We start from the raw sequence: 72,089 nt of genomic DNA, 5'->3' as shown, positions 1-72,089 counted from the left end.
TGGCTGCCATGTCGACCATGGTTCGGGAGGCGGACCTAGTCACCATCACTTTCCACTCATTGGAATTGCCGCGAGCGCCGGGCGGATCTTTTCCAACCCTTCTTGATTGACTACCGTCGACCGCTCGAGGGCGGACTCGAAGGTTGCTGGAGGTTCGACTGAACCGCCGACTTTCCTCTTCTTCTTCGACTGTGGTGCTATAACAGCAGGGGAGGACTAGCACCGATGTCAGATCTGGGAAGGAAGCCACTATTTCATAGGAAGACGGCCGAGCTAAGGGAGAGCACGACAAGCAATGAAGGCAGGGCTGCATTAGGTGATAGTGCCTGACGAGTCGGGCGAATATCAAGGCGGTGTGGGGAAGTGGGGGCGCCCACGTCCCATCAATCGCCACACATCGACCAAGCCCGCATGCAGTTAGGGCATGCAGCGCAACGCACTTGCCCTTTGTCTTCGCCTCGAAGCCAAGTTCGAGCGCGCCTTGGGCCCGGGTGCTACTGTCGGCGTCCTAGGAACGGGAGTACCCAGACTTTCCTGCTTGCGGCCCATGGCATGGCCCCATCGACGGCTCTGTCCGGCCTAGCTTCAGCATCAACAACCCAAGACCCTCGTGAGGGGCCAAACCTCGCAAGGCGGATGACACTAACACCTTCCGCACGGTGGCCTTACCAGGCTGGCTCCAGAGGAGCGGAGATATCGATGCAAGATGCACCTCACAAGGTTCACGTAACGTGAGCCATGACGACCAAGTCCAGGTAGGCACCAGCTGGTGCAATGTACTAGTTTCCTCTTTGGTGCTAAGGAGGCAAGTGCAGGCGCGGGGTCCCGACGAATCAAGGAAAGGTTTTCATATTGGTGCAACAAAACCAAGACCGCCAGGAGGCAGGACGGAGGTCATCACGGAGGCCACCGCGACGTCACCACCAAAGGAATTTGCAGGCGAAGACCACTTTTGTCAGGATAACTTGTACTTGTTGTCTCCCTTCGAATTTGGCCATTGTGGGATCCCTTATCGCCTAAATTTGGGAAGAGGACCAAGGCCACTATAAATAGGACTTAGGCACCACCATAGAGGGGGACAGATCATTCAGATCATCCTCTTACCCACCAACTCATCGAGCTCAGCAACACCTCACCTCATGAGGTTGTTCTACCATTGTACTAATTCATCCTCCGCCCCTCGAGGAAATCCACCCCAAAGCTGGAGTAGGGTGTTACACAGCAAGGTGGCCCAAACCAAGAGAAACTGCGGTGTCTCTTGTCCCTTGGGTTCATCGAGCTAAGCCTAGGAATCATTGAGTGGGCAGACTGGGGAGGACGAGTTCTTCGCACGCACTCTAGAGTTCGAACCTCTCAAGGCTCTGTGGAACCCTGAATCCGATAGACCATGCCGCCCAGCACCTTCACCGAGGCCCAGAGTGCGGCCGGGAAGGCACCGGCCTCCAGCCCCCTGCCAGAGGTAGGCGAGCCACTCCACACCTCTCTGATAGCCACCAGCGCGAAAGATGGGCCTGGCCGAGCGCTGGAGCGTGCGCGCGGGAGCGATGCCTCCCGCCATGAGCTTTTACAGGAGGTGATGGGCGCACTGAGTAGGCTTGGAGAAGAGCTTGCCGATGTCGACGCCCATCTCGAGACGGAGGACGTTTGCTTGGTGCGCGAGTGGCACCAGTTGAAGGTCACCATCAACCTCGGGCATCTTCAGCATGAGCGTGCCAGCGTAAGTGCCGCGATGTCCCTCGCAGCTTCTCGTGAGGCTTGTGCCCGTGCACTAGAGGATGCCAGGGCCGCCGACTGCCTCCATGAGGTGGCCGAGGAGGGGGAGCAGGAGCTTAAATCTTCGAACGCCGCCCTTGAGCAGCAGATCGAAGCACACAGGACTGCCCTGACAGCATCACTAAGCGAGGCCCCTCCGGTAAGAAAGATGTCCATGAACGCAAGGAGGCGCTGATGCTGGAGGTCTTGGAGCGCAACCTAGAGCTTGAGCGGCTGGAGCTGAGGGAGCGCCTGGTAGCCACGGTTGAGGACACCGTCGCCGCACGAGAGGCCAGGATCCAGCAGGAGGTCGACCAGAGAGTGGAGAAGGCTCCTGCGGCTCGCACCGACGAGTACCGCCTAAAGTTGGAGCTCCTGGAGGCCGATGTCAAGGGCAGGACCACCGCCCTCAAGACAAAGCTGGATGAGGCGAAGCAGCGCGAGAGGGCCGCCAAGGAAGCTCAGGCCTCTGCTCAGGCTGACCTGGCTCCACTCGTGCCGACCTGTCCTCACTTCAGTAGCAGGTTGAGGGCGCCATCTCCCTTGCGGAGAAGAACGCGAACGAAGCGTGCCACCGTCGGACGATGCAACACGTGTGTTCCTCGATGCTACAAGAACTCAGGGTTAGGGCCAACCAGGCCATGGAAACCATCTATAGTGGGAACATCCCTCATCCGTATGAGGATGACGACGCCAGCCTTATACGCTTCTTCACCAAGCTCGTGGCTCGCGTGCAGGTCCGGGCTGCTGGGGCTTGCCAGCTCGTTGAGGAGAGAAGTCGGGGCCTTCTCGGATGTGCGTTCTCACGCGTCTTCAGTCACCTCCTCAACCTTGACCCTCATTTTGAGTTTGACGCTGCCATAGCCCCCATGCCCAGGGTCATCCAGGAGAACCTAGCGAACTAGGTGGATGACCATGTGGACGCCCTGCTCACAGAGTTCGCTCCGGAGGATGACGCGGTCGTGATCGCAGCCGAAGAAGGCGGTGCGGATGATGATGAAGACGGTGCCAATGACAACGTAGGTGGCACGGATGAGGACGATGAGGACGGTGCCGGAGGCAGCGCATCCAGCTGAGCATGTGTCCCCTTTTTTCTTGACCTGTATGCAAAAACCTTGGACACAACCCCGTGGGGTGTGAAAGCATTTTGGAATGGGGGGCCTGTAGGATCGAAAGTATGTCTAGAGGGGGGTGATTAGACTACTTGACCAAATAAAAATCTATCCTTTTCCCAATTTTAAGTCTTGGCAGTTTTTAGCAGCTTAGCACAAGTCAAGCAATCAACCTACACATGCAAGTCTAAGAGTATAGCAACGGAATGTAAAGACATTGCACATGAAGGTAAAGGGAGGAGTTTGGAGGGAGCAAACGCAATGTAGACACGGAGATTTTTGGTGTGGTTCCGATAGGTGGTGCTATCGTACATCCACGTTAATGGAGACTTCAACCCATGAAGGGTAATGGCTGCGCAAGTCCATAGAGGGCTCCACCCACGAAGGGTCCACGAAGAAGCAACCTTGTCTATCCCACCATGGCCATCGCCCATGAAGGACATGCCTCACTAGGGTAGATCTTCACGAAGTAGGCGATCTCCTTTCCCATCCAAACTCCTTGGTCCAACTCCACAATCTTGTCGGAGGCTTCCAAGTAACACCGAACCAATCTAGGAGACACCACTCTCCAAAAGGTAATAGATGGTGTGTTGATGATGAACTCCTTGCTCTTGTGCTTCAAATGATAGTGTCCCCGAGACTCAACTCTCTCACAGATTTCGATTTAGTGGAAAGATGATTTGAGTGGAAAGAAACTTGGGGAAGGCTAGAGATCAAGATTCTTGTGGTTGGAATGGAATATCTTGGTCTTAGCACATAAGTAGGTTCTTCTCTCAGAAAATGTATGCTAGAAGTGTAGGCACGTTCTGATGGCTCTCTCCATGAATGAAGAGTGGGTGGAGGGGTATATATATAGCCTCTACACAAAATCTAACCATTACACACAATTTACCAAACTCGGTGAGACCGAATCATGAAACTCGGTCAGACCGATTTAGTTCAAAATGTGAACGTTAGGCTTTTTGGTGGGACCGACATGTCAACTCGGTGGGACCGATTTCTTTAGGCTTAGGGCGTAACGTAATCTCGGTGAGACCGATCACATAAACTCGGTAAGACCGATCTTCATAATAGGCAAACAGAGAGTTGGTCAGGCAAACTCAGTGGGATCGAATCGCTCATTCTGGTGAGACAAAACGTTATGAAAGGGAAACAGAGAGTTTGCATTGCGAACTCGGTGGGACTGATCGCTCATCTCGGTTAGACCAAAACGTTACAAAAGGCAACAAAAGAGTTTGCAATCCCATCTCGGTGAGACCGAACTGATTAGGGTTTCTGGCTGTGGCCATGTCAAATGAACTCGGTGGCGCCGGATAGATCAAATCGGTGGGGCCGAGTTTAACTTTTGGTTTGGGACATTGTCGGATTCTGGGTTCCAGAAAAACCCTTGAGGTTCGAACACTGGTGTGCACACGAAGATCTCTCTCCCCCGTGAGCCCAGTCTTGCAATGATCTCTAAGCCTAGCTTGCTGAACTCGAAGAACAAGGGACACAAGGGTTCAGGCAACCGTCGTGATCTAATACCCTACTCCAGGGTGGTGTGGTGGATTGCCTTGTAGGCTGAGGGTGAACAAGTACAAGGGATGAACAACCTCCTGAGGAGAGGTGTTCTTGATCTCGATGAGCTTGTGTGTGTGTGTGGATGGTCTGGATGAGCCTCCTTCGTGCTAAGGTGGTGGCTAGCCCTATTCATAGAGGCCCTGGTCCACTTCCCAAATATTAGGCGGGAATGGATCCCACAATGGCCAATTTGATGCGGGACAACTAATACAAGCTACCCTGACAAAAGGTGGTCTTCGCTTGCCAAAGGCTCTGGTGGTGACGCGGTCGTGGGCTCCGCGGTGAACTCCATCCAGCCGTCCTGCTGGTCTTGGTCTCGTTGCACCAATATGGAAACCTTTGCGTGATGCCTCGGGACTCCTCGCCGGCGCTTGCCCCTTTAGCACCAAAGAGGCAACGAGTACTCTACGCCCGCTGGTGCCCGCCTCGCCTTGGACGTCATGGCTCATGTCACGCGTTCCTCGCGAGGTCCCCCTTGGATAGATATCTCCGCCCCTTGAGAGCCAGCCTAGGAAGGCTGCCCCTGAGGAGGTCTTGTGTTGTCCGCCTCGTGAGGCTTGGCCCCTCGCGAGGGACTTGAATGGTTGCTGATGAAGATGGGTTGTACCAGGCCGCAGGTGGAGCCATGCCCTAGGCCGCAGGTAGGCAAGTCTGGGTACCCGCATTCCTAGGATGCCGACAGTAGCCCCCAGGCCCAGGGCGCGCTCGTACTTGGCTTTGCGGCGAAGCCAAGGGTCAAGTGTGGAGTGCCGCGGGCCCCAATGGCCGGCGACCTTGATTGACGCGTGATGATTGACGGGTCGTGGGCGTCTCCGCTTCCCCATGCTGCCTCGGTAACTGCCCGACTTGACGAGTCCCTACTACATGCAGAAAAACCATCATTACCTGTGATCGTGGAGGCCAGCAGTTGGCCTTCCTCTGGCTATAAATGAGGAGAGGGGAAGAGCCCCCGTCACTCATTTCTTCCTCCATTCCCCCCACTTCTTCTTCTACCTTCTTGCCGTGACACTCATGGCGCTAGTGAAGAGGTTCTCGGCCCCCGAGAAGGGGAAAGCTCACCAGGAGGGACCTGGCTCGGCACCGCCTAAGAGGGGCGTGGTCGCCCTCGCAAGCATGCTGCGACCCCCTCTTTGGTGCCTCGTGGGCGTGGGAGAACTTCCTCGGGGTCCAGTGTCGTCTTCGGCGGCTGCGGCGGTGCCTCTTCGCGCGGCGGGAGCCGCCTAGGTCGTGGCAGCCCCGTCGATGAGGGGAGGCGCATCATGGTCGCTCAGCCTCCCCGGCCGCGCTTCAACTCGGCGGAGGTGCTGCCGGAGTTTGTCGTGTGGTCGGAGAACCCGACCGGCATCTAGCTTCAGCTTCTGCTCCTTTGCCGGCGAGCTGCCGACCCCTGGTCCTGCCGGCCTCTGGCTGCAGGCTGATGGCTGCTGCAGCAAGGCTTTGTGGCCCGCGGTGGAGGTCTTCGTTGGGGGCAACGTAGCCCTAGCCCGCGGCTGGCAGATGTTCGCCTGCGCGTGGTCTGAACAGGCGGTGCACCCTCCACTTCAAGTACGACGGAGCAGCGACCCTCTTCAGGAGGGTGTTCGGGGAAGACGGTCGCCGCGCCGGATGCTTCCCTGAAGACGACGACGATGGTGGCGAGGTGCTTGGCCTTGGCGACGACGACCGTGATGAGCACGAGGGTGAAATCGCCCTCGGTGGAGGCCGCAGTTCGCCAAGCTACAACAGCTCCTCCTCCACGAGAGCTCCAGCAGCGGCGGCTACGACCAGCCACCATGCCGTCGGGCTCGCTTCGTGGATGGTGGCAGGTCATAACATCATCGCGCCCTGGTGAAGTCTGAGGGGACGATCCTCGCAAGCAGCCGCGTCGTAGGAGCCGCTTTTTCTTGTCCTCTCCTTCCCTTTCCACCTGCATCGTTAGAAACAAATATGGGGCCCTGCGAGGGCGCGTAATGAACCATGGTGCTTAAGTTGCTTTTGTGGTGTATTTATTGTTTCCGGGTTGTGTTGTGAAATCCGTGCCTTATGCGGGTGTAGAGGGGTGACATAGCACGATGTATCCGGGGTAGACTTGACCTGGTGGTGCTTCCCCGCTGCTGGCTTGAGCGATATCACGAAGCTGCAAAAATTCATTAAGAAATCCCTATCCCTTCTTGCGCGAGGCCTGAGGCATGAGTTGGCCATGGCCAAATGCACCGCGTCGTGATAACCGTGGGGCACAGACTAAAAAAAGGGATGCATCGATCATGATGTCAAATGAGGACGCCTCGCAGAGACAAGGGGAGTGCACACGCGTGCAAACTTGTCTAGCCCCCTCGCGAGGCCCGCAAGGGAGAGCGTCGGGCAACTGCCGCCCTCCCTGGCGCAAAACAAAGAATCGAGGGAAGAATCGGAAAGAAGAGGTGGTTCAACCAAGCCACCGAGAAACACCAAAACTCCAAATTTCATTAAAGGAAAATGCGCAAGCCAACTACATAAATCAAATGAACAACCGCGTCCGGCACCTAGTCTAGTCTTCTCACCAGCAGGGAGGTAAGTGCTGCCACTAGGACGTGGGAGGAAGCCCCCTGGGCCCGAGGGCGGCACTCCGGAGACTCCAGGGCATGTACAGCCCCACTCATTAATACATGAGACTGTCACGAGCGGAGACCTTCACAGGCACTGAGCCTTGCTTCATGGGTAGAACTTCTGGAGGTGCTAGATGTTCCAGGCGTTCTGGATGGGGATCCCGTCCTGCGTCTCCAGGGGTGCCGCGCCAGGCCTGGAGACGCGAGCAATCCTAAATGGGCCCCCCCACATTGGTGAGATCTTATGCAGCCCTTCCCTGGAGAGCACCCGCCTTAGGACGAGATCGGCCACCTCGAGCGTCCTGGAGCAGACGCTACGACAGTGGTACCGTCGCAGCGGCTGCTGGTATCATGCCGCTCGGAGCGAGGCTTCACTGGAGCGTTCCTCCCCCAGCACAAGGTCCATCCCCCGCATGGTTCCTGTTGTGTCTCATCAAATGCCAGGACCCGCGTGGAGCGATGCCCGACCTCGTGAGGGAGAACCGCTTCTGCTCCGTAGACGAGGAAGAACGGGGTCTCGCCTGTTGGCCTGGTGGCGGTGGTGCGGATGGACCACAGCACGGACTAAGCTCATCGTGCCAGCCCCTGCCGCGGGCTTCGAGCTACTTCGTGAAGGTCCATGTCTTGAGGCCTTTCTAGACCTTGGCGTTGGATGCTCGGCTTGGCCATTGCTCCTGGTGTGTGCCACCAAAGTGTAGCAAATGTGTGTTCCAAGGTTAGCATAATAGGTCCTGAAGAGATTGCTAGTGAACTGCGAGCCGTTGTCGGTGATGATGCGGTTAATGACCCCGAACCGGCTCATGGGGCCCTTGATGAACTTAACTGCTGACCCGGCTGGGATGGTGCGGACGAGCTCCACCTCTGCCCATTTGGTGAACTTGTCGATGGCGACGTAGAGGTAGCGGTAGCCCCCAGGCGCTCGCGGGAACGGACCCAAAATGTCTAGCCCCCAGACTGCGAATGGCCACGAGAGCGGGATAGTCTGGAGGCAATGGGTTGGCTGCTGGATTTGCTTGGCATGGAATTGGCAAGCCTCGCAGGACCTCACCAGCTCGGTCGCATCATTGAGTGCCGTGGGCCAGTAGAACCCGCTACGGAACGCCTTGCCGACCAAGGTACGTGACGATGAGTGGTGCCTGCAGTCTGTGTCGTGTATGTCAGCTAGCAGCTCGTTCCCCTGCTCCCTAGAGATGCATCGCAAGGAAACATCATTTGGTCGCTTTCCGTATAGCTCACCATCCTGTATGCAGTATGCCGTAGCCTGCCGGGCCACATGCTCCGCGTCCTCCTCCTTCTCCGGCAACATCCCTTGCACCAAGTATGCCTTGAACTCTGTGGTCCAGCACCCCTCCTGAGGCACGAGCGCCAGGAACAGACGTGCTCCCGAGGTTGGAACGCAAGCGGGGGCTCCCGAGGCTGGTGGCTGGGGGAGTTACTCTTGAGATGATGTAGTCTCCACTTTAGCGGGGGTCGCCGAAGGCTTGACGAGTCGCTCTTCGAAGACACCAGGTTATTGGGGTAGACGCCTTGACGCCCTCTTGGCGATCTCGTCAGCCTCCTTGTTGGTGCCGCTTGGCACATGCTGTAGGTCTAGGCCCAAGAATTGCTTCTCCATCTTGCGCACCTCCGCGAGGTACGCCCCCATATTCTCGTCCCTTGGTTCGTACACCTTGTTGGAGAAGTTGACGAGGAGCTGCGAGTCACTCTTGATGGTGAGACGCCTCACCCCAAGGCTGCGGCGGCCTTGAGGCCGGCAATCAACCCCTCATATTCCGTGATGTTGTTGGAGACCTTCTCACCGTGCTAGAAGCAAAGCTGCACAGCATAGTATATCTTGTCTTGGGTGGGCGAGATGAGCACAGTGCCAGCCCCCGCGCCTTGCCATGCGAAAGCGCCATCAAAGTACAAGACCCAGCCATTCAATGCTTCATCTCCAGGCGAGAGGGATCGGCTCTCGCCCGCTTCGGGCTCCGGAGCGTCGGTCCATTCCGCAACGAAGTCAACGAGTGCGGCTCCCTTGATAACCCTGGTCGTTCTGAACTCCAACTGAAACACTTGTAGTTCAATGTTCCATTCGGCGACTTTCCCCGTGGCATTGGGCCTCCGGAGCACCCTCTCCAAGGGGTAGGCTGAGACGACCTTGATTTGGTGGCCTTGGAAATAATGGCGTAGATTGCACGAGGCCACCAAGAGCGCGAGTAAGAGCTTCTGTGGCCTGGGATACCGTGATCTCGCGTCCCGTAGCACAGTGCTGACGAAGTACACTGGGTGCGACGAGGGCGGGAGCGTCGATGGAGCCTGTGTCCTGCTGAGGTTGTGGTGCCTCCTGAGGTGGGGGACCTCAGGAGCCCGGTCACACATCGGGGCCTCCTCAGACTCGGGAGCGCCGTCTTGCAAGGCCTGATCATCAGCTGATGCGGTCGTGGCTTCGGTGGCGCCACCTTGTGCCGCATCATGCTCGCCGAAGGGCAATGTTGCTCGGCGGGCTATTTGCCTAGCGCTACTCCTAGACAGCCGCAAGCTCCTCAGTAGCGGTGTGTGGCGTGGTAGCCAGGTAGAGCACCAGGGGCTTGAGGGGACGAGGCGATATCGGTGTCAAAACCAGCGTATCTCTGGTAGGGGGTCCCTAACTGTGCGTCTAAGGTTGATGGTAACAGGAGACAGGGGACACGATGTTTACTCAGGTTCGGGCCCTCTCTATGGAGGTAATACCCTACTTCCTGCTTGATTGATCTTGATGAATATGACTGTTACAAGAGTTGATCTACCATGAGATCATAATAGCTAAACCCTAGAAGTCTAGCCTGTATGACTACGGTATTGAGTATCCCCTATTCGGACTACACCCTCCGGTTTTATAGACACTGGGGGAATCTAGGGTTACATAGAGTTGGTTACATAAGGTGGAATCTTCATAGTTGTTCGCCAAGCTTGCCTTCCACGCCAAGGAGAGTCCTATCCGGACACGGGTGTAGTCTTCGGTCTTCGTATCTTCACAGCCCATCAGTCTGGCCCATAGACAACAGGCCGGACGTCCGAGCACCCCTTAGTCCAGGACTCCCTGAGTAGCCCCTGAACCAGACTTCAATGACAAGGTATCCGACGCGTAGTGCTGTCTTCGGCATTGCAAGGCGGGTTCCTCCTTCCGAACTCCAAAAAATACTCTTCAGATGAAACAAACATGTACGGACCTATAAAACACATTGCACACAACCGTAGAGATAATATAATAACACACCAGTCCCATCTACTGACAACTTTAGTAATGTGATGTCACACCTGTCTGGTCATAATTTTGAACCACTTTTCGCCCCACATTTCGAGACGCGGTTGTCATTAGCACATCTTGTCAAAGCAGATATCATGTCCCCTTATCAAGGGATTCTCATCAATACGGGTGTGGGTAACCCAACCGTGCCGTTTACACAGCCTTGGGAGCAGGCGGATTTTAAGGCGAATGGGGGGGGGCGTTCGATATTCACCACCCTTATAAGGAAATAAGATTCCTCCTTCTTCCCCCATGCTATCCTCCAACCTCTCCGTCCTTGAACTCCAGCGCCCAAGTTATCATTCCCCTTGTCTCGAGAAAGCACTCAACCATGTTCGCATCCAGAGGTCAAGGCAAGTGGATGGCCTCCTCTATTAAGGAGGAGAACGTTGCCGAGCGTCGGGCGGCCGGGTACCTGGCGAAGGAAATCGCCCACCGTCTTCCAGCCTGGGGACAGATCATCCCCACACCGAAGCCCAACGAGAGGGTAGTGTTCATCCCCCACTTCCTCCGCGGGCTAGGGTTTCCACTCCACCACTTCGTCCGCGGGGTTATGTTCTACTACAGGATAGATTTCCATGACCTATCCCCAAACTCCTTAGTCAATGTCTTGGCGTTCATCATCGTGTGCGAGGCTTTCCTCCGCATCCACCCCCACTTCGGGTTGTGACTCAAAACCTTCAACGTGAAGCGCAAGGTGGTGGACGGACAGCACGCAGACTGCGGGGGCGCAATGGTGAGCAAGCTCACCAATGTTTCTTTGCCAAAAGGCACATTCATGGAATGTGTCAAGGAATGGAAGAAGCTATGGTTCTACATCACTGAACCCCGCAACGCCACCTGGGCCGCAGCTGGCGAATTCAACTCCGGCGCTCCCGTGTGGCTCACCTCTTGGGTCGATAAGAGCCCAAACTGGTGTTCGTCTGACGAGCTTATTGTGCTGCAAACGCGCATCCAAAGCATGATCGATAGGGATATCAAGCTCGTCGACATAATGCAAGTGATGCTGGTGCGCCGGATCCTCCCGTGCCAGAGCCGAAGACGTCCTCTAGGGGACTTCAACCCGAGGAAACTCCATACCTTGGTGAGGCTCTTCGAAACAACTCATGAAGATGCCTGGAAGTTGCTTTTCAAGGGCAATGGGATATCGCAGGCCACCGATTCGGATTGTGGCCACGACATAAATCACCTCCCCAGGGAGGTATGTTATTTTTAACACATCCCTTACATGCTTGTTTCAAGGGTGATACCTAATGCTTTCATTACCAATGCTTTTTCAGTACTGGTTGAAGCAGGCAAAGAAGATTCGGTGTCCGGCTCTCCTGCCCGAAGAGCCAGTCACTCCGCGTTTAGCGAAGATGCTAGAGTCGGCGCCTTACAAGGCACCAGAGAAGATGTCCACAGGAAAGGCCAAGGGGGTCCAGAGTGGCTCCTGCCGCAAGGGCACGTCAGGCGCGGCGTCCGAAGACAAGGCCCATTCCCCCGCAGCCGAAGACGACGCAGATGAGGAGGAGGAGGAGAGCGACTCTCCCCTTGACGGGGGGGGGGGGTGGTAGGAAGAAGAGGGCGGCCTCCACAACTCTGGAGGTGGAGGCACCCAAAAAGGGGAAGGGCTCCCTAACGGGTAACTCCACATGGGACGTTGATGACAGTCTGGAGAGACGCTCCCGCACTAAGCCTCGGGCCGCATCATAAGTACTAACACCTTATTCGCCCATAAAGTCTCTCCTCCTCATTGTATTGAAATGATTGGCAAATGTTATTGTAGTCCGGCCCACAACAGCTCCCAGCGATCCTCGTCAGGAGCCTCGCTGGATTCCATGGCCAGCGACTCCCTGCCGGGCGCACACTCCCCCAAGACCAAGGAGGATGGGGAGGTGCTGTCTCGAAATACTGTCTCCGGCGGGGGAGAGGCTCAGGAGGCGCCCGAAGGCGAATCCCTCGTCGTCGGACACCAAGGGGACTCAACCCCCAATGAGACTAGCGGGGAGGGCCATATGGAGTTCGGCCCTCAACTTGACTCAATTCCGGAGACCGAGGCGGCTCCGAAATCCAGCACGCACCCTCCTTTGAAAGGACGGATGCCTGTTCCGCCGGTGAACCTTGTCCAACCAGGGGCACCGGATAACCTGCTGGAGGCGCTTCCATTTTGGATGAGAACCATGCCCTTATGGGCGTGGTGATTGAGAAGGTTCAGTCCGCCAAGAGCGGATTAACCGAAGCCTGCAGCAGCTTGCTGACAGGTTTTGAGGTCAGAGACACCGAACAAGGAGAAAATCCAAGTGTAGACCAGTAGCCCCTGAGACACTGTCCGGTGTTTGGAAAGAAAAAGCCGGACAGAGGATCAATCTCGTTTTAACAGGAAACTAAGTTAATTTTTCTGAAATGCAGGCATCGTTGCTAGCCACGGCCTCGCATACTGCCGAAGTTTCTAGACTGAAGCAGAAACTGGCGGAGGCCGAGGAGGAGCTGGGCCAAGCGAAGAGGCAGCTCCAGGGGAAACAAGGTAAGCAATAACCTAATATATATTTGAAAAGAAGAAAATTGTATGCGATAACCAAAATGCCATAATTTATATGGAAGCGACGACCGAGGTCGAGGCCCTGAGAAAGGCCCTGGCCGAAGCCGAGGGGAAGGCTGTCCAACAGCAAGCTGCCCGTAAGAAGCTCAAGGCTCTGGTCGGGGAGGTCCAGCAGGAGCTCCAAGACATGGTGAAGAAATGTGAAGGTTTGGATCATGAGGCGTCGGCTCGAGAGGCCGAACTTACCAAGGCTCGTCAGAGCTTAGAGGCCGCACGGAATGAGGCTTGGGACGCTCTCCGAGAGATCCAGGAGGCGAAGAAGATTGCAGCGGGTAAGGTATTTAACATGCATAGCAAGTATGTGGAGAGGAAGTACCTTTTACTAACCCGAATTCGGAGTTGCCCAGGGGCTTTTGTGGATCTGCCGCGTAGTGTATCCGATGCTGCGGAGTTCTTCCGAGCCAGGGAAGGGGATTCTTCGGAGAAGTTGTTCTGCTCGCAGTATGCTAGGCCAGAACATCCGGTGGCCTTCTCCGATCAACTGATGTAGTTGGTCGAGATGCATAGGGTGGTTGAACTGGCCATAAAGTATTTCGCAATCCGATTATGGCCGGCCGAAGCTATACCTAGTAGTTATTTCGATTTTGTGAAGCGGGTGGTGGAGGCTTGTCCGCGGCTAGACATCGTTAAGCGATCAGTCTGCATCGAGGGTGCCCACATGGCCTTCGCTCGTTGCAAGATGTGGTGGGGGAAGATGGATGCCGTCGAGGTGGCCAGGGGGCCACCAGAGGGCAAGGAGCACCGCGTACCTGAGGGATATTTTGCGGATGTCCTGGAGGGATCTCGACTTGTAGCAACGCAGTGCGGGCATGACGTTATTCTCAAATGAATGCATCCATGTTTTGCCTTGTATAAACAAATCCGCCTTGTAATATATAATTTTTATTATGTTTTGATTGTTTCCTCCAGTGCGGCCGTGTTGTATGAAATCTGAGGGTTAACCAGTTGTCAGGTTAAGCCCTCACGTAGGTAGTACGAAGGTGTTCGGAATGGAATCTAAACAATCTTGATCCAATTATATGGTCCTTGAAGGAGTTGTTTAGCGCAACGAACCAGGCAACCAGGCTACACGGCTTGAACGCCCTCACTTAGCCATAGGAGTTTTATAATAAAACATAGGTGCAACCCCTGGTATACGAACCATAGTGCTGTCAGCGTCTGATCGGGAAGTACCGATCCTTCGTGAAATGCGGAAAAATCTCCAACGATTTGCGACCTCGAAACAGCTGACCAGCTCTCGCCGCATCATGACAGTCAGCTTCCGGCTTTCTCTTCTGAGATGCTCACCTGGTTTAAACCAGGACACAATCGCAGTAGTTCTCCCTTTACTACCCTAGTCGATGTAGCAGAACATAGGGTGGCAAGCATGGGATCCAGGCAACCCAACTATTGACCAAAGACATGATTCGGAGCCAATCCATATAATGCTAAATTCGGGGTGCCGAACTATACTTATAGGAAGTGTTCGGACTTTTGTTGCCCTAGTGTAAGGTGCTATAAAGCCCCTAGCAAACGTCAAATGTACCAAAGTGTACGGGTGCTACCTGATGGGGTTATCCACAGGGAATCTGAAAATGAAAAGAGAGAAAGAAAACAGACAAGACGTAAAGGGGAAAAGCTGGGGTCCTAGAGCTCCAGCTACAAACTGTTTTCATTGTAATGTAATTAGTACGTCAAGGAGCATTGATACAAATAGTGCAATAAGCAATAGGCTATTTAACATGCCGAAACCAGGGAAGAGCTGCATATGGGTCCTGGAAAATAGGTAGAGTTATCGTTGACGGAATCACCTAAAATGTTCCCCATATGTCCGCGCTTCTCGCCGTCTTGGTGTATTTATCCTACAAGAGGACCGATGACCAGACCCCCCGATGGGGCCTATGGGATTGATACCTAAAACGAAAGCAATTAAAAGTGAAAGTATGTGTGTATCCGATGTCGGTTGAGCCGTGCCATGGATCACAAGTTGTCTGTGCCTCCGTTAATGCCCATGGAATTTTAAGTGCTTAGTTATGTACGCGCGACACGAATGCCACCACTTGATCGGGACTGAACGGAGGCCGGATTGCTAGTAGAGCTCCTGACGAGCCGAGCTCTCCTGCTGCAGAGTACTTCAGACCCTCTTAAGGATGTCCGCGGGCTCGTTAGCCGAATGAAGGGTCTGCTTGAGAAGGCCGCTTTGTACTTTTGCTGCTAGGGCAGCTATGTGCTCTTCTGTACGGAGAGATCGTTCCGTATGGCCATTGACTATTATAACGCCGCGTGGACCGGGCATCTTGAGCTTGAGATAAGCATAGTGTGGCACTACGTTGAATCGAGCAAACGCACTTCGTCCGAGCAGTGCATGATAGCCACTGCGAAATGGGACAATATCGAAGATTAACTCCTCACTTCGGAAGTTGTCCAGAGATCCGAAGACAACCTATAATGTGATTGAGCCCGTACAGCAGGCCTCTATAGATGGTATGGCTCCTTTAAAGGTAGTCCTTGTAGGCTTGATCCTTGATGGGTTAATGCCCATTTTCCGCGCTATATCCTAATAGAGCAGCTTGAGGCTGCTACCACCATCCATAAGGACGCGAGTTAGGTGAAACCCATCAATTATTCGGTCTAAGACTAGTGCGGCTGAGCCCCCATGACGGATACCGGTCGGGTGGTCCCGGCGATCGAAGGTGATCAGGCACGACGACCAAGGGTTGAATTTTGGGGAGACTGGCTCTATCGCGTGGACGTCCCTAAGGCACGCTTGCGCTCCCTCTTGGGGATGTGGGTGGCATGTATCATGTTCACTATTTTGAACTGAGGGGGAAACTTCTTCTATCCCCCTGTGTTCGGCTGCCGTGGCTCTTCATCATCGTCCTTGCTTTGCGATCCCTTTTCCCTGTTCTCGGGGTTTAATTTTCCGGCCTATTTGAAAACCCAGTACTCTCTATTTGTATGATTAGTAGGCTTGTTGGGGATGCCGTGAATCTGGCATGGACGATCAAGTATGCGGTCCAAGCTGGATGGGCCCGAATTTTTCTTTTGGAACGGCTTCTTCCGCTGACCGGACTTAGAGCCATTGAATCCGGCGTTGACCGCCGTATCCTTGGTGTTATCACCGCTATTTCAGTGCTTGTATCTGTTGCGTCGAGACTTGTCTTTGTTATTTTTAACTTCAGGGGTGCCGACATCGCTTGCATTGTTTTTGCTACAGGCCAACCAACTGTCCTCGCCGGCACAAAAGAGGGTCATTAGTGTCGTGAGGGCCGCCATGGATTTTGTATTTTCTTGGCCGAGGTGGCGAGCGAGCCATTCCTCGCGGATGCTATGTTTGAAAGCTGCTAGAGCTTCAGGGTCCGGACAGTCAACGATTTGGTTCTTTTTAGTTAGGAACCTTGTCCAGAATTTCCTGGCGGACTCTCCGGGCTGCTGGACTATATGGCTTAAGTCATCAGCGTCCGGAGGTCAAACATATGTACCTTGGAAGTTCTCAAGGAAATCCTCTTCCAAGTCCTCCCAACTGCCAATGGAATTGTCAGGCAGACTATTTAGCCAATGTCGAGCGGGCCCCTTGAGATTGAGAGGGAGGTAGTTGATGGCGTGGAGGTCATCTCCACGTGCCATATGGATGTGAAGAATGAAGTCTTCGATCGACACCACGGGGTTCGTGGTCCCATCATATGATTCTATGTTCATGAGCTTGAATCCTTTGAGGAATTCATGATCCAGGACCTCATCAGTGAAGCAATGAGGGTGTGCGGGGCCTCTGTATTAGGCCGTATCATGATGCGGTTCTGATGAAGTCCGTTTGCGGTGTTCGGCCTGCGCATGACTGGGTTTGTCACGTCCGAATAGGTGGCCGTTGTCACGCGTCGAGGTGCGTCCTTGCGATCCGTAGATTGATTTGGTACATCCTGCTTTATTGTTCAGGTTCTACCGAAGGTCATATGTATGGTCGTGGGCGAATTTACCTTTGCCTGAGTGATGAGGCGGGGCGGGCTAGTGTTCGGCATGGGTTGTCGTTTTGTCCCGGCCACGCGGTGGCCGGTCAGCTGCATTGTACGATGGTGGTATATACTCTGGTGCCTCCTCGTCAAATTGAGGTAGGAATTTACACTTTGGGTAGCTTTTGAGGCGCTTGAGGCCATATTCTTCGGCTGCTAGGACATCAGTGCATTTATCATTGAGGAGATCGGTGCTAGGACACCGGTGCCTCCTGGTCAGGTTGAAGCTGCTCTTGCATTTTTTTCAGGCTCCTTGAAGTGGCTATTAGCTGGCGCTTGAAGCGCTCCTGCTCAAGAGGTTCCTCGGACACGATGAAATCCTCGGTGCCAAGGCTCACCTCATCCTCGGAGAGCGGAACCTAATTGTCGTCCTCCGAATCTTTGTCTGTGGCCTGTTTAACAGGGCTAACCTGCATGTCTTCCCGTTCATCTCGTTCGTTTGTTGTGTCGACGGGGTCTTCATTGTCTTGGGCACCTTCCGGAGTGTCATCTTCTCATGTGCCGGTGTTGCTATCTTTACTACGGCGTGACTTAGAGCGGCGCCGCTGATGCCGGCACTTGGACCGTATTTCAAAAGGTTTATCCTCAACAGGGTCTTCCATGTCGTCGCCGTTGTTTTCCTTTGGTGCATCCCCCATGTATATGTCATACGAGGAAGTGGTCGTCCAGCGTCCGGTGAACGGCGGGTACTGGTCTTCTTCTTTTCCGGCATCGTCTTCCATACCGTCGATGTCCTCGGAGTCGTAATCAAGTTTGTCTATCAAATCCTCAACTATGGCTATAAAGTGGGTGGCGGGTGGGAAGCCAAATTCTCCATTGTCAGCCCCTAGTTCGAGCCGGATATAGTTCGGCTGAGAGTCCTCCGCTAAGGACGGACTTTTTAACGAGTTTAGCACATCACCCAGAGGCGAGTGCTGGAAGATGTCTACGACGCTGAATTCGAAGATCAATAAACGATCAAACTGGGCGTCTGCGGGCTCGCGTGGTTCGGGACCTACAGCCGGAGACGAGTCCGGTGTTCCGGTGGCATAGGCACTGACTGAGACCAGGTCCATGTGCGGCTCCCACGTCGTGGAATCTGTAGCCTCCGTGGTGGCGTTAATCCTCCCGTATTTGGATGGCGCGGCCTACTCCGGCTCTAGGGCCAGAGCTGTTGTAGGAGCATTCTCCTGGATGCGGCCCGATGACAGGTTTAGGTCATGATCATCGGGGTGATCAGGAGTGGCTACCGTGGTATCGAATCCGGCGAAGATCAAGTCTCCACGGATGTTTGTGACATAGTTCAAGCTCCCGAATCTGACCTGATGGCCAAGGGTGTAGCTTTCGATCTGCTCCATATGGCCAAACGAGTTGGCCCGTGGTGTGAAGCCGCCGAACACAAAGATCTGTCCGGGGAGGAAAGTTTCTTCGTAGACAGCATCGTTATTGACGATTGAAGGGGCCATCAAACCTTTCAGCGATAGCACAGCGGATCTCTCAATGAAAGTACCAATGTCGGTGTCAAAACCGGCGGATCTCGGGTAGGGGGTCCCGAACTGTGCGTCTAAGGTTGATGGTAACAGGAGACAGGGGACACGATGTTTACCCAGGTTCGGGCGCTCTCTATGGAGGTAATACCCTACTTCCTGCTTGATTGATCTTGATGAATATGAGTGCTACAAGAGTTGATCTACCACGAGATCATAATAGCTAAACCCTATAAGTCTAGCCTGTATGACTACGGTATTGAGTATCCCCAATTCGGACTACACCATCCGGTTTATATAGACCCCGGGGGAATCGAGGGTTACATAGAGTCGGTTACATAAGATGGAATCTTCATAGTTGTTTGCCAAGCTTGCCTTCCACGGCAAGGAGAGTCCTATCCGGACATGGATGTAGTCTTCGGTCTTCTTATCTTCACATCCCATCAGTCCGGTCCATAGACAACAGGTTGGACGTCCGAGGACCCCTTAGTCGAGGACTCCCTCAGGCGTGACCATCACTAGTGGGCTAGTCAAGTATCTCTTGAGGTCTTGAAACGCCAGGTCGGCCTCTGGGGTCCACTCGAATGGGCCCTTCTTTTTATCAGCTTGAAGAACAGCAAGGCGCGCTCCCCCGGCATGGAGATGAAACGCCCCAACGAGGTCATGCAGCCCGTGAGCTTCTCCATTTCCTTCAGGGTTTTCGGGATGCTCATTTCTTCTATTGCTTTTACCTTCTCCGGATTGGCCTCGATCCCCCGGTGCGATATAAGGAAGCCCAGCAGCTTGCCAGAAGGGACACCAGACACACACTTCTCCGGGTTGAGCCGCAGGTCCACATGGCGCAGGCTGGTGAAGGTCTCCTCCAGGTCCTGAATGAGGGTTCTTGCTTCCCGAGATTTTACCACGATGTCGTCGACATAGGATTCTAAGTTCCTCCCTAGCTGCTGGCCCAGGGTGATATGCATCAACCGCTGGAAGGTCGCCCCTGCGTTGCGTAGTCCGAATGACATGCATGTGTAGCAGTATACCCCGCACGGGGTCAAGAAGGCCGTCTTCTCCATGTCCTCCACTGCCATCTTGATCTGGTGATAGCCCGAGAATGTGTCCAGGAAGCACAGCAAGTCGCACTCGGCAGTGGAGTCGACGATCTGGTCGATGCGCGGGAGCGGGAACGGGGCTTGGGGGCAGGCTTTGTTGAGGTTAGTGAAGTCGACACACATGTGTTCCTTTCCGCCCTTCTTGGGGACGACGACAGGGTTTGCCAGCCATTCCAGGTACCATACCTCGCGAATTAAACCCGCTGATTCTAGCTTGCGAGTTTCTTTTATGATGAAGGCCTGCTTCTCCGTGGATTGCTGCCGCACCTTCTGCTTCATGGGGTGCACATTGGGGCACACCCTTAAACGATGCTCAATTACCCCATGGGGACTCCCACCAGCTACTTGGGCTCCCAGGCGAATACCTCCTTGTTCGTGCGCAAGAACTTTACTAATGCCTCCACTTGGCCCGGGTCGAGGTTGGCACCGATGGCGAAGGTGGCTCCCGAGGACCCATCTTCCTCGACCGGGACTAGCTTCGTTTCGGCCTGATCTTGAGTGAACAGCTGCTTCATCTTTGCCGGCACGGCCTCCTTAACCCCCAGGGTAGCTTTGTCGGCCAGGCGCGCTACCCCTGCGGCCCTGAAGGCGAGCTTGAGGGCCGCCAGTGCCTCCTTGGTGTCTCCAGCCACAGTGAGGATGCTGCCCGAGATCTTCATGAGGTTGTAGGCCGGATGGGTCGCTGCCATGAACTGAGCTAAGGCAGGGTACCCGAGGATGGTGTTGTACGGTAGGTAAATGCGGGCGATGTCAAAGTCGGTCAGCTTGGTGCGGCAGTTGTCCCGGGTACCAAAGGTGACCGGAAGGCGTATTTGCCCCAGGGGGCTGGTGGACCCAAGGCCGACCCCGGAGAAAGGCTTGGCGGGGCGGAGCCGGCCATACGGTACGTGAAGGCCTGCTCCGTCTTTGATGAGTGTCTTGGTTATGACGACATGGCATATGGTGGGCGTGCAAAGCATTGGGAGCGCGCCTGAGCCGGCAGTGGTAGCGGGATGATCCCCTAAATCGAAGGTTAGGTTTGCCTTGGGCGCTGCCCATCCTGGAGGGGCTCCCTGCCGTACAGATGTAGTGTCGATCTGGCGGAAGAACTACTTGACGTGGCTCCATGGGTGGCGCTTGTGAGCCTCCATCGAGGGCTGCGGCAGTGACAGGCACCGGTGCCGCGAAGCGCGCGATGAATAGGCTGCAAAACTCTTCCCAAGAGGCCATAGAGGATCCTGGCAGGTTGAGCAACCAAGCGCGTGGTGCGCCAGCGAGGGCCATGGGGAACCAGTTAGCCATGACCTTATTGTCGCCTCCCACATCCAGGACGGCCTCCTCGTATGCCAGCACGAAGTTCGACGGATCCGCCGCTCCGTCGAAGCGAGGCAGTGTCTCCGGCCTGAACTTGAGTGGCCACCGCACCTGTCGTAAGGCGGGGGTGAAGGCCCTGAGCCCCCTGGCGCCATCGTGGTCGCCCGTCGATCTAGTCGGTGGAGCAGCGCTGGCCATAGGGATCGAACGGTGAAGTGGAGCCGACGGAGGAGCGGAACTTCGGCGCACCCCTACCGGGCGCGCCAAATGTCGGATTCTGGGTTCCGACAAACCCTTGAGGTTCGAACACTGGGGTGCACACGAAGATCTCTCTCCCCCGCGAGCCCACTCTCACAACGATCTCTAAGCCTAGCTCGCCGAACCCGAAGAACAAGGGACTCAAGGGTTTATATTGGTTCAGGCCACCTTCATGGTGTAATACCCTAGTCCAGTGTGGTGTGGTGGATTGCCTTGTAGGCTGAGGGTGAACAAGTATAAGGGATGAACAGCCTCCCGAGGAGAGGTGCTCTTGAGCTCGATGAGCTTGTGTGTGTGTGTGTGTGGATGGTCTGGATGATCCTCCTTCCTGCTGTGGTGGTGGCTAGCCCTATTCATAGAGGCCCTGGTCCTCTTCCCAAATATTAGGCGAGAAGGGATCCCACAACAGCCAATTTGATGGGGGACAACTAGTACAAGCTATCCTGACAAAAGGCGGTCTTCGCCTGCCAAAGGCTCGGGTGGTGACGCCATCGTGGGCTCCGCGATGACTTCAGTCCTGCCGGCCTGCTGGTCACGGTCTCATTGCACCAATATGGAAACCTTTGCCGGATGCCTCGGGACTCCTCGCCTGCGCTTGCCCCTTTAGCACCAAAGAGGCAACGAGTACTCTGCGCCCGCTGGCACCCGCCTGGCCTTGGTCGTCATGGCTCACATCACGCGCTCCTCACGAGGTGCCCCTTGCATAGATATCTCTGCCCCTTGGGAGCCAGCCTAGGAAGGCTGCCCCTGAGGAGGTCTTGCTTCGTCCGCCTCGCGAGGCTTGGCCCCTCGCGAGGGTCTTGAATGGTTTCTAATGAAGATGGGCTGTTCTAGGCCGTTGGTGGAGCCATGCCCTGGGCCGCAGGCAGTCAAGTCTGGGTACCCCCGTTCCCAGGACGCTGACAGACAGATGTGGATATGAGAAAGTGGTTGAGGGCTTTTGGAGCATATCACTAAGCATTTTGAGCAAGCAAGCCATTAAGCAACACCTCATCCCCTTTTCATAGTATTGGCTTTTCCTATGGACTCAATGTGATCTAGGATCAGTAAAATAAAATGTAGAGTCTTTGAGCCAATATGTGTCCTTAGCATTTTGAGAGGTCCACATTCCTAGTCCATGCCATGCCAGTCATTGAACTTTGTGAAATGATCATCTTGAAAGAGAATTAGTTCAATGAGCTATATGTTGTTAGGAATTACCAAAACCACCCAGGGATTGTTGCACTTTCAATCTCCCCCTTTTTGGTAATTGATGACAACATATAGATCAAAGCTTCGACAAATGATAATAAGATTGAAATACATCGTCTCTTTGAGAAGTATGTGATAAGCAAGAGCTCACCTAAATTTGTGCATTATTTTAAATTTGCTTTGGAATGCAAACGCACAATCAATTAGGATCATGGGTTACTCTTCCATGTCACATACATCTTGGTAGAGCACTCAAAATGATAGAGAGTAAAAAACATGCACTCATCACCAAGGCTAAGTGAATGATCATACAAGTATATCACACACATAGACATAAAGTATCAAGCAAGCACACAATATAAGTATCAACCAAAAGACAAAGAAGGCAAAAGAAGCAAAGCTCTCTCTCTCGAAGCCTATGATCTATACACGTTCTCCCCCTTTCACAACAAGTTACCAAAAAGCTTGAAAATGCATAGCGCTATGCGTCTCTCTAGGCTTGATCTTCGGGAGGAGGCGTTAAGAGGACTCCAAGGATGAATGCATCTGTGGAAGTTGTTGGAGTTGGTGGAGTAGCAACTGGAGGTGGCACTGATGGTGTGGCTGCAGGTGTTGATGTAGTAGCTCTAGTGTCAGTCACTGGCACTGCAGCAGATCTCTGCCGTCTTGGCACTCTCTAAAAGGCATTTGTGGTAGCCTTCCCTTTCCTCTCCTAAGCTTCTTCCTGGAGCTACTCAACTGTTGCCTGCATCTCTATCACCTTTAAATCAAATTCATAAAATTTAGTCTCAATGATCCTTTCCAGGCTCTCTTAGTTCTGAGTCAGGCTGGCCAATCCCTTCTCAATCCTCATGGTGGTTTGAATCAGATATCCAAGTTGATATTGCTTGGTCCTTAGAAACACTTGAGATGCTTCTTCAACACTTGGAATCTTTGCATCTTTCTCGACCTTTGCTTTCTCTCTCTTTTCGTGTGCCTCTACAGATCTAGGATCACCTTCTTTCATGACAATAGTGTTGTCCTCAAAATCTGGTCTCATGGTAGATGTTCCTTGTTCAAAAGATAAGTGCCTATGCCTGTCTTGGAGTTGATGAGTATTTGAATGGGTGGAGCATATCCACATGACCTCTTCGGATCTGCAGCTGTCCTCTTGATTGTCTCAACAATCAGGCTCATGACTTTGAATTTTTGGGGAACATCAAACAATTGCAGTAGGTTAATGGAGTGACCTCTGATCATTCTATGATCTCCATACTGGGGCAACAATGTATGCCTCAATATAGTGTTGATTACTTTTTGCTGTATATTTCATGCGATTACTTTTGGCATATCGAGATCTAAGCAATCTACAATAGGATGAAAATACTGGCATCCTTCACATTATTGGCGAACGCAGTTCATAGAAACAAGCAATTCAACCATTCTGTGGGTAAATCAAAAGAGCCACTGGAATATTTTTCACTATCCAATCATACAGGCAAAAAGGGGCGACGCCACCATAGGGGCTGGTATGGGCGGCCTCCTCAGGTAGCTGGAAAGTGTGCACCTAGGTTGAGTCGTCCAGGTTGGCCCATGCTAGTTTTGTTTGTCCCAACGCACGAGCACACAATGTAAAAAATGAAGAAAAATGTTTCAATTTGGATGGGCCAATAACATAAGTGCAAGCCAGGCCCTATAGTAGGCTCGCGGCCCAAACGAGCGCCTCCCATATCGATCGACAGCAGGAAAAATCCCAATTCATTCGCTCCAGCCTCCAGTATGGTTCGCTCCTAACCTAGCCGCCGCTGGACAGACCAACACAGCACTTCATCGCGCCCTCGTTGGAGGGCGGTCACCGGGCTTCAAGCGAACGGAAGAACAAGAAGATGAAGATCCAACCCTGGGTGTAGCCTACGTGGAAGGCAGCGATGGCAACACAGGCATGGCATCAAGCTTGCGCAAACGGACAGTCGCAGCTTGCAAGAGTAGCATGCGCAATGAGAAGGTGCATCACATCCCTGATTATATCTAATTGAACTCTTCAATTTCTGGCCAATAGTTAAACCTGACGGTGTTGTAAAACTGCTTGTATGTAGGGAATCTATGACAAAATGAAACCAATTTCTACTTATTTTATAACTCCTCCAATCAATACTAAACTGACTGAATCTGATGTATCTAATCAAGTTTCCGGTGCAAACATACAAGATCATGTTGTTCTTGAGCCTGAAGTGTCTAATGAACAGACTGCTAATAAAGGATTTGATGCAAACATTTTACATGCTCCTGGTGATGAACATATAGTGTCTAATGAGGGATCTAATGCAAGCATTTTGCAAGCTCATTGAAGGATTTAGTGTCTAATGATGATCTACTATGTTGAGAGATACAGAGATTTGCAGGCATTGATGACAAGCAAATTGTAGTGCATTTTCATAGCTTGAGGACACGTCAAGGCCATCTACCAGAAAGTCCCCGTATCATGACAACATAGCATAAATACTTTTCTAATCTGTTGTTTGAAACTATTGGCATACTTGTGCAGGATAGATATATTGATATGCAGTTTGCGCACTGGTTATACGTGCAATTACACTTTGATATTTTCAGCCAGAGAACGAATAATTCAAGCAGGTACATACCATGTTTGTAGTCCTTGTACACCATGTTGCATTTTGTGTTTTTTGGTGCTTGCATCATTTAGTGTTTATAATCTGAACTACTTTGGATCATTACCTGTTTTTCAAAGTGCATGTAGCTTCACATTTCTCAAGTTATGTTGATTTCCGGAGTGCAAGTGCATTCGTATTTTTAAGTTAAATGTTCGCCCCTGGTAACTTGAATTCGTGGATCAGCCACTGCACACAAATCATACACGAATGCCAATACGAATTAAATGAAATGCAGGGACTTACGCTAGCTCGTTGTACAGGCTCACTGCAGCTCTGCTTGCACTTGGGATGTTCCATGTACAATTCCATGTTACAACTTGGTTGGATGTGCAGGCCTTGTGCTCCTTGCATCCACCTCTGCATTTTTGACACGGCAAATGGTTGATCAAATAAGAGGAATCGACCTTGATGTTGTACCAGAGGACAGATACTTACAAGGTTATACGGGTGTGCAGGATGTGTACCAGATCCCGTAGCGCCGTCATGCTTCGCTAAAAAATGGATTTGCTTGTTTTAGATGGTATCTCCAGAAGAAATAAGAGTTAAAGTCAGAGTTGCATAGGCGTGTAAGCTAAGAAAGCAGTGAAAGGATATCCAAACATCGTCAGAACAGTGCACAAGGGAGTGATGTGTGGATACCTAGTTCGGGTCGGCGTTTGGGCATGCTCACCTAGATAGAGTGCGGGTCACTTCAGAGCCGTTGAGGGTGATGCGCTGGAGTTGGCTGGCTGCGCACGGATGCAGATCTTGAGTGGCAGCGGAGTGCTACGATGAGGTGGACGAGACCGTTGGTGAAGCCCCAACGGCCTCGGGGTGGGGGGCGGAGGTGCGACGATGTGCTCAGCGAAGTAGCCCCGGTGAGCTGGGAGACGGCGTCGGTGAAGCGCACCTGATGCGGTGGAAATCGGTGTCTGTGAGGCACGTCGGTTGCGGCGGCCGACGTTGTCGATGGACCACCCGGTGCGATTCACGAGGGCATAGATGAGGTAGCTCCGGTGCGGTGCTGAAGCGCGACCGTTGTCTTCATCGTCATCGTCCGGCACAGAGGTGGGGAACGGTGGGGAAAGAGATGAGACGAGGGGCGATTCGAGGGTTGGCGGCGAATTAGGGATTTGAGCAATCTGGGCGCGGAAGGGGACGGTGGAGAAGAGAGATTTTGCAGGGCTGGAATTGGGGCCGCCGGATATTTCAATCCGAAATGTGGAAGCGCGAACTTATATTGTTGTCGTCCTTTTTTTGGGGGGAGGGGGGTGGGTGGCTGGGTGCTACGCGTCCGTTTGAGACACGCGACCACCCCGACAGGACTATGCTTTGGTGCCTTAAGGCACCTGCCTTTGTGTCCATGACATGTGGGCCCAACAGGTGGCTGGACAACATGTCAGTGACCCAAAGGTAGTTTCCTTTAAGGCACTGAAGTAGCGTCCACCCCGACACGACCCTAGTCTGCCTGGTGCGCCTACATTTGAGAATGCAAACGAATCTTCTTTCATTTGCAAACGAATCTGTATGTATTACCATGCCCGTGTTTTCCTTGCAATAATTAGTCATTCGAAACGAGATACTCCATCCGTTCACTTTTGTAAGTCGTTTTAGACAACTTAAAATGAACTGTTTTGCACATTGTCTGAAATGTCTTCAAGGTCTTATAAAAGTGAACAGAGGGAGTACTATAAATTAATTAATGAGGAGTTATTTGAAAAAAATTGAAATGGTACCCACGCTAACGTGGATTAGAGTGTGTGTCACATAATTATTTATTTTAATTAGAGTGTGTGTCACGTAGTTAGTTATTTGAATCACAGTGTGTGTCACATAGCGATCTCCAATTCTAACGTGGATTTCTCATTTCACTTTATCCACGCTACTTTTTTAATACAAATTCATATGTATATGATGAACACCATGGTAGTGAGAAAACTTTTGGATGGATTCAAACATATGACCTACAAAATAGCACAACAAACTGAGTTACTGCCAACTTTTCGAAACTTAGTATGGCACGAATTCGAAATAATTACCCGTATGCCTAGTCCTCGGTTCAAATATTACAATATACACCGAATTGAAACATCGATATTAAGTCTCGTACTATGTACATTCAAATGTTGTTTTTAGCCCTCCCCCAGCACAAACGCTACATACTTCCTGTATCGGTCAATCTTCCTCTCCTAACCACCTTAGGAAGCTATCGGTTTCCAACACATGTTCATTCTTTCTCTCCATGTTTCAATCTCTAAGTCTCTCAACTACACAACCCCTTTTTCCACTCTGTTACCAAATGTATTTACCTCACCCACCCGCCATTGCACCCCATGCCGAGCTCTCTCTCTCTCCCTCCTCTCCCTCTCACCCTCTCGCGCTAAACACATGCAGTGCCTATCTAGCCCCCGAACCTCTCTTGTGCACGCACGCACGTTGTATATATAGGTCACTCCCTCGAGACTGTCTCACTCTTTCTTCTAGACGGCGGGCCACACTCGCTCAATCTTGCTCTCTTTATCTGAGTCTCGTTTAACCTCGTTTTCTTTCACACACAAATGATATATCTCCCTTTTCGGGCCTCGATCGACACACTCTATACTCTCTCGCACAGATTGTCTATCTAGGTCTGTCCATCCAAGCCGCCGCCACTCTTTCGACCCCATGGTGGGCCACGCTCACTCGATCTCTCTCTCTCTCTCTCTCTCTCTCCGTATGTCATGATTGATCTCGCTCTTTCTCAGACAAAAACGATATATCACCATGTTTAAGCCCAATTCGACCTATTCACATTGTATACTCTCTCACGCACATCGTCTATCTAGGTCACTGTCTCCAACCCGTTTCACCCTTTCGATCGCACGGCAACCCTATGTGATCGTTTGACCTTGCTTCCTCCCACACACAAAATATATCTACACGTCTGTGACTGGATCATCTCTCAAGCTATATCTTATAGCCCTCACCCTTGCCAAAAAGCTCAATCAGACAATATCTCTCCAGAGCATATATATTTGTTCAATGAATGCCGGAACACACTCACTTTGTCTCTCTATCTATATGTCTCTCGATTGACCTCGCTTTCTCACACCGTATCTTCCACGCGTTGAAGCTACTACCTCTCCATCCCTCACAAAGCCGGAGCTATTTACATTACGAGGGGCACTCCAACCTTGGATTAATTTGTGTAGGCATTTGTTCCGGTCGGTTTAGATTATATTTTCAAAGGATTCGGCCCACAACTACTCCAAACACCGTTGCAACCCAAGCAACTCCCCTAGTTGATTTCCCTCTTGCTCAGTCATCGCTCTCTCACATGTCCTTTCTCGCCTTCAACGTCGCACCATGGTATTATTGAAAAAACTATGTTGTTCTCTTTAATTATTATAAATAAGCTACAAAACTACACATCGATAGTTCACTTGGAATGGAACAAATTTCGACCCACAAATTAAAGTGCTACAAACTACACACCGAGGGGCCCACATGTCATGAAACAAATTTGGACCCATATACAAATTAAAAAATAAAGGACGAGGATCGAACATGCGACCGGGCCTTCAAGCCACACGTCAATAGGCAACATATGTAGAATAGCAATGTTTGTTGTACCCCCTTTGTTCACATAATGTTTTTATATTACCACAGCCTAATTAACGGATAACATGTAATATTGTTTTTAGTACTATTCGCCTTCACTTACTGGTGGGTTCCATGCATGCTCTCTCTCTCTCCTCCCCTTCTGCATTTAGACGCACGAGCAAACAGGAAGAACTCGCGGGCGATGTTGCCGTTGACCATATCTGGACGCATTCACAAGTCACGGCACCAGTTTCAAGTACTAGCAGCACTAGTCAGTGTGTATGTGTAATGCACGTTAATTTGGAAGTATATTCAGTGCATGAGGATATTAACTACTAGGATATTATTTGCATGTTGTCCTGTGATTAGCACTATTTTTGGCATTAAATTAACTGCACGCTAAACGTGTTGAGCACTCGACATTGAAGCAGTGTAGGTCGTTGGATGACAAGGAATACATGTGGCTTGATGACATTTTATATTTAATTTGATACGGCTCTAGCAGAACATTCAATCGATCAAAGCATACATTTCGTTCAGTCTGACTCTGACTTTAAATTATACGACGATCAATATAAAATAAACGGAAATGATAAACGTTCGGATTTTAAGAATGGCAATCCGAACGTTTTTCATGGACAATTTAGATTACGCGGCGGCGGCGGGGGCGCCTCGCGGTGGGAAGCGGCTCCTCTGCCGTGCTCTGTGTGTCGTCGGGCCACTGACTGACGGTGACGATGGCATCTTGCGCTGTTGTTGGCGTACTCCTGGACGTTGGCCTAGCTTCAAGGAAGGCCAAAATGTTCTGGACTTTGGAGCGAGTCAACTAGCGGGAGGAGGCAACTGGCGTTGGTGCAAGGAAGCGGTCGACGACAGCCATCCATGACGCTGAGGGGGGCACTGGCACCCGCGCGGGGACAGGCGCTGTAAACGGCGCGGCGGAGACATTCGTGTGCACGGGCACCAGCACGGGTGCGCACGTTAGTGCACGCGCAGGCGCATGCGCTGGCAGATGTACGGGCACCGGCATGGGCGTGCGCGTCAGTGCACGCGCAGGCGCATGCGCTGGCAGGTGCACGGGGATGGGCGCTGGCGCAGTCGGGGCGACAGGAGACGGAACAGGAGCGGGGACAGGCGCGGCGTCTTCCCACAAGGCCAGTTCAAGCTCGTCCCAAAGCGCCTTATATTCTTGAGACTCCTGCTGGGTGTCTTCCTCAGGAAACTGGAACACTAAGGGCAGACCATCGTGATGCGGCATGGCATATGTTTAGGTCAGGCTAGTTGGAGGTAGACGACAGGAGAGTCGGAGAGGAAGAGAGAGGATTGTAGCGATACCGGGTAGTGCGGGGTTGATTTTAAACTGCGGCGCCGGTGACATTAAAAGTGGGAGTAGTTGGGACGACGGTGGGCGGCGGAGCCTGGTCAAAGGGCTCGCTTCCCGGTGAGCCTGCACAGCGGTCTGCTCGCACGCCTCTCTGACAGCCGGCGCAGCGGTCTGTTCGCATGCCTCCCATCGACTCACACGCTTGCTTGGACGACACCTGCCGATGAGAAGCGGGGACTCGTGGCGGCACGTAAACGCCCACGGTTTCAATAGTGAAAGCGTTCGCCTTAACGTGACAGGTCTTTGTTCCAAAATACCTTGGCTCTTCATTGGTGCAAATTGTCATAAGAAGCTTGTCTCAAATTGAAGAAAAAACTTACGAAGTAATATTTGTGCCATATCACGTGACCATGCTTAGTTTCAATAATTTATGCTCACTTTTGGATTTTCTGAAATTTAAGATCCAGGATTCGAAACAATATCATAACCTGCATCATGCAATAAATTTTCAAGTCGTACATCTGTCCTTTTGTATTTCTTAAGAAAGGATTTGGTCAAACATTTTGCTTAGTTAGACTTCAGACAAGTTATATATGCAAAGTAAAAGGATAATCCCTCCGTACCAGTGCATTGTCTGATATATTAACTCAAGTACTAGGCACGAACAAACGGGGTCAATTCTGTGTTCATCCTGGTGTAGTAGTAGTAGTACTAGGCAATGCAGTTGACGGGTGACCTTGACGAGCGGCGACCGAGGGAATTGAACCGTGCTCGGCACGGTAGGTAACGTTGTCTAGTTACTAAAGCATCCCTCCGTTGTTCATCGGTAGTCATTATGGACCGGGGACATGAGGGTAATTTCCTAGGGCTAGAATTCTGGCCGCCAGATATTTCGACTTGAAACACTGAGGCTCGACTGGTTGGGGTTGCCTAATGTGCATACCATGCACGCCACCGAAGGACACGAGCCCATTTTTTTGAGGATCAACACGAGCCAAGGTCTGGCTGGTACGCCATTGGGTCCTACCATTCGAGAATAGGAAAGGAACCTTTTAAATTGCCGAACGAATCTATGTGTATTACAATAACCGTATTTTCCTTGCAAATACTAATCTCAACGTGGTAATTTATTTATGACGAGTTGTTGAATTAGAGTGAGTTTGTGATATAGTGATCTCAATGTGGATTTCACATTTCATGGTACCCCTAGTAAGTTTTCCAATGCAAATTCAAATTTAAAAGATGAACAATATGGAGGTGAGAAAACTTTGTATGTATCAAGCATATGACCACACACACACACACAGACACACATGCACGAACACAACAACAATCCAATAAGTATAGTGCATCTATTTTTAAAAACCATGCATGTATGACACGAATTCAAAAATACTCCTTCTATTCCTAAATATTAGTCTTTTAGAGAGTTCAACAAGTGACTACATACGGAGCAAAATGAGTGAATCTAGACTCTAAAATATGTCTATATACATCCGTATGTGCCAGTCCATTTGAAGACTCTAAAAAGACTAATATTTAGGAATGAAGGGAATAAAATGTAAGGCATCCATGGTCCTCAGTTCAATATTTAAAATGAACATGAAACTGAAACATGTATATTAAGTCTAGTTCTACAGTACATGCAAATGTTGTGTTTAGGCGGAGCTATGATTGTGGGGGGTCAACCCCTCGACCTTAGATAAAATTGTGGAGCTCTGTTTAGGGTTGTTTAGATTATATTTGTCCCCACCCTCCCAACCACTGATTGGTTGTGCACCCCCCAGCCCTCCTCCCTGGAGAATATCATGTGCCACCATACCTTAGATGCTACTCCCTCCGATCCAAATTACTCGTCGAAGAAATGGATGTATCTAGAAATAAAATACATCTAGATACATCCATACCCGCGACAAGTAATTCCGAACAGAGGGAGTATATGTCGATACGAGTTGCTTGGAGCTTGTAGATCTGAGATATAGCAGCTCACATGATGTGTCTCAATATTTTTGCAGGAAAACCTTGATGACTTTGAGAATTGCACACAATTTGTACAAAAACTACTTAGATGCCCTTTGATCCCATATCCAACGACCTCGAAACTCGTATCACCGTAGCATCTAAGATGAAGGAGGACATCATATTCTTCTGTATGTAAGAATATCATGTGCTACCACACCTTAGATGCTATGGTGATACAAGCTCTTCGGAGGCGTTGGATTTGTGACCCAACACCTCCTCGGTGGTTCCAATGGTTTTTTGCAGAAAAGCCCCAAAAGAGTTCGGCCACTGCTTACAAGCACAAAGACTGCTCAGATGCCATTGGATCTCAGATCAAATGACCTCCAAGCTCGTATCACCGTAGCATCCAAGCTGCGATAGCACCTTATGTATTCTCGCACGGGAGAGTATGAGGTGCTCCCGCACCGTAGATTCTATGGTGACATGAGTTCACTGAGATCTAATGACCCATAGTAGGAGGTTTGAATGTTTTTGCAATATACGACTGATAGAGTTTGGGAAATGCGCAGAAAGTACAAGTACTATGCATGTGCCATATGATCACCGATCATACGACCTAGATGCTCATATCATCGTAGTGGGTAATTAAGCTACGGGGGCCACCTAATATGAGCACCGGGGAGCCGTTGGATCGAAGATGCAGCGGCACACACAAGGCCTAAATGTTTTATTTGCAAAAAAACCTTTCGAGAGTTTGGAAATTGCGCATAATTACAAAGACTACTACCAAGCCATGGGATCTCACTTCCAACGGTGTAAAAACTCGTATCACTGTAGTATCTAAGCTACAGGGTGGATGTGATATTCTATGCCACTGTCATTTTTGTTCGTAAACTTGCAAAATACGTGTAACTCGTGTCGTTACTTGTCTAACCGCGCAAAGTGTTTGTTCAAAAAAACCATCCTACACTGAAATATCGGAACAACACATGGGGGTCCCACTTGTCATTAATCAAATTTGAACCTAAAACTAACAAATCTGAAAGACGAGATTCGAACTAGCAACCTGGACTATAAAGCGTAAGTCGATAGCCTGAAAAAATGAACGGTTGTTGGCTTTGTCCCATAACTTGATTTTATATAGTACTTGCGTTGAGTAGAGTAGAGGGAGTGCCTCGTCAACTCATGCATGACCGTTGTCTCACTTACTGGTGGGTCCCAGGTCTGCGATCTCAATCTCTCTTCTCTCCATCGTCTAACCTTTGCACGGGCACACATGAAGAGCGGCACTAGCTTGCCGTGGTGTTATTACAACTAAAAAAAGCTTGGAAAATAGAAGAATCGCCTAGAACAAGAGACGTTGTGGCTGGTCGAGACGGAGCTAACCACATCTATCCTCCGTGCCACATTTGCATGATGAAGCTGTGTGGCTAGTGGGGTGTTTTCAACCGATTGGCTGCGTCCCGAGGTCGAACCATAGGTACTACGTCTGATATAGTATATTTTTACACGCACATTTTTCAACTGTGCCGAGACGTGGCACACCCTAACGCGCGGTTTCGGGGTCCTCCCGGGTGGTGCACGCATATATTCTTCCTGACGTGGGATGCCCTACCGCGCATTTTTTGGGTCCTCCTCGGTCGTAGCGCCGAAGCAAGTAAATGAGTCATCAAATCACGAAAGGCCACCTTTCCCGCCGAGTACATCAGTGAAGCACGGTGGCTAGCTAGTTGGGCTAGTTCGGCCGATTAGCTAGGCCGCCGCCACATTTGTTTTTTCACCCCTTTTTTTATCTACTTGCCGGCAGGTAAATTTAAATATCCACCGCGGCGTTGCTCTGGTGTTTGGGTGCGGCAGCATTTTTAACTTTTTGATTGACGGGAGCAGCCGCGGCAGGATTTTTAATTTTTTGATTGACGGGAGCAGGCGCGGCAGCAATTTGTCATGATGACTCTGCCTGTAAAAACACACTGCTCCTTGATGTGAGAAGTCGTCGACTCGTGTTTTACCGTGGTGAAAACCAAAAGATTCCCCGCTCCCTCCGCATTCCCGTATATTGCATTGCCTTTCAGCCGTTTTGCCCCTTTGCTTCCTCTCCCCATTGCTTCTACCTGGTGCCATGGCGGCGCAGTAGATCACGGAGTCCGAGGTGAGGCTCCTAACACAGGAGCTCCATGCCAAGGATGTGGAGCTCAGGACCAAGGACGTGGAGCTCCGTGAGCTCAAGGAGGAGAGGAGTGCCATGCTCCTCCGTTATGTGCGGGAGTTCATGGAGCTTCAAAAGCGGCAGGCGTCCACCACAAAGATGCTTGAGGCATCGGTGGCGTTGCTGCAGAAAGCGGGAGATACTATAGGCCGTCAGGGGAGCCGGCTGGAGCATGAGCGGGCCTATCGTGACGAGGTCCAGGATCGCCTCAGCCACATGGTGAACCAAGTTTCCACGCACGTGTTGCGGCTGCATGATGCCTACCGTCGTGCCAGCGCGACGATGCCGGTCGTCGGGCTAAACCCGTTCGACCACCCGGTCAACTTCAACGAGCCGTGGCTTCCTGACCTGGTCTCCTTATTCACTTATATCTCCGAGGAGCTGAGCCGTCTCCGCGCGATGGTGGGGGCTGAGCTGGACAACGAGGGGGTTGCGGGCTGCCGTCGCCGTTGCTGGGCGAATTCTTTCAGGGCTCCGTCACCGGAATCCATTCGTGCCATTGCACGCCGTCTTTGACGAGTTGGCTCCCGTCGACCAAGAGCGGGCTCTGCGGGCGCTTCCACCCTGCATCACCAATTTCGTGTGCCTCGAGAAGCAGAGGGACTTCGGTGGTGTTTAGGCGCCCTCTGCATGGGCATGTGCATGTCTCGGTGCAACATGACCGTTGGATCAAACTCAGACGATGTAGATCAGTCACTTTAGCACAAAGCGTGTGGGTGTGTTTGGTTGCATTCTCATCTCAATATAGTTGTTTCCTCTTCGTGTATTTTTGTCAACCTACTAGTGTGGACTCATGCACCCTTCATGCATTCCGCCAAACACCCAAAAGTGGGTCGAGAAGGGAAATTTTGCTCCCATCTCGTGCCCCCTTCATACACCCTGCCTAACACTATTCTTGCTTCATATGGTTCATGTTTCATGGAGTACTGTAGCACCGTACTCTCCGTGCGATGTGGACCTAGTTCTGTTAACATTGATCTCACCGTTCATTCTCGACCGGACAGTCGAAAAAGTGGTACTATCTTACATATAGGAGTAGTTGACATGCGCACAACATCATTTGTTATCGTCATATCTTACTACACTAGCTATAAGATTGTGTAGTACTGACGTATGAACCACTGCACATGCCTAGTAGTAGGAGCACTATGTATGTTCAAGTGGTTGCCGTGTTTCGCACTCCTCCGTCGTAAGAGTGGAAACACTTGTTGTAATCATTTTCTTCTTCAGAAAAACAGTGGACACGCTCTACCGTGCAGATCCTCCTCCAGACATGCACTAAATTACTCACTTTCGCCGACGTGTGGGACAGCCAGCACCTGGGTCCACCAGCCATGCACTAAATTACTACGTAGTAGAGTGACAGTAGACTACCCCGATCGAACCGCCGCAGTAATGCCCAATGAGCCGTCAAATCACAAAAACCCCTCCTTTCCAGCAGTAAGTTGGACGGACGAAGCAGCCATCATTTCACTCTTCTCTCTCAGCTTCCTCTCTTGAAGAAAACCCCCACTCGCTTCGCTTCTCCCTCATCTCGTTCCGCCTTTCAGTCTTCTCTCTCAGCTTCCTCTCTTGGATGGATGCCGGAGCACTGGCCGATGTGATGTCTATGGCTCTGGCCGAAACCGTCGAGGCTCATGGTACGAAGAAGCGCAAGAACCCCGCCGAGACTACCGCAGACAAGCTCAAAGCCATCGCCCTCTCCAATCTCCCCTCTCCGGGATCCCTCATTAAGCAAGTCCAGTAATGTCTCTTGTTGATGATCTTTTTCTCGATCTTGATCGTATTTTTTTCATCTAACACGCAGTACTAGTACTGGTAGTACAACTTTCTGGGTGATCTTGCATGTGATTTTAGTGTGCCAAATGACGGTTCTAAATTCCTCTTTTGACCAAAACATGCGAGAGGTTGACATTGATTTCTTATAGATTACTTTCAACTACTCCCTCTGTCCCAAATTTCTTGTCTTAGATTTTTCTAGATAAGATACAAATGTATCTAATACTAAAATGTGACTTGATACATCCGTATCTAGACAAATCTAAGACAAGAATTTTTGGATGGAGGGAGTACTTTATGAACATCAATGCTACCTTTTAAGAGGGTATATTTTCCTGAGTAACTTGTGTTATGGATATTGCATGTAATCCCTCTTCTCTCATGCCTTTGAAGACATGTTCTAGTTTCTTTTTTTCACTCATTTCTATGTAGTCATATATGGAGTATAATATCGAAAATCATCTTATATTTCTGAACGGAGGTAGTAAAAAAATATTGTTTTTGTTTGAATTAGAACCAGGTCCATGATGGAGATGAAGTTCTCAAAGTCATGCCGTGTGAACTGGAACACCTCATGACGAGTTCTACTGCTGAACTATCCAGCTGCTGTGTCCTTGTCGCCACGTGTCCTGAACTAGTGTTTTCCTATAGAATTGTTGCCAGGCGTGTTCTCGAGGCTGTACTTGACCACAACAATTTCCTGGTTATGCCTTTGATTACGAATGGTGTGGTTCTTGTAAAGTTTCCCAACAAATCTGATGCGGCCTGTCTTCATCATCATGTTTATGAGTGGAAAGACCACTCTGTTAGGTTCTCCAAGGTTGACAAGATGGTGATGGTGCATGTAGACATCTCACACGAAGTCCATGGCCTAGTCAGTTATGCGGGGTTCACCCTGTAGGTCGGTGGCAAGAAATAGTTTGCAGAGTTTAGTTAGTGCAGCTTTGCTTGTCTGTAGTAAGTACTATTGTTTAGTAGTTGATTTGTGTTTGTGAACCCTTTATTGTTTATTAGTACTACCGCTTTTGGTGTGTGGTCAGTCCTGAGAACGGTCTATGTTAATGTCTGTCCACTCAATTCAGTCTGTATATTTTGAAGTATCTAGATCATATTTTTTGTGAGGACAGTTTATCAATTATGGTTACACTCCAATATCTGTATGCATTGCAGGGTTTATCGCACCCACCAGGATTTCCAGCCCATGGATGTTCGGTCCATACGATTTGTCACGACCTTTGGACTGTCCTGCTTGTGGGAGTAGGCAGGGCCCCTGCATGCCACACGTAGTTGGACGATCAATCTTCTGTTTAGTACTTCAACATAGTGATTTCCTGGTAAGGTTTCACTCGTGTCACATCAAGTAAATCTTATTGATTTGCTGTCTAAATCTTATTGATTTAATGTCATGTTTTTTTCTTTTCCTGCAATTTTACGATGCAGGTTTCGCCATGTGACATTCATCACAGAATAAACCGTTTGCTTTGCTCTATGATGGCTATTTTTGCAGGTTTCACTTCTTATGTCGTGTCAGTCACGAAGGCACTGTCCATCACTTATATTACTGGAAAATTGGATCAGTCTGTTGTCTGAGTACAAGCTGAATCCCTATGATGAACTGCAGTTTGGTTTAACAAAAATGCCACAATTAGTCCTTCTCGCGTTTAAAATAAATGAAGAAAAAAATTGGGTCACGGTCACGGATCCTAGTCAAGTTAGAAAGCTGATCGTAGCAGACCAGACACGATCGCCGTTGTCTCACACAGATCGAGCATCGGCAGTTGCTCTAGCACTGACAGCAGCAGCAACTCAGTCTGATCCAGCTGAGGATTGGGCACCGATCGCGTCAGCGGATCAGTCTGATCTACCGGAGGATCGGGCATCGCCACCGACACCTGCTCCGACACCAGCACCAGCTCTACAAGGAGCACCATCTCCGGTTGCAGCAGCGGCTTCGGCACCTGCACCAACACTTGCACTTGCATCTGCTCCGGCCCGTGAAGTTGCACTGGCAACATACTGGGCTGCAGTTCGCACTTCATATACCAAAGTCCTTACAAAAACTGACATGTCCACCTTCTTGGTAAGCATTGGCCGCCCAAGTGCTTCGTTCTTTTTTTACATGTTGTTTCACATGATTCACTGTGTTCATATAACTGTTTGGGTATGTCTTCTTGTTTGCAAATAGAGAATTCCTACAGCAACGAGGGAGTCGTTCAATAATCTGGGTGACCGCGGCCAAGTTTCACTTACCATGCGCAGCCTTGGTGTGAATGAACCTGCTCAATATACCGTAAGTACAAAGGATGGTCGCATGATGATTGTTGCTAAAGGATGGTAAAGGTTCAAATCTAAATCATATCTTGTGGTAGGGTTTGATGTCAAAATCGAACTTTCTCGGCAAGGAGAGCTGGTCCAAATCAACTTTGAAATTCTTCAGTAGCAGCACGCAACTGCCGAACTGATCTATCCTCCGAGAGATTTTGATGTAATAATCTGGCATGGTGAAACAAGTATCCCCTAAGTGTATAAGTAGTACGACAATATTATTTATCACATGGTATATCATTGATAGAATTGCATCTCCGATTGCTGTTTAGGAACTGTCGTTCGATTTCATTTCAACAGCTGCCATTCTTTATTGAATCTTGTGTATTCGGCTTGCGACAGCATCTAAAACCAGCGCCCTACCGATCGCTTGCAATATGAAAAGCACTGAGGTAGAACACATGGGTCCCCAAAGATGCAGGGTCGGCCTGCGACCCAAAGTCCAGAACCGCGAGCCTATCTGAGTATTATATTCTTAGCTGAACCCCCATAAAAAAGCTGAACGCCCATAATGCCCGTGCGTTGCAGAGGGAGTATATTTCTTGGCAAGGAGAGCCTGTGATATAAAAGATTTGTATATTTCTTTACAGAGGGAGTATCTCTCTGTCAAAAAATATATTTGTGTAACTAGTTACTGCTGTCTTTCTACTTCCTTTCACTGATATGTGGGGCAACCGCCAACGGGGTCCACGTGCCATATGCACAAATTAGAGTGCACAACTTCACGGTAGACACACCCCGGTCGTAGTGCCGCAGTAATGCCCAATGAGCCGTCAAATCACAATCCCCCTTTCCAGCTTTAGCAGTAAGCTAGACGAACGAAGTGGCAATATTTCACTAGGCCTGAATCCCTTTCTCCCTCGTCTGCTTATTCAGAGAAAACCCCCTCTCGGCGATTGCATAGGGTTTTCTCATGGAGAACCATGTACGAATTCTTCATCCATTCCCGATAAATCCAAGTCCCTTGGTCGTAGGTAATGCTAGGATGGCAGCCGCTGCCGTTGATGCATTTTTCTTCCTACTGAATCTAGTTTGTTTCATTTGAAGTGCCCAAAGTGCGAGTACCCTACATGTTTCTGCGCCCTCGGCGAGACGCCACACTTGTTCCTTGTCATCCTCACACAGCATTTTGAAACGCGCACAGTATGTTCCTAGAATCCTCTTTTCTATCCGGGAGGGTGGGGTTTTTTTGAACATGTTGTGTTCTCATATTATTTTTCCTGCAGTGTATTATTTGCTCAAGATGCTCATCCTTGCCATAAGTGAATACACTAGTTTAATGGGCACAGTGAAGATCGCTACTTTTTTATGGCCGAACTTGGATAAACTTTCTCAAGTGTTACGGACTGAAAGTTGGTGCACGAATGTTGATGGAAATAGCAGAACCTGGTCTCATCTTCACTGCGATCTTCCACCCCGACGTGATTCCAATTGTTCATCCATGTTAGTTTTGTATCTGTTTCTTGCTTGTTGCCTCCATTACTTCTTAATCCACCTATTCTGTCTAACTAATCACAATTTAACTTTAGAATTAGCAACGAATCTCTCACGAAGATGCTACTTCTAACTAATATTTCCTTATAATTGGTGGCACGTGTAGGTTTTTCAGAGATAAGCAGTCTGCTCGTTTGTTACTCTGTAATGACTCGGCTGTTACTAATGGCACTGAAGTTGGCTGGATCGACATCCACAAGTTCCTACACTTTATTGATCGTCTTGAGGTCCTTGTGGGGCGTTTGAATGGTGGAAGGCCACGTGGGATATGTGTGCCACTACTGCACTCGTTGAACAGGTCCAACTGTGTCGAGAAACTTATGGTACGAGCTGTTTTCTGTTATATATGTTGTTCATAAACTATTACTTATACACAGTTTTACAGCTGTGATCTTCTTGAAACAGGAACTGCCGAGTTCTATTGTTCCTATACAGATGTCTGACCATGGTCGGGTCAGACTTGCGCTTGGTCACAACATGATGTTTAGGTCGACCTACTCAATTCCCCTTGGAGGTGAAAAGATACTTATTCATGGGTGGTCTCAAATAATGAATGCCCGTCCATCTTGGAGAATAGGACAGAAGATTATGTTCATGATTTTCCATGGATCTAAAGCGAATATCCTGTTTATTGACCATGTTGCGAGATGAAGCCGCTTACAGAAGGTTGTGGATGCGCGGGGTGGCACCTGGGCCTTGTCCTAGGGCTTGGCGGCCTCACCCTTGGTTATCTGTAGGCAAAGTAGCACTGTTCGAGGCGTGCTTTGTACGGCTGAACCTGTATAAGTACTCATACTGCTTTCAGCTTTGGTTGTTAAGTGACCCTGCTGGTTTCAGTTATGGTTGTTAACTACTCCTGCTACTTTTACAGTCTATCGTGTTTGTTCTGTCTTGTCTTCCTCCAGCCGCCAAAACCAAACCAGCGCCAGCGGGGCCGCCTGCTTCCGCCTCCCGCGGCTGGCTACGCCTCAGCGCACGCATCGCTGCCCCACCGTCTCCTAAATTGTTAACACCGACCTCCTCCGCGCGCTTTGGTGCGCTCGCCGCGGCACCGCCCTCTTGCGTTGTCAACATGGTCAACAAATAACAGGAATCGACAGAAGTACGTGGAGAGGATGACAGTAGGGGCCCACCACGTCAGCGTATGGAAAAATAAAATGCTTCGTCCTAGTGTTTTCCTAACATCTGGGACCCACGACATTGTGAGCGTATATAGTCAATAGAGAAGAGAACATCACAAGATCGGCTGACAGCTGGGACGTAGCTACTCGAGTTGTATTTTTTTGTTTGGTATTGTTGAGACGGAGTAGGGTTTGAACTGGGCTGTGGCCCGTCTAGCCCAGGCTTATATTTTATGTTCACCATGTGACCAGCCCAGCTATTTTTTCTTTCTGAAAATGAGCCTTGTTTATTTTTTCTGAAGAATACCCAATCCAGGCCTACTTATTTTTGTATGCCCTGATGGGCTACAACTCTTTCAAGACGCCTGCAAAACTTGAAACTAATATGAAATGGGTTGTAAATATAAAAACAGATGACAAATTCGCAATTACTTCATAATTTCTGAATTTTTTCACACTTTCAGATTCCTATTTCACTAGGCATTAACCTAATTTAAATATATCTTCAAAGTACTTTAAATCTGGCTCGACATTTCGGTATTAAAAATAGTTTGGAACCCACAGAAATATGCGAAATTGGCCCTTGCCAGCCAAAAAAAACGACTGCAATAAATTGCATAAGAAGTTGCCATGCGCTATATATAAATTATTAAAAAAAGAGGGAGTGGTCTGATTTGTGGGCCTGTTTAGTTGATGCGTATGCAAGATTTTTTTAGTTGCCATGCGCTATATATAAATTATATACGTCAACAAACGATTCTAGCAGACGTAAACGTTGGATGTCAATCCAACGGCCAAAGCAGCGCCGGCGAGACCGCCTACTCCGCCCCCCCATGGCTAGCTGTGCTGCCGCGCAGGCCTTAGCGCCCCCTACTGCTCCCACCGCTGGCCAGGGCATCCCTCTACTCACCCACACCCCCTGTTATTCTGCGGCGACGGCAGCCTCACACCGCGGCCGAACTGGTGAACCTTCGTACTCCTCTCCGCGCGGGCTTCCACTGCCGCGTCTTCCCCGGCTCCACGTCATCCCGTTACTAGGCCTCGCCATCGTCCACCACCGTGGTGCTCTCGGCACGGTGTGGTCAATGTGGTCAATGACTGACTTCCATGGGAAGAGTACTATACGTGGAGAGGCTGACAGCTGGGTCCACGGCAGCCGCAAGGAAGTGCCTCCTTATTACACGGAAAATAATTATTCCTCCACCTGATAGCAGGGACCCACCGAACAGGCCACTAGTATTTCGTGAAATAAAACGTTTCCCCCTGACTGCTGGGACCCACAGGACGGGCCACCGTATTTTGCGAAAAAAACGTTCCCCTGTTGTCAGCTCAGACCCACCGGAAGTGCCTCCTTATTACGCACAAAAAAATGAATACCCCCTGCTAGCTGGGACCCACCTTGGTGGGAGGCTGACTTGTGGGCCTACTAAGTTGACTGGGATGGAGGCCTTTGTCAACTTTAGTAAATATATGAACGATTCAAGCACCATTGACCATACGATGTCCATCCAACGCCCGTAGTGCTTCTTCAACCTCTGGTCTTTGTGCTCCAGCCGCCCAAAGCAGCGCCGGTCGTGCTGCCTGATCCTGCCGCCCATGGCCAGCTGTGATGCCGTGGAGGCCTCACCGCCCCCTACTACTCCCACCGCTGGCTAGGCCATCCCTCTATGCACCCACACCCCCTATTATTCTGCGGCAACGACAGCCTCACACCGCAGCCGAACGTGTGAACCCTCATACTCCTCTATGCGTGGGCATTCACTGACGCGTCTTCCCCAGCTCCGCGTCGTCCCCTTCCTAGGCCTCGCCGTCGTCCACCGCTCTGTTGCTCTCGGCGCGGCGTGGTCAACATGGTCAAGGAATGGCTTCCATCGGACGTGGACTGTACGTGGAGAGGCTGACAGCTGGGTCCACAGCCGCAGCAAGGAAGTGCGTCCTTATTACGCGCAAAGTAATTATTCCTCCGCCTCACAGCGGGGACCCACCGGACGGGCCACCGTATTTCGCGAAAAAAACGTTTCCCCCTGACTTACAGGACCCACCAGCTACATCTTTGCACGCAAGGAAGTGCGTCCGAAAGAAACGATTCGCCCCCCTTACTGCTGGGACCCACCAGCTACATCTTCGCATGCAAGGAAGTGCGTCCGAAAAAAACGATTCGCCCCCCTGACTGCAAGGACCCACCAGCTACATCTTCGCACGCAAGGAAGTGCGTCCAGGAAAAAAACAAAACGATTCCCCCCCTGACTACTGGGACCCAGCATCTACATCTTTTCCCGCAAGGAAGTGCGTCCGGGCAAAAAAAAACGATTCGCCGCCCTGACTGTTGGGACCCACCAGCTACATCTTCGCAGGCAAGGAAGTGCCTGACAGTCGGGACCCACCTGGTCGAAGCGTACTTAGCGTTGTCATTCTGGTCGCGAACGTGTACGTACATATATACTGGTCGATGTAGAAGCGCACACGTGTCGTAGTAGAGGCGCGCATTTAGCATGTACACATAGGTACAGCGGCCAGGGTGCAAGAATGAAAATACGGCCACGTACGTACATACGGGCAGGGTCTCGAACGCCTACTCGCGCATACGTACGGACAGGGCTCGTGTACATGGCTCGGTCGGAACAGAGAAACAACGTCGTCGTTGTGTTCATGGGGAGGCAACAGAATGGGTCGTGTTCATGGGGAGGCAACAGAATGCATCATGTTCATGGGGAGGCAACATAATGCGTCATGTTCATCGGGAGGCAACGGAACGCGTGGGAGCCAACCGGCTGGGTCGGAACGGAATGCGTGGTCATGTTCATCGGGAGGGCTTGGACGAAACATGCGATGGAAACGAGGCCTGGCGTACCGCAAAACGGAGGAAACGGCCTTGTGTTCGATCGGCCACATTCGAAACAGGATCCTGTTCATCGGGAGGGGTCTGGTGTACCGCAAAACGGAGGAAACGGACCTCCTACGGTCGAAACAGGGGTCCTGTTGATCGGGAGGAGTGTGGCGTACCGCAAAATGGAGAAAACAGACTTGTGTTGGAGCGCTACGGTCGAAACGGTGGTCCTGTTGATTGGGAGGGCTGTGGCGTACCGCAAAACGGGTCTCCACGGGATACTGCTCATCTCCACCGTCGACCTCCTCCAGCCTCCACGGGCTACTATCGACCTCCTCCAGCCTCCACGGGGTCCTGTTCATCCAACCTCCACCGTGCGCTACTCCACCGGCTACTGTTAAACAACCCCTCCACGGGCACCCCTCCACCGTCTACTGTTCATCCAGCCCTCCACACCACTGGGTCCTGTTCAACCACCCCTCCACGGGCACCCCTCCATCGTCTACTGTTCATCCAGCCCTCCACACCACGGGGTCCTGTTCATCCAGAGGCAACGCCACCGCTCACTGTTCATCCAGCCCTCCACACCACGGGGTCCTGTTCATCCAGAGGCAACGCCACCGCTCACTGTTCATCCAACCCCCCCCCCCCCGCAACGCTCACTGTTCATCCAATCGATCGGCTTCCGTTAGCAGCAGTAGCGAAGGTTGCTCGATCGGGTTCAGTTAACAGCCATCAATCGATCGCTCGGGTTCAGTAACGCGTAGCCTGTAGTGCAATCGCTCGGGTTCAGTTAGAGCCCAATGCCTCGCTCGGGTTCAGTTAGAGCCAACGCCTCGCACACACACGCGTACGTGTATGAGAGAAACGTGCGTCGCTCGGCCCCCGACCTCCCACCGTAACCGGGAACTCCCCGAAATTTTCCTCCCCCTCGCTTCTACCACGGTTTTTCCGTCATGGACGACCCAAAGAATGTCATGCAGCTGCGTCTCCGGCCCGCCCAGGACGAAAAGCCCATTTTCTGTCATGAGTTTTTGTCATAGAAGTAGGAGCCCACCACATCTATGATGATACCGGGTTTTGTCACAATTATCGTCATAGAAGTGTCATATGTATGACAGAAAAAAAATTCGTTCAGCCCAAAATGTCATGGATGTGTCTTTTTTTTGTAGTGCTTGGCCGCGTGCCCCAAGATCAACCGCCGCCGCCAAGCTCTCTGTTCCCCGCATGGTGCCGCCCCTCCTCTCCTCCCCGGTGCTCTTCTCCCCTCTGGACGGATTCGGTGGACCTCGCCGTGCTCGCCGGTTGCCTCCCCTTGGACGGAGCTGGCCGGAGCCGACGAGCCCATCGCCGGCCAAGCCCAGCCTCGCCCCTCTCTGCTTCTGTGGGGCGCAAGCGAGAAGAATGAGCGGGAGGAGAGAGAAAGGAGTGGGACCCCCTCGTCAGCCGCTCAGCACCGGTCCTGCCACCGCCATGTCACTTAAGTGGAGGCGGAAACAACATAGTATGTTTTCCCCGATAGAAAGCGTATTCACTTCTTCTTCGGGTGTAAATGCGTCTTCCTCTCTAGAAAGCGTATTTCCTCAAAACCCGCTTCTGCCTTATCCACTCCGGGACTTGTTTGTGATGATATTTTTGTAGAAAGGTCCCTGATCTTCATCAGCTCATATCTTTTTACCCACAATTCCAAATGAGGTGAATCCAAAGCCCACTTCTTCGTTTCATCGAGCCCGTTCCGATGGAATAATTTTCACCAAGTTTTGACATTCTGAAAATGACCATTTTGCCCTTGCCCTTATTCAGCCCCTCCAAGAGAGAACATTTTTCCGGCGATTCTTTCCATGATTTCTTCCACCCGAGGGAAGCCACACCCTCCATTTGCATGATTGCAATGCAGTGACATGGTTTATTCATTTAAACTTCTTTAACATATTGCTTTAGCTATGTGTGATCTGTTCATGGCATTTCCCGGACTATTGATTTGATCTTAATATTGCCATGATATTGCTTGGAGTTTTAGGCTTATATTTTTGATGATTATCTGGATGAAATGTGCCTTTGGATTCTTAGTGGCCATTAGGATTATTTTCATGATGGTATTTGGTATTATTTTGGAGTATTACTTTGGATGACATGTGCCTTTCGATTCCTAGTGGCTATTAGGATTATTTCCATGATGGTATCTGGTATTATTTTGGAGTATTACTTTGGATGACATGTGCCTTTGGATTCTTAGTGGCTATTAGGATTATTTTCATGATGGTATCTGTTAATTATATTTTGGAGTGTTACTTTGGATATCATGCTGTCTTTGGATTATTAGTGGTTAGTATGATTATTTTCATGATTCTAGCTAACATTCTGTTGCTTGGAGTATTATTTTCGGAAATGATGTTTACATGTGGATCTTAGTTGAATAGCTTTATTCTTGTTATTGGAGTAGTAGGATTATTTTTTTTGGATTCATCATGACTGTCGGATGTGGGGTTCCGGCTAACCCTTAATGTTCAAACACTGGGGTGCGCGCGAAGTCTTTCCCTCCTACCGATCTATGCTCTAGCTCGTTAAGATCTTGCGGACGAACTCGACGAACTCACAACACCGAAAGACACGGGGTTTATACTGGTTCGGGCCACCATTGTGGTGTAATACCCTACTCCAGTGCGGTGGTGGTGGATTGCCTCTTGGGATGATGATGAATAATACAAGGGAAGAACAGCCTACTGAGGCTGAGGTGTTCTTGTGCATTTGGACTTGTGGTGTGTCTCCCTAGATCTGATGATCTCCCCCTCTAGTATGGTGGCTAGTCCTATTTATAGATGCCCTGGTCCTCTTCCCAAATATCGAGCGGGAAGGGAGCCAACAATGGCGGGTTAATTTGAAGGGGGAGAGCTAGTATAAGCTATCCTGATAAAAGTAGTCTTCCCCTGCACAAAGCTCTGGTGGTGACGCAATTTTGGGCTCCACGATGACCTCCGTCTTGCACTCCATGGTCTTGGTCTTGTTGCATTGAAATGGCAACCTTTGCCTGATGCCTCGGTACTCCGCTGCTGCGCCTGCCTCCTTTGCACCAAAGGGGAAACAAGGACGATGCGCGTGCTGGCGCCCGCCTGGTGTCGATCGTCATGGCTCACGTCACGAGGGCCTCATGAGCTTCGCCTTGCCTTGATATCTCCGCTCCTCGTGATCCTGCCTAGCTAGGCCACTCCAGAGGAGGTCTCACGTCGTCCACCTCGCAAGGCTTGGCCCCTCGCGAGGGTCTTGGATGCTTTGTTGGTGAAGATGGGTCGTACGGCCTGCTGGCTCCGCCACGCTGCAGGCCGCATGCAGCCAAGTCTCGGGACCCCTGTTCCCAGAACGCCGACAGTAGACCCCGGGCCCAAGGTGCGCGCGGGCTTGGCTTCGTGGCGAAGCCAAGGGTCAAGTTCGGAGCACCGCGGGCCCCAAAAGCCTGCTGCCTCGGTTGAACCGTGGCATTTTATTGGACGTGGGCGTCTTCGCTTCCCCATGCATGCCTTGGAAACCATCATTACCTACAATCGTGGGAGATGCCGGTTGGCCTTCTCTTGCTATAAATGGGGAGGGGGCGGAGCCCCCGTTGCCCATCTCTTCCTCGCTTTCTCGCTTCTTCTTTGCTTCATTGCTTGAAGTGCCTCCGATGGCGCCACGAAGGAAGTTCTCTGCCGCCGAGAAGGGGAAGGCCCCTCGCGAGGGCCCAGCTTCCCCGGTGCCCAAGCTCGGTCGTGGCCGTCTGCGCAAGCACACTGCGACCCCCGCAGTGGCCCACCATCGAGGTAGCGTCACGGCACGCAGGCGGGGGAGGGGGGGACCGTCCCAACCATGGCGGTCCAGCTGACGAGGGGAGGCGCACGATGGTGGCGCGGCCTCCCCGCTCGCGCTTCCATTCAGCAGAGGTGACGCTGGAGTTCGTTGTCTCATCGGAGAACCCGGCCGGCAACTGGCTCCAGCTTCCACACTTCCTCGTCAATGTACTGCCGGCCCCTGGTCCAAGCGAGCTCTGGTTGCAGGAGGACGGTTGCTGCAGCCAGGCCTCCTAGGTCGTGGTCGAGACTTCCGCTGCGGGCAACATAGCCCTGGCCCGCGGTTGGCAGACGTTCGCCCGCGCGCGCGGCCTGGATAGGCAGTGCAGGCTCCACTTCAAGTATGACGGTGGGTCGACCCTCTATGTGAGGGTGTTCGAGGAAGATGGTCGCCTCGCCGGGTGCTGCCCTGAGACGAACGACGGTGGGGAGGTGCTCGGCCTTGGTGACGGTCGCGACGAGGATGGGGGCGAGCCTGCCCTCGGCAACGACTGCGTCTCTTCCAGCTACGGCGGCTCTCCCTCCTGTGACAGCTCCTGCAGCAGTGGCTACGACCAGCCACCGCGTCTCTTCCAGCTACGACGGCTCTCCCTCCTGTGACAGCTCCAGCAGCAGTGGCTACGACCAGCCGCCGCGTGCGCTTCGAAGGAGGCAGCGGGTCATCTCGTCGCCGCGCCTCTGTGAAGCGCGAGGAGGGGTCTGGCTAGGCTTGGGCGTCGCTAAGGGCCTGCCCCCGCGGATTGCTGAAATGCCGCTTTGTTTGGCTTTTTCCTTTCTTTTCCTGCATTAGAAAATAAAACCAGTATGGGCCCAGAGGGGCGTGCATCGAACTGTGGTTCTTGGTTAATGCAACGTGCATGTTATTCCCATGCCGTGTTGTTATTTTGTGTAGAGATAACCTAACCTGGCGCGTTTGGGACGCCCTTTCCTTCACGAGATGTCTATGTTTGCTCTGGAAATACAAAAAATTTGTTAGGGGGTGCGCTAGAGGATTTTCCGTTCACCCAAACATTGACTTGGCGCTTTGCATCGCGGTACCAGAGGGGCACAGATTAGGAGAGATGCGCCAGCTTCCAGGCTCGAACGAGGGTGACTCGCGAGAAGGCAGAGAGAAGAAAAAAGCTCGCGAAGGTAGAGAGAAGAAAAAAGCTCGTGATGGCACCTGCCTAGCCCCCTCGCGAGGTATGCAAGAGAGAGAGAGATCACGAGTAAACAAGAGCCGAAAAACGCGGTAAAAGGTGAAGGAACCAAATCAGGAAGGAACGCCAAAGGCAAACTCGATTAAGGAGAAGCAAGCCAACTATGGAAAGCAAATGAAAAGCCGCGTCCGGCACCTAATCTAGTCTTCAAGTCTTCTCACCAGCGTGGAGCTATGTGCTGTTCACTAGGCGTGGGAGGGAGCCCCAGGGCCTGAGGCCGGCGCTCCTGAGACTCCGGGGCGTGTACAGCCCCAACTCATTATTACGTGAGTGTCACGGACGGCGATTCTTCACAGGCACCAGGCCTTGTTTCACAGGCTCTGGGCCTTTTTCACACGCTCTGGGCCTTTTTCACAGGCTCTGGGCCTTTCTTCACAGGCTCTGGGCCTTGCTTCACAGGCTCTGGGCCTTGCTTCACTAGCACCGGCCCTTGCTTCAAAGGCTCTGGTCCTTGCTTCACAGGCTCTGGGCCTTGCTTCATGGGTATAACTTCCGGAGGTGGTGGATGTTCCAGGCGTTTTGGATAGGTGTCCCCTCTTGCGTCTCCAAGAACATGGCGCCAGGCCTGGAGATGTGGACGACCCTGAATGGGCCCTCCCACATGGGTGAAAGCTTGTGCAACCCTTCCCTCGAGAGGACCCGCCTCAATACTAGGTCACCTGTCTCGAGCATCCTGGAGCGAATGTTGCGGCAGTGGTAGCACCATAGTGCTTGCTGGTACCTTGCCGCCCTTAATGCAGCCTCGCGACGATGTTCCTCCCCCATCACAAGATCCATTCCCCGCATGGCGTCCTACTCCATTTCGTCGAATGCCAGGACCCGTGTGGAGCGATGCTTGACCTCGTGAGGGAGGACTGCTTCAGCTCCATAGATGAGGAAGAACAGAGTCTCGCCCATTGGCTTGGTAGCGGTGGTGCGGATGGACCACATCATGGACTGGAGCTCGTCGTGCCAGCCCCTACCACATGCCTCCAGCTTCTTCTTGAAGGTCCTGGTCTTGAGGCCCCTCAGGACCTCAGCGTTGGCACGCTCAGCCTGACCATTGTAGGTTTTAAAGAGGTTACTAGTAAACTGTGAGCCGTTATCTGTGATGATGCGGTTGGGGACCCCGAAGCGGCTCACGAGGCCCTTGATGAACTTGACAGCAGAGCCGGCTGGAATGGTTCAGACGGCATCCACTTCCACCCACTTGGTGAACTTGTCGATGGCGATGTAGAGATAATGGTATCCCCCTAGCGCTCGTGGGAACGGGCCTAGGATGTCTAGCCTCCAGACCGTGAATGGCCACGTGAGCGGGATGGATTGGATGCCTTGAGCAGGCTGATGGATTTGCTTGGCCTGGAATTGGCAAGCTTCGCAGGACCTCACCAGCTCAGGTGCATCGTTGAGTGCTATGGGCCAATAGAATCTGCTGCGGAAGGCCTTGCCAACGAGGGTCAGTGATGATGAGTGATGTCCACAATCCCCGCCGTGTATGTCAATCAGCAACTCCCTCCCTTGATCGCTGGAGATGCAGCGCAGCGTGACATCGTTCGGTTGTTTCCTGTACAACACGCCGTCTTGAATGAAGTATGTTGTGGCCTTTCGGGCCACGCGCTCCGCGTCTTCTTCCTTCTCTGGCAGTGTCCCGTGTATCAGGTACTCCTTGAACTCCTTGGTCCAGCACTCCTCTTGGGGCTCGAGCACCAAGAGCAGTCGAGCTCCTGAGGTTGGGCCGCAAGCTGGGGCTCCCGAGGCCGGGGGTTGAGGGAGCTCCTCCTGAGGCTGAGTCGTGCTTGAAAGAGGTGGCGTAGCTGAAGGCTTGAAGAGCCGCTCTTCGAAGACGGTGGGCTCTTGCGGTTGCCTCTTGGATGATCTCTTGGCGATGTCGTCGGCTTCGTTGTTGGTGCCCCGGGGCACGTGTTGCAGCTCCAAGCCCGCGAACTGCTTTTCCATTTTGCGCACCTCCACAAGGTAGGCTTCCATGTGCTCGTTCTTTGGCTCGTACACTTTGTTGGAGAAGTTGACGAGGAGCTGCAAGTTGCCCTTGACGGTAAGGCGCCTCACCCCCATAGCCGTCGTAGCCTTTAGGCTGGCTATGAGGCCTTCGTATTCTGCGATATTGTTGGAGACCTTCTTGTCGTGCTGGAAGCAGAGTTGCACGGCGTAGCAAAGCTTGTCCTGAGTGGGCAAGATGAGCACTGCTCCAGCCCCCGTGCCCTGGTGTTTAAAGGAGCCATCAAAATACATGACCTAGCCGTCTAGTGCCTCGCTTCCTGGGGAGGCGGATCGTTCTTCTCCTTCCTCAAGAGCCGGGGCATCTATCCATTCTGCCACAAAATCGGTGAGCGCGGCTCCCTTGATGACCCTGGTGGTGCTAAACACCAGCTAAAATGCTTGCAGCTCGATGTTCCATTAAGCGACCCTTCCGGCTGAGTTTGGGCTCCTGAGTACCCTCTCCAATGGGTAAGACGAGACGATCTTGGTGGGGTGCCACTGGAAGTAGTGCCGCAGCTTGCGCGAGGCCACCAAAAGTGCGAGCAGGAGCTTTTGGGGCATGGGGTAGCGTGCCCTTGCGTCTCGTAGTACGGTGCTGACAAAGTACACCGTGTGCTCGACGAGGGCTGGCACACTATCGAGGCTCGGGTCCCATGGAGATTGTGGCATATCCTGAGATGATGGGTCTCCTGAGACCTGATCGTCCTCAGGAGCTTCTGCGATGTTGCCCTGCCGAGCTTGGTCTTCCGCCGCTGATGGCTTTGTTGCACCTTCCTAGCCCCGCGCTGCACTAGCTCTGGCTTGGTGCGGCACACCCTTGTCTTGACGCTCCTCCCGAACCACCACCACCGCCACACTGGCGGAGTACGGGGTGGCGGCAAGGTAGAGCACCAGAGGCTCGAGAGGCCGCGGTGCCACCATCACTGGGGGGGCTGGCGAGGTATTTCTTGAGGTCTCGGAAGTCCTAGTCAGCCTCTGGGGTCCACTAAAAGGGGCCTTTCTTCTTCATGATCTTAAAGAAGGGTAAGGCGCGCTCTCCTAGCTTAGAGATGAAACGCCCTAACGCGGTCACCCGTCCTGCCAGGTCTTGCACCTCCTTGAGTGTCTGTGGTGGGCGCATGTCTTCAATCGCCTTGATCTTCTCTGGGTTCGCCTCGATCCCTCTATGGGATACGAGAAACCCTAGCAACTTGCCAGATGGGACGCCAAACACACACTTCTCTGGGTTAAGCCTCAAGTTCACCCGGCGCAAACTCTCAAAGGTCTCCTTCAAGTCTTGAATCAACGTCCTCGCCTACCGAGATTTGACCACTATGTCATCAACGTAGGCCTCTGTGTCCCTACCGAGCTGCCGCCCCAAGGCAATGTGCATTAGCCGCTGAAAGCTTGCGCACGCGTTGCGAAGGATGAAAGGCATGCAGTTGTAGCAGTACACCCCACATGGTGTCAAGAAGGCCGCCTTCTCCACATCCTCCACCGCCATCTTGATCCGATGGTATCCAGAGAACGCATCCAGGAAACACAACAAATCGCACTAGGCGGTCAAGTCGACGATTTGATCGATGCGTGGAAGGGGGAAAGGATCTTGGGGACAGGCTTTGTTTAGGTTGGTGAAGTCGACGCACATCCGTTCCTTCCCACCTTTCTTCGGTACTACAACGGGGTTCGCCAGCCATTCGGGGTATCGAACTTCTAGGATGGTGCCTGCTGCCTCCAGCTTGCGTGCCTCTTGGACGATGAAGGCCTGCTTCTCAGTGGACTGCCGTCTTTCTCATTGCTTTATGGGGCGTACGTTGGGGCAAACCCTTAGATGATGTTGGATTACCTCTCTCGGTACCCCTACCAGTTGATTGGGCTCCCACACGAATATCTCCTTGTTCGCGCGCAAAAACTCACCAAAGCTTCTTCTTGTCCCAGGTCAAGGCCGGTACCTATAGTGAAGGTAGCTCCTGAAGACCCGTCCTCGTTGACTGGCACCTGCTTAGTCTCCGCCTTGTCTTGGGTGAACATCTGCTTTTTCTTGGTGGGCGCGGTCTACTCGGCCTTGGGCGCACCGGCGCCGGCTGGCTGCCCCGCTGCCGCGGTCTTGAAGGCGGGCCTAAGCACCGCCATGGCCTCCTTAGTGTCCCCCTTGATTGTGAGGACGCCCTTGCTCCCTGGCATATTCATAAGGTTTTAGGCCGGGTGAGTCGCCACCATGAACTAGGCGAGAGCCGGATACCCGAGGAAGGCGTTGTACGGGAGACCGATGCAGGCGATGTCAAAGTCCACCAGCTCGGTGCGATAGTTGTCCCGCGTGCCAAAGGTGACAGGGAGGCAGATCTGCCCCAAAGGGTAAGCAGCTCCACCACCCACTCCTATGAAGGGCTTGCTGAGGCCGAGCCGTTCTTGCGGCACATGAAGAAGGCTGAAGGCTTCCACGGAGAGCAAGTTGAGGCCGGCGCCGCTATCGATGAGGTTCTTGGTGACGACCACATTGCAGATGGTGGGCGTGGAGAGCATCGGGAGCGTCCCTGAGCCGGCGGTGGTCTTCCGAGTCAAAGGTGAGGTAGGCCTCCAGCGCAGCCCAACCCGGCGGAGCCCCCGGGCGCTTGTAGGCTGCCCCAATCTGACGGAAGAAAGGCTTGACATGGCGATCTGAAGGAGGTGCTTGGGAGCCACCCAGCAGTGCCGCGGTCGCGTGGTGCGCCGGTGCCGCGTAGCACGCAGCGAAGAGGTCACGGAGCTCCTCCCAGGAAGCCACCGTGGATCCTGGGAGGTTGAGAAGCCAGGCGCGCGGCTCACCGGCGAGGGCCATGGGGAGCCAGTTGGCCATCACCTTGTCATCACCCCCGGCTTCGAGGACGGCCTCCTCGTATGCCAACAGGAAGAATGATGGGTCCACCGCACTGTCGTAGCGCGGCGGCATTACCAGCTTGAACTTGGGTGGCCACTGCACCCGCCGCAGGATGGGGGCCAGGGCTCGGAGACCCCTAGCCCCATCGTCTACGCTGGTCGTCGGAGTCGGCGGCTGGGCGCCTGCCATGTGGGTGTAGCGCGGTGGTGACGAGCGCAGATCGACGGATGAGAAACTACGGCGCACCCCTACCTGGCGCGCCAAATGTCAGATGTGGGGTTCCGGCTAACCCTTAAGGTTCGAACACTGGGGTGCGCGCGAAGTCTTTCCCTCCTACCGATCTATGCACTAGATCGCTAAGATCTTGCGGACGAACTCGACGAACTCACAACACAGAAAGACACTGGGTTTATACTGGTTCGGGCTACCGTTGTGGTGTAATGCCCTACTCCAGTGTGGTGGTGGTGGATTGCCTCTTGGGTTGATGATGAACAATACAAGGGAAGAACAGCCTCCTGAGGTTGAGGTGTTCTTGTGCATTCAGACTTGTGGTGTGTCTCCCTGGATCTGATGATCTCCCCCTCTACTATGGTGGTAGTCCTATTTATAGAGGCCCTGGTCCTCTTCCCAAATATCGAGCGGGAAGGGAGCCAACAATGGCGGGCTAATTTGAAGGGGGACAACTAGTGCAAGCTATCCTGACAAAAGTAGTCTTCGCCTTCACAAAGCTTTGGTGGTGACGCCATTTTGGGCTCCACGATGACCTCCGTCCTGCAGTCCATGGTCTTGGTCTTGTTGCACCAAAATGCAACCTTTTCCTGATGCCTCGGTACTCCGCGGTTGTGCCTGCCTCCTTTGCACCAAAGGGGAAACAAGGACGCTGTGCACGCTGGCGCCCGCCTAGCACTTGCCTGGTGTCGATCGTCATGGCTCACGTCACGAGGGCCTCGTGAGGTTCTCCTCGCCTTGATATCTACGCTCCTCGTGAGCCTGACTAGCTAGGCCACCCCAGAGGAGGTCTCGCATCGTCCGCCTCGCGAGGCTTGGCCCCTCGCGAGGGTCTTGTATGTTTTTTGGTGAAGATGGGTCGTACAGCGTGCTGGCTCGGCCACGCTGCGGGCCGCAGGCAGGCAAGTCCGGGGACCCCCCGTTCCTAGAACGCCAACAATGAAAGTAGTGATGTGATACCCTTGGAGTATTATGAGGTGATGACATTAGGCTTGGATTATTTGTTGGATTTTGCTATGACCTGGATTATAGTTTTGCATCAAAATAATTAGCCACAAAATATTATGGACGTGTGTGTAGATTGCTGTCTGCATATTAGTATGCAGCTTTGGATGTAAGAAACTCAGTCTTCTTCCACACGTTATCGGAAGAACTTTATGATGCAAGGCTCCTCAATTTTCCTCAGCATAATATGTGAACAATGTCCGGTTAAAGCTTCTGACAAGACGGAAATGAATTTTTCTCAACAAGCAAAACCGAGGAGAAGCTTCTCAAGTACGGAACTCGGGCTTCTCCTACACAATACTCATGTCAAGCTTCGCATGTAAGCTATTGAGGCTTCTTCGACATGATACCCAGACAAAAGATATGAGCAGAAGCTAATGAGCCTTCCTCGACAAGCTACATAAATGGCTTTTCTCTGAAGTGCAAGGATCAGATTTGCAATAATTCTGTCAGAGATACAATGCAGTCAAAACATATGCCTACCGCAAGGATCGAGTGTCCGGTGGCATATTCTTCTTACACACATGGGGAGCATGTATCCCCAGTCAGATCAGTCACTCATACGAGATACGACAATGATCAAGCGGATATACCTAAGAAAGGTACGGATCCCAAGACCTCATGAGTCAGGCAATGGAAAATGGGCAGAGATGCGTATCATGAATTACAAGGATCGACAATATCTGGGGATGACATCACATAATCCACAGTCTTGACAATGGTCATCAAGGTAATTATTCCCGCACTAGACAAGGTGATATCATGAAACCTTGTCACTTTCTTGTATGATTGGACTCCACAATGAGCTCTGTACAGCTACAAGCTCGAAACATATGTCATATGTGTGCATACTCGGGTTAGAAAACAGGCACAAAGGAATAATGCCAACAATATTGCACTAATCACATCCCTGGTCATACGAAGAATCAAGGACAGGTGTGGCCAAGTTATTCTAGTAAGGTATCCTCACAAAGAAAATCACGACCGTTATAGGGTGAGACTGACAACAAGGGTAAGATGGTTTTTGCACGACCATGAGCGCCCGGATACCCAAATCAGTTAGAGGCCATAATTCCCTAAGGATCCACAAAAGCATACCCTCAGAGGCCTACTCTGTTTTACAAGGATCTCATATCCCGCTGACCCGCTGGGAATGGTTAATATGGAAAATACAAATAGGTATACCAACAAAATGAGAAAGTCAAAAGCCGAACAATCGGCTCAGACCCGGTATACTCACCAACGGAATCAAGTACACGGTCAGTCTGTCAGGAAAAAGCAATTGTCCATCAGCCCCTCTCCGGCCAGTCTCAATATGTAAATGTGTGAGGAATGACACGGCTATAACTCCATACAATGTTATATTGCTCCTGACAAAAGGCAGTCAGATATTTGGTACATATCACATGCTCGAGCAAAAGGAAATAAATAAAGATGAATCAGTGCCACCTTTGAGCAGTCAGATCCCGTCAGAAGGTGGCCATGTTTAATTCTCAGCATTTACTGAAACCAGAAGGTGTGCATTTATTTTAAGCAACCCCATGAGAGAAGTATTAAGGTTTTCATGACAAAAGGAAATTTATGCTTAGATCCATTGGATATCACCACAGGTATGGAGAATCAACGTCAGTAAAAATAAATTGGTATATGAGCAAAGACCTGTTAGGATTTGGGGAAAGGTGAACCAAACCACCCCGAGCAAAGATAATCAAATCATCTAAGATTCTTGGGGGAACAATAAATAAAGGAAAAAGGATACCCGAGTTGGAAACGGTGTCCTCAAGACATACTTGTTCCTTGAGCAACTAAATCTCGAGGACGAGATTTCTTTAAGGGGGTAAGAGTTGTAAGAGCCTGGATTTTGGCCCTTTTCTTTTTCTTTTGATTTAATTGGTTTTTGCTGTGTTTTTCTTTTTGGAGTGGTTCTGTGGCCTTGTCACCTTGGAAATCAGCTTCATTTCCTCTCCCAAGTGGATCATCATCCTAAAAACATTGCCAAGATCATGTCACTCCACGGCTTGACCAAACCCTAATTTCTTTTCTAGGGAAAATTCCTTTTCCTATTAACAGAATAATCCTATCTACCCTAGGTTGTGAAGCAACCTATATTTCTGTCCATCCAAAAATCCCCAAATAATTCTTATAAATTGTTTGGTTCATATCTTCATCAAATATGGCAAAATATTTAATTGTCCATATTTTCCATCATGCTCAATAAATTCGTTTCCTATTTTGTGCTAAATGGCACATTGTGAAGCAAGTGCTATTTATCTTTGCCCATTTGCCCCCAAACATTTTGGGCATGATATATCATCCAAATAATAGACTTGTGCCAAAGTTCCTGTCTGATGGAAGCATTTGTGAAGGAAGTGCTAGATAGGTTTTTCCAAATAAGTTGCAATTTTGCACACTTCTTCTTGTGCTCATATCATTGCTCTCTTCCAAAATTCAGCCCCACCCAATCATCTTTGTGAGCACAACATCAAATCCTTGATTCTGTCAAAAATTTTAGGTTGTAAAGAAAGTATATTTTATATTGCTTCATTTTTCCCGAAAATTTACCAGAGCATTCTCCTACCCAAATAACTTCTCTCCACCAAATTTGGCATCAACTATTAAAGCCAATATTTCTTTAGAATTTTTGCAAGATTCTGGACAGAGGGAATAGCTATGAAGGAAGTACCATTTTGGTAAAACCAATTGGTATGAAATTTTTACAGCACCTTTATCTGGCCAAATCACTAAGCCCTGCCAAGTTTTACCTCAAGTGGTTACACCATGTGACTGAATCATCCAAATCTTGATTCTGGACCCATAATGTGAGTTACAAAGCAACTATATTAGTTTGTGCTCCATTAGGACTCAAAACCTCTAGGATCATAGTCCTTCCTTAGTTAATCACCCCAGACAAACTATTTAGCGCCAGTGAAATCCCTGTTGATCACCAGTGCTCACCCAAGTTTACTGCAGTAAACTTCAGATGGTGATTACCGTTTAACCATATCACTTTTCACTGATCTACCCCCGTAGTTGAGACCTCCACTAGATAGACAACACACAAGACAACCCATTCCAGCCCCTCTCCCCGCTACATGCCAGTGCACGCAGTGACCACGACAATGGTGTGCCTGTGCACGCGCTCTGTGTGCAGTGGTCGCGTCTAGTGGCTCTTTGCGCTGGACACCCTCCTCCTCTCGTCGTCTTCGTGCTCGTGAGCGTGTCTCGCAGATAGCCCGTGTCGTCGTCATTCCCCTGGACCCCTCTCCCCCTCCGACAGCTTCCTCACCGACGCTCGCCCACGCTCGCCCACGGGAGCACAGTGCCCCGACATGTTTTAATGGTGCTCAGCTTCTTCCTCTGCTCCCCGGCGTCGTCTATGCCTCCGTGAGCTCTCAATCAATAGCTCGTCGTGTTCCTGCGCCCTCCCGTGCTCACTGGCCGTCACCAAAGACTCGATAGGATGTGCCCAGCGACAACCGAGCCCATCCCTCTTGCCCGGCTATATATAGTCCTCCCCCGAGCCGTTCGAGCACACCAGCAGCCTCTCCTCACTTCACTACCCCTCCCCAGCCTGTCAAGCGAGCTCGAGGGGCTCTCCTCGCCTCTCTTGACCACCATGGCCTCCGCGGCCATCAGCCTAAATTAGCTCGAGTCCGAGCCTCCCCCTCCCTCCTGACCTCACCATAGCCTCATCCAGACCCCGGCGATCCTCCCCGTGTCCTCGACCCTTCGCCGGAGCCACCTTGGCCGCGTGCCCCAAGATCAACCGCCGCCACCAAGCTCTCTATTCCCCGCATGGTGCTGCCCCTCCTCTCCTCCTCGGTGCTCTTCTCCCCTCTGGATGGATGCGGCGGACCTCGCCGTGCTCGCTGGTTGCCTCCCCTTGGCCGGAGCTGGACGGAGCCAACGAGCCCATCGCCGGCCAAGACCAGCCGCACCTCTGCCTCGCCCCTTTATGCTTCTGTCGGGTGCAAGACAGAAGAAGGAGTGGGAGGAGAGAGAAAGGAGTGGGACCCCCTCGTCAGCCGCTCAGCGCCGGTCCCGCCACCGCCACGTCACTTAAGTGGAGGCGGAAACAACAGAGTACGTTTTCCCTGACCGAAAGCGTATTCACTTCTTCTTCGGGTGTAAATGCGTCTTCCTCTACGGAAAGCGTATTTCCTCAAAACCCGCTTCTGCCTTATCCACTCGGGGACTTGTTTGTGATGCTATTTTTGCAGAAAGGTCTTTGATATTCATCAGGTCATATCTTTTTACCCACAACTCCAAATGAGGTGAATCCAAAGCCCACTTCTTCGTTTCGTCGAGCCCGTTTTGATGGAATCATTTTCACCATGTTTTGACATTCTGAAAATGACCATTTTGCCCTTGCCCTTATTCAGCCCCTCTGAGAGAACATTTTTCTAGCGATTCTTTCCGCGAGCTTCTCGCACCTCTTCTCGGTGATTTCTTCCAACCCAGGCAAGCCACACCCTCCATTTGCATGATTGAAATGCAGTGACATGGTTTATTCTTTTAAACTTGTTTAAAATATTGCTTTAGCTATGTGTGATCTGTTCATGGCATTTCCCGGACTATTGATTTGATCTTAATATTGCCATGATATTGCTTGGAGTTTTAGGCTTATATTTTTGATGATTATCTGGATGAAATGTGCCTTTGGATTCTTAGTGGCCATTAGGATTATTTTCATGATGGTATTTGGTATTATTTTGGAGTATTACTTTGGATGACATGTGCCTTTGGATTCCTAGTGGCTATTAGGATTATTTCCATGATGGTATCTGGTATTAGTTTGGAGTATTACTTTGGATGACATGTGCCTTTGGATTCTTAGTGGCTATTAGGATTATTTTCATGATGGTATCTATTAATTATATTTTGGAGTGTTATTTTGGATATCATGCTGCCTTTGGATTATTAGTGGTTAGTATGATTAATTTCATGATCCTAGTTGATGTTCTGTTGCTTGGAGTATTATTTTTGGAAATGATGTTTACATGTCAATCTTTGCCGAATAGCTTTATTCTTGTTATTGGAGTACTAGGATTATTTTTTTCGGATTCATCATGACAGTAGTGATGTGCTACCCTTGGAGTATTTTTGAGTTGATGATATTAGGTTTGGATTATTTGTTGGATTTTTCTATGACCTGGATTATAGTTTGATAGTTGATATCGGAGTATCAGTTATCACAGTTATACTTTTGGGGATAAATTCCGTCATTAAGTTGGTCAGGTGCCACTGAATCGGGCTTTCTCCGGTGCAACCACATTTGCCTTTATGGGAAGGCCCTAATGCGGTCTATTGCCATACCTCTAGCCAGTGCCTCCAACTAGGGAAGGTTATGGCCATGCGGTACCCTGGCCCGGTAAGCAGACATAACCTTGTGTGCCCGTTGTTGTTGTTGTACCCGGGTTGTCCCTGTGTGGGGCCGTTTATTATTTTGGCCACGACGGTGGCCGTTGTGTCTTTGGTAGACACGGGGCCACCCAGGACTAGCCTAGTGGGGAGTGAGTCGGAGTGGCCGGGAGAGTGTCATGGCAGTAGATTGGTTTTGTCGGAACGCCATTAGTCCACCCGAATGGGAGTGCGAGGCCATGGGTTCTGTGGTGTGGGTACAGTGCGCTACCTCTGCAGAGTGTATTTAAATCTATCGATAGCCACGTCCTCGGTCCTGGGCATGGGTTCGTACTAGGTCACACTGTTCGATCAACACTCACATGACAGAATGACTTGTAGGTGATTTATATGTGGATATTTTGAGCCATACAGATTGGCAGGATGTTGATGATGATGTTTGAGACCAAGTGTTGGTCGTGGTAGTGATCGCCGGAATGGTCACCATTTGGTTTGGATCACGAGGTGGTCGAGATGGTATATTGCTTGGCAGGTTAGCCAAGAGTGATATGGTTATGGAGATCTAAGATGGTGATTTATCAGTATTTTATTAGTTTCATACCATGCTTAGTAGTTGCTTCATAATAATAGTTGTTAATTTAATTAACTTGTTAAATGCTATGTTATTGTCTTGCATTGATGTTTATGGTTTCCCAGAAGTGCCATTTGCTCACCCATATTACCAAGGGTGAATTACTGCCGCCTCCACCTGCCGGCCAGCCGGCTCTGCCTCCTCAGCAGCCGGCGGACCGCCTAGTAACCACCATCCAAGATAAGTTCCCTGAAGATCATGGAGCCAATGTCGTCTTCACTAGTGTGGCCGACGGCAGGGACAGCCGGCGTTAGCAGCACCGAGAGGTGAATGCTGTCACTTCTGAAGCTCAAAAGTTCATGCACTGGTTTGAGAGGCCCATCAGCTGGAGCCGTGCAGACCACTCGAAGGTGATGCCTTCTCCTGGTTCCTATGCCTTGGTGCTGGATGCCAGCTGTTCAACTGAGGGGTGAGCTGCTTATTTCTCCCAAGTCCTGATAGATGGCGGTAGCAGAATGAACATCCTTTACCGCGACACCATGGAGAAACTGCACATCAAAGAGAAGCAACTCCCGCCAGTCGGACTGTCTTCCATGGCATTGTGCCTGGCCTTTGCTGCTCACCAATCGGTAAGATCAAGATAGGCGTCTTCTTCGGAGACAAAGATCACTTCCACCGAGAGCCAATCTGGTTCGAGGTGGTTGACCTGGAGAGCCCCTACCATGCGCTCCTTGGATGGCCAGCTCTTGCCAAGTGCATGGTGGTGCCGCACTATGCCTACCTCATGGTGAAGATGCCAGGAACCAAGGGCATTATCACTATAGCCGACGACTACAAGAAGTTGGGCGCCTATGCTACTGCTAGCAGCCGCCAGGCTGAGTCCCTCGTGATTTCTGTGAAGAAGCTCCTTGACCGGGTTGCGGCCATGGCCAGCAAGCAGTCAGACCTTTCGCCAGACCCCAAGGAGCCGGAAGCTTAGGGTTCCTTCTAGCCGACCAAAGATCGCAAGAAGACCCCCCTAGACCCTCGTTTGCGTTCTGGGAATGGGGGTCCCCAGACTTGCCTGCATGCAGCCCACGGCGTGGCTCCATCGGCGGCCCTGTATTGCCCATCTCCACCAGCAAACACTCAAGACCCTCGCGAGGGGCCAAGCCTCACGAGGCGGACGACGCAAGACCTCCTCGGGACGGTAGTACGAAAGTCACCGTGGAGCCCAGGACGGTGTCACCACCAGAGCCTTTGGCCAGCGAAGACCATCTTTTGTCTTGATAGCTTGTACTAGTTGTCCCCCTTCAAACTGGCCGCTGTGGGATCCATTCCCACCTAATATTTGGGGAGAGGACCCGGGCCTCTATAAATAGGACTAGCCACCACCTTAAAAGAGGGACGATCCTCTAGATCATGAACTCACCAAGAACAAGAGCACCTCTTCTCAGGAGGTTGTTCTTCCCTTGTAACTGTTCATCCTCAGCCCCAGAGGTAATCCACCACACCACCTTGGAGTAGGGTATTACACCACATCGGTGGCCCAAACCAGTATAAATCTTGTGTCCGTTGTTCTACGGGTTCGACGCGCTAAGACTGGAGATTGCGGTGAGGGTGTGAGCTAGAGGGGAGAGCTCTTCGTGCGCACCCCAGTGTTCGAACCTCAAGGGTTTTGTCGGAACCCGAAATCCGAAATTTGGCGCGCCAGGTAGGGGTGCGCCGAAACTCCACCTCTCCGCTTGCTTCGTCCAGCTTCATGGCGGACGCCACCCCTCCGATTAGGTCGTCGTGCACCTGCGGAAGCGTCGTGGGCGTCCGAGCCTTCACTCACACCTTGCGGCAGGTGCGGTGGCCCCGCAAGTTGAAGCCAGAGATGCCACCCCGCTACGATAGTGTGGCAGACCCAGCAGCCTTCTTGCAGGCGAATGAGAAGGCTGGCCTCGAAGCCGGAGGCGATGACCAGGTCAAGGCCAACTGGTCCCCCCTGTCCCTAGCCGGCGCGCCACACGCCTGGTTGCTCAGCCTGCCGAGATCTTCGATGACCTCCTGGGAGGAGCTCCGCGGTCTCTTCGTCACGCTCTTCGCGGCCCCGGCGCCCCTCGCCGTCACGGCCCTCCTCGGCGGCTCGCAAGCACCAACCTCGGACCATCACACCAAGTCGTTCTTTCGCTAGATTGGCGCCGCCTCCGTGCACCAAGGAGCTCCCCCGGGTTGGGCGGCGCCCAAGGCCGACCTTACCTTTGACGAGGGGGATCACCCCGCCACCACCGTCGGCTCGGGCATGCTCCCAATATTGTGCACGCCCACCATCTATAGCGTAGCTGTCACCAAGACCCTCATCAACAGCAGAGCCGGTCTCAACGTGCTTTTTGTGGAGGCTTTCAGCCTTCTTCATGTACCACTCCAACGGCTCCGACCCAGCAAGCCCTTCTCCAGGGTCGGCGGCGGCTCACTAGCCCCTTGGGGTAGATCCGCCTCCCTGTGACCTTTGGCACCCGCGACAACTACCGCACCGAGCTGATCGACTTCGACATTGTCCGCATCGGCCTCCCGTACAATGCCATCCTCGGATTCCCGGCTCTGGCTCAGTTCATGGCGGCAACCGATCCGGCATACCACCTCATGAAGATGCCCGAGAGCAAAGACATAATCACCGTAGTTGGGGATACTAAGGAGGCTCTAGCGGCACTCAAGTGCGCCCTCAAAACCACCGCGGTGGCACGATCGGCCAACGAGGCCACCCCAAGGTCTAACGAGGCCGCACCGGCAAAGAAGAAGCAATTGTTCACTCAAGATTGGGCCCAAACCGAGCAGGTGTCGGTCGAGCAAGATGGATCCTCAGGAGCCACCTTCACCATAGGCACCAACCTCGACCCAAATCAAGAAGAGGCACTGGTGAGGTTCTTGCGTGCAAACAAAGATGTGTTTGCTTGGTAACCCAAGCAGCTAGTGGGAGTACCAAGAGGGGGATCGAGCATCACTTAATGGTGTGCCCCAATGTGCGCCCCGTGAAGCAGAAAGCGCGGCGACAATCCACGGAGAAGCAGTCCTTCATCGTCCAGGAAACCCGCAAGCTGGAGGCGGTGGGTGTCATTCGTGAGGTTCGGTACCCCATGTGGCTGGCGAGCCCTATCGTCGTACCGAAGAAAGGCGAGAAGGAGCACATGTGTGTTGACTTCACCAACCTCAACAAGGTTTGTCCCCAATACCCGTTCCCGCTCCCGCGCATCGATCAGATTGTTGACTCCACTGCCGAATGCGACCTGGTGTGCTTCCTGGATGCGTTTTAGGGTTATCACCAGATCAAGATGGCGGTGGAGGATGTGGAGAAGACGGGCTTCCTCACCCCGTGTGGGGTGTACTGCTAAACTTGCTTGTCGTTCGGGATGCACAACGCAGGTGCGGCCTTCCAATGGCTTATGCACATCGCCCTGGGTCAGCAGCTCAGGAGGAACGCTGAAGCCTACGTCAATGACATTGTGGTAAAATCTCGGGAGGCAAGAACTTTGATTCAGGACCTGGAGGAGACCTTCGCGAGTCTGCACCAGGTGGATTTGCGGGTTAACCCGGAGAAATGCGTGTTTGGTGTCCCTTCCGGCAAGCTGCTAGGCTTCCTCGTGTCCCACAGGGGGATCGGGGCCAACCTAGAGAAGGCCAAGGCGATTGCAGACATGAGCCCACCGCAAACTCTTAAGGACATGCAGAAGCTTGCAGGCTGCGTGACCTCATTGGGGCGCTTCATCTCCAAGCTGGGAAAGCACGCCCTGCCATTCTTCAAGCTGATGAAGAAGAAGGGCCTGTTCGAGTGGACCCAGAAGCCGACCAAGCGTTTCAAGACCTCAAGAGATAACTGACTAGCCCTTCGGTGATGGTGGAGCCTCTCCCTCTCGAGCCCTGGTGCTTTACCTTGCCGCCACACCTTACTCAGCTAGCGCAGCTGTAGTGGCGGTCCAGGAGGAGCGCCAGGCTAGGGTGTTGTCACGCCACGCCGCGCCAGCAGCCGAGGCGATGCAGGACCCGAAGGGCACCGCAAGGGTTGAAGCAATGCCAACGGGTGACCAGGCCCAGCAGCATGGCGTTCACGGGCCGGCAGAGGCCCGAACAGGCAATCAGGATCTTGAGGTCCCGTCATCTCAAGAGACGCCCCAACTGCCGGCAGGCACAAGCTCCATCGACGTTCCTACCCTCGTCGAGCACCCAGTGTATTTCGTCAGCACAGTACTATGGGATGCATGGGCACGTTACCCCATGCCTCAGAAGCTCTTGCTCACGCTTCTAGTGGTCTCACGCAAGCTGCGGCACTACTTCCAAGGTCACCCAATCATGGTCGTCTCGGCCTACCCGCTGGATAGGGTACTTCAGAGCCCCAATGCTGCTGGAAGAGTCGCCGAATGGAACATCGAAGTGCAAGCATTCCAGCTAGAGTTCAGCACAACTAGGGTCATCGAGGGGGCTGCGCTCGTCGACTTCGTGACAGAATGAACCGACACCCCGGGGTTTGAAACAGGTGAGGACCGATCCCTCTCGCCAGGAAGTGAAGCCAGGCCCAAGCATGCCTTGGGCCCGGGGGCTATTGTCGGCGTCTTGAGAATGGGGGTCCCCAGACTTGCCTCCCTGCGGCCCACGGCGTGGCTCCACTGGCGGCCCTGTACGGCCTATCTTCACCAGTAAACACTCAAGACCATCTCGAGGGGCCAAGCCTCGCGAGGCGGACGATGCAAGACCTCCTCGGCGGTGGCCTCACCAGGCTGGCTTGCGAGGGGCGGAGAGATCAAGGCAAGGGGAACCTCGCGAGGTTCCTGTGACGCAAGCCATGACGACCAAGGCTAGGCGGGCGCCAACACGCGCAGTGTCCTCGTTTCCTATTTGGTGCTAAAGAGGCAACCACAGGCGCGGAGTCCCGAGGCATCAAGCAAAGGTTTCCATATATCAGTGCAACCAGACCAAGACCAGCAGGACGGAGGTCACTACGGAGCCCAGGACGGCGTCACCACCAGAGCCTTTGGTAGGCGAAGACCATCTTTTGTCGGCATAGCTTGTACTAGCTGTCCCCCTTCAAACTGGTCGTTGTAGGATCCCTTCCCTCCTAATATTTGGGGAGAGGACCCAGGACTCTCTAAATAGGACTAGCCACCACCTTAAAAGAGGGACGATCCTCTACAGCATCAACTCACCAAGCACAAGAGCACCTCTCCTCAAGAGGCTATTCTTCCCTTGTAACTGTTCATCCTCAGCCCAGAGGCAATCCACCACACCACACTTGAGTAGGGTATTACATGACATCGGTGGCCCGAACCAGTATAAGTCTTGTGTCCCTTGTTCTGTTGGTTCGACACGCTAAGACTGGAAATTGTGGTGAGGGTATGAGCTAGAGGGGGAGAGATCTTCGTGCGCACCCCAGTATTCGAACCTCAAGGTTTTACCGGAACCCGAAATCCGACAACCCCGACCACCCGGAGAGGCACGCCATCATGGGTGCCAACCTCGATAGCAAATAGGAAAGTGAGCTCATCGATTTCCTCCGTGAGAATCAGGACATCTTCGCATGGTCTCCCAAAGACATGCTGGGTGTTCCAACTGATTTTGCCGAGCACAAGCTACATGTCAGATCAGATGCAAAGCCAGTCAAGCAGCCCCTCCGTCGCCTGTCGAAAGAGAAGAGAAGGATTGTTGGTGAAGAGATCGTCTGCCTGCTAGCAGCTGGCTTCATCATGGAAGTGTTCTTTCTAGAGTGGCTTGACAACCCAGTCCTTGTACTGAAGAAGAACAACAAGTGGCGCATGTGTATTGATTACACCAACCTCAACAAAGCCCGCCCCAAAGATCCGTTTTCTCTACCCCGGATTGATCAAGTGATAGACTCCATAGCCGGATGCGAGCTGTTGTCTTTCCTTGATGCTTACTCTAGCTACCACCAGATCAAGCTGAACCCAGCCGATCAGCTGATGACCGCAGAGGGAGTCCTGGATTAGGGGGTGTCCGGATAGCCGGACTATAACCTTTGGCCGGACTCTTGGACTATGAAGATACAAGATTGAAGACTTCGTCCCGTGTCCGGATGGGACTTTCCTTGGCATGGAAGGCAAGCTTGGCAATACGGATATGTAGATCTCCTCCCATTGTAACCGACTCTGTGTAACCCTAGCCATCTCCGGTCTCTATATAAACCGGAGGGTTTTAGTCCATAGTACGAACAACAATCATACCATAGGCTACCTTCTAGGGTTTAGCCTCTTTGATCTCGTGGTAGATCTACTCTTGTACTACCCATATCCTCAATATTAATCAAGCAGGAGTAGGGTTTTACCTCCATCGAGTGGGCCCGAACCTGGGTAAAAACATTGTGTCCCTTGTCTCTTGTTACCATCCGCCTAGACGCACAGTTTGGGACCACCTACCCGAGATCCGCCGGTTTTGACACCGACATTGGTGCTTTCATTGAGAGTTCAGTTGTGCCGTCGTCATCAGGAAGGATGCCTCATCCCGTCTCTAAAGACGACACTGTTGCTAAGGGAGCTTTGGCTGTCGGCCAAACTCTCCGGCTAGGTGGTTTTCTTATGACCGCTTGTTCGGCCGCTGCTCCGACGATGACTTCTCGGGTCATGAAAAGCAATCTTCACGTCAACTCGGAACTCGCCGAGCAGTTAGATCCAATGGAGCTCTCTTCCCTAAACGAGCTCTTGGATCGCATCACCGCCCTGGGAGTCACTACAGACTATGATCAGATTGGGCCTAAACCCGATCTGAGAGAGATCAACTCTCCCCAGGTCACCCATCATGTTGCAGTGGTGGAGGAACAATGCGGCGACCATTCATCTATCTTAAGGACTAGCTATGTCTGTATTCCCAATCCCTCCAAGCCGGAAACCCACGGAGGGGAGGACGTCTCTCAAGACCTGAACCTAGAGTCAGGTAGTGGGCTAGATTCAGTGGAAAACATCCAAGAACCCAAACTTCTGAGTTTGGAAACTCCTTGGCCCCTGAGTCTCAGATTGGGTGAGGTTTCGGATTCAATTCCACCCACCCACCCAAACATAAGCGATCTAACCCAAATTAGGCAAGAGCCCGAAGAAACAGTACACCATTACTGGGCCAGATTCCTCCTGGTCATGAATAGGATAAAGGACTACCGCGAGGAAGATGCAATTTCATTCTTCTGCAATAATTGTACGAACAAGGGAATCCTCCACACCATAAGTCGCCGTGAAATTACATGCTTTGCCGACTTGGCGTCCATAGTACGAAAGTACTGTGCGATGGAAAGCGCCTGGAAAACCGAAATAAAATTTTGGGACAATCCGGCCCTTAATACAAACCCAGTCCGAAATAAAAGGGTGCATTATCGCCAGACACCCGGGTTAAACACCAAAAAGCAAAAACCCTCTACAGGGCATGGAACCGTATGGGAGGGATGGCTCAATGGACCCTGCAAAATTCACAGTGCAGAGGGTGCCACACCAACTCATAGCCTTAGAGCATGTTGGATACTTCGGCAGGTGGCCAAAAGTGGCGAAGATCTTCTAACCCCAGAAGCCATAGAGCACCAGCCCAGGGATACCAGTACGGTATTAACAGTCTTCGAGACTTTCGCATCAAATAATATGCGAAAACGAACACTCCGCAGCCTTGCCGAAGTCTACCACGTGGCAACAATAAACCCATGGAGTGACACGGCTATTACTTTTAATGCCAGTGACAAACCTAAATTCCAAACAGCCCGAGCACCAGCCGCATTGGTCCTCAGTCCAATAGTGGACGGTTTTCGACTCACCAAGGTACTCATGGACGATGGTAGCGGATTGAACCTCATTTATGAGGAAACACTTCGAAAAATGGAAATAGACTGGAACCGCATTGAGCGAAGCAGCACAACCTTTAGAGGAATAATCCCCAGTCGGGAAGCACGCTGTACATGAAAAATCACACTAGATGTGGTGTTCGGCACACAGGATAATTACAGGTCCGAAGAGGTCACGTTCCAAGTGGCCTCGTTCAGTAGCGGATACCACGCTCTATTAGGGCTAGAGGCGTTTACAATCTTCCAAGCCATACCCCATTATGGGTACATGAACCTCAAAATGCCCGGGCGCAACGGAATCATCACTCTTGCTAGTGATCCGGACATAGCACTCCGTGCCGAAAATAAGACAGCCGCACTGGCCCTCGAGGCACTATCTGAAGCCCTAGTAGCCGAGGAACTGACTGCGCTGCCCTCCACGTTGAACAGGGACAACGTGATACTCGATAAAAGATCCAAGTCCACCTCCTTTAAACCGGCGGACGAAATAGTCAAATTCCAAGTCCATCCAGCGGACCCTACAAAAACAGCTTCCATCGGGGCACATTTTTGCCTGGCACCCTTCAGACATGCCAGGAATCCCACCCAGGCTGGCCGAGCACAGCCTAAATATCCTAAGAGGATTCAAGCCAGTCAAGAAGGCTCTTCGGCGTTTCTCCGAACCTAAGAGACAAGCCATAGGAGAGGAACTAGCCAAGCTATTGGAGGCCGGATTCATCAGAGACATAAAACATCCGGACTGGCTAGCAAACCTCGTGATGGTACCAAAGAAGGACAAATCCTAGCGCTTGTGCGTCGATTTTAAGGACCTCAACAAGGCTTGCCCAAAGGATCCCTTCCCCCTCCCCCGCATCGATCAAATTATCGACGCTACCGCAGGACACGATTCATTGTGTTTCCTCGACGCATACTCTGGCTACCATCAAATTAAGATGGCAGAGCCAGACCAAGCCGCAACGGCATTCATCACACCATACGGCCCATTCTGCTTCAACACAATGCCCTTCGGGCTCAAAAACGCTGGCGCAACATATCAGCACATGATTCAGACATGTCTGGCAAACCAGATCGGCAAAATAGTGGAGGCATACGTAGATGATGTGGTCGTCAAAACCAAGCATGTTGAATCTCTAGTAGATGACTTGAGGCTCACATTCGATAACCTCCGAACATACGACATCAAGCTCAACCCGGAAAAATGCATTTTTGGCGTACCGACCGGAAAGCTCTTGGGCTTCATTGTATCCGGTAGAGAAATTGAAGAAAATCCAGCCAAGATCCGAGCTCTATCACAATTGGACATCCCAAAGGACCTCAAAAAAATACAAAAATTGACCGGATGCGTGGCGGCTCTAAGCCGCTTTATCTCCCGCTTGGGATAAAAGGAATTACCCCTTTATCGCCTCCTCCGGCGCACCGAACACTTCGAGTGGACGGATGCCGCCCCGGCCGGACTCGACGAAATAAAAGCCATATTGGCAACAAACCCAGTCCTGGCCGCGCCAAACATTGGCGAACCAATGCTATTATACATTGTGGCAACTCATCAAGTTGTAAGTGCAGTGCTCGTCGTCGAACGAGAAACGGACGAACACAAACTCCCCCTTCAAAAGCCGGTTTACTATGTGTCCACTTCCTTACTCCATGCAAGTCACGGTACCCGCATTATCAAAAGATAGCGTACGCGGTATTTATGGCATCCCGGAAGCTACGACACTACTTTCAAGAGTGTTCGATAATGATAGCCTCGGAAGTACCACTTAACGATATTATAAACAACCGCGAGGCGACGGGCCGGATTGCCAAATGGGCCATTGAGCTCCTCCCGTTCGACATAACTTACAAGCCACGGCGAGCTATTAAGTCGCAAGTTTTGGCCGACTTCGTCACCGAATGGACGGAAGCCGAACTCCCTAAAGAGTATGGCACATATTCCAACTGGATCATGCACTTCGACGGCTCCAAAATGTTGGCTGGTCTGGGGGCTGGCGTCGTTTTGATGTCCCCAATAGGAGATACAGTTCAATACATACTCCAGATAATGTATACGGACTCCAACAGCGCAGCCGAATATGAGGCCCTTCTACATGGTCTCCGGATGGCAGTATCCATGGGCATTCAACGCCTAGAGGTGCGCGGGGATTCGAACCTCACGATATCCCAAATAAATGGAGACTTTGATGATAAGGATCCGAAAATGGTGGCTTATCGCAACGCCGTCCTAAAAATGTCACCTTGGTTCAAGGGGCTCGAATTTCACCATATAGCCCAGGAAAACAATCAGGCAGCAGACGCCCTGGCATGCATCGGCGCAAAATGCGATGTCGTCCCTCCCAACATCTTGTTGCAGAGGTTGTTCAAGCCATCCATAGTATGGGAAGGGGAACCCGGAAATAACAGCCTGGACCCAACCGCACTACCCGACACGGAACATTCTGACATAATTGGAGGCTCTGCCAATGAAATAACATCTTCAGCCCACGTAAAAATGGCAGTCATCGCCCCATGGATAGAACCATTCCTAGCCTACCTAACTAAGCAGGAACTTCCCGAGGACCAAAACGAGGCACGCTGCATAGTGCGGCGATCTAAAGCCTATAAGGTCCATGAGGGAGAGCTTTATAAGAAAAGCACCACCGGAGTCCTTCAAAGGTGCATCTCCGAAGAGGAAGGGCGGAATCTTTTGGCGGAAATTCATGCCGGACTCGGCGGTTACCACGCTGCAGCTCGGGCCCTTGTAAGCAAGGCCTTCCGTGCAGGCTTTTATTGGCTGACAGCCCGGGCAGACGCTCAGGACTTAGTCCAACGTTGCGTTGGTTGCCAGCTTTTTGCAAACCAAAGACATATGCCACCCACCGCCCTCCATACTATCCCCATCACCTAGCCCTTCGCGGTCTAGGGGCTTGTCATGGTTGGACCCCTTAAAGTAGGAACCCACAAGCAAAAATACTTACTGGTCACGGTGGATAAGTTCACCAAATGGATAGAAGCCAAGCCTCTTAAGACGGACGAATCCGGACCGGTGATAGACTTCATATCCGGGGTCGTACACTGTTACATCGTCCCCTACAGCATCATCACTGATAACAGCATGAACTTTATGACTGATGAGGTAAAACTCTGGTGCAAAAACATGGGCATCAAGCTCGATTATGCTTCAGTCTATATCCCACAAACTAACGATCAGGTCGAACGAGCAAATGATCTTATCATGAGCGACATCAAACCCAGATTAGTGCGGTCCCTCAAGGAATCTAACACACATTGGGTAGAGGAGCTCGACTCCGTACTCTAGGGGCTGCGGACCACGCCGAATCGCACTACCGGATACACACCATTCTTTATGGTATACGGCGCAGAGGCGGTTCTGCCCTGCGACATAATTCATGACTCACCTCGAGTGCGCATATACGAAGAAAGAGAAGCCAAGCTTGATCGGCAGGACAGTTTGGACGCCTTGGAGGAGGAGCGTGACGTGGCAAAAGCCCGTTCTCCATTCTATCAATAGCAGGCTCGAAGATACCAAAGCAGAGAAGTACGGGCCAAAACTTACAATGTTGGCGAGTTAGTTCTATGCCTGTCGGATAAGAAAAAGGACAAACTCAAGCCCAAATGGGATGGTCCCTTCATGATTGACCAAGTCCTGACTGGTGCAGCATACCGTCTGCGGGATGCATCGGATAATTGACTCGAGCCGAACCCATGGAACACATCCCGACTCCGAAGATTCTTTGCCTGACGCCGGACTCTGTGTTCGTCTCCTTCCTCTGTCCATTTTTATACACTATCTGTCTTATATTTTTCTCCTTCTCCCTTTCTTTTCTCTAATAGCCTTTAGAGGCCCATTCGTGCCTTGTTTGCAGGCAACTGACGCGCTATCTGCGCTCATTATACCTGGGGGATTCTTTAACAGAAGCTTATTCATACGGG

The 72,089-nt window shown here is 51.6% G+C and overlaps 1 protein-coding gene across 1 annotated transcript; it reads right to left on the bottom strand.

Moving 5' to 3' along the window:
• Positions 1-49,405: 49,405 nt before the first annotated feature.
• Positions 49,406-50,363, bottom strand: LOC147984865 (uncharacterized). The gene is made up of 2 exons (XM_087541293.1): positions 49,948-50,363; positions 49,406-49,433 (listed from the first exon to the last, which is right to left on the bottom strand). Exons 1-2 carry the CDS (start codon positions 50,361-50,363, stop codon positions 49,406-49,408), a joined length of 444 nt encoding a protein of 147 aa, XP_087397419.1.
• Between the last annotated feature and the right edge of the window lie 21,726 nt (positions 50,364-72,089).

This window comes from Triticum urartu, chromosome 2A (genome assembly GCF_056163025.1).
Source record: "Triticum urartu cultivar PI428250 chromosome 2A, HENAU_Tu73, whole genome shotgun sequence".
Classification (NCBI taxonomy): domain Eukaryota; kingdom Viridiplantae; phylum Streptophyta; class Magnoliopsida; order Poales; family Poaceae; genus Triticum; species Triticum urartu.
Note: the sequence above shows the minus strand (reverse complement) of the source record. Positions and strands in the feature narration are given on the sequence as shown.

Coding starts and splice junctions, on each gene's coding strand:
- LOC147984865 (XM_087541293.1), bottom strand. CDS start 50,363: ATGGAAGCCTACCTTGTGGAGGTGCGCAAAATGGAAAAGCAGTTCGCG. Junction 49,434..49,947: donor TTCATTCAAGACGGCGTGTT/GTACAGGAAACA, acceptor TACAATGGTCAG/GCTGAGCGTGCCAACGCTGA.